The 72089-nt window shown below is 40.1% G+C and overlaps 1 protein-coding gene across 2 annotated transcripts; it reads right to left on the bottom strand.

The window, feature by feature from the left end:
• Positions 1 to 21827: 21827 nt before the first annotated feature.
• LOC126469903 (ras-related protein rab7) lies at positions 21828 to 53860 on the bottom strand. 2 transcript variants are annotated; one of them, XM_050097252.1, is made up of 5 exons: positions 53504 to 53860; positions 50674 to 50865; positions 40096 to 40314; positions 26449 to 26674; positions 21828 to 23483 (listed from the first exon to the last, which is right to left on the bottom strand). In XM_050097252.1, exons 2-4 carry the CDS (start codon positions 50851 to 50853, stop codon positions 26453 to 26455), a joined length of 621 nt encoding a protein of 206 aa, XP_049953209.1. In that variant the 5' UTR covers positions 50854 to 50865; positions 53504 to 53860; the 3' UTR covers positions 21828 to 23483; positions 26449 to 26452. The 2 variants fall into 2 exon arrangements, with proteins under 2 accessions (XP_049953209.1, XP_049953208.1); XM_050097251.1 differs by having other exon boundaries at positions 21828 to 23486; positions 53504 to 53858.
• Positions 53861 to 72089: the final 18229 nt, after the last annotated feature.

Raw genomic sequence — 72089 nt, 5'->3', positions numbered from 1 at the left:
GTTTTCTTCAAATGTAAGTGGTTTCATTTCTTCAGTTTCAGAATAAATTTTTCCATTTTTTCAACTTCCTGTTTTATACATTCAATAAATTTGTATGGAAAATTGGTCCTCTATAAACAACAGGATCTTTACAATTTCCATATATATATTTTATATAAATAAACACCCATGTGGTGCATGTTTTTGATATTTCATTTTATATGAATTTCCTTAATTTGGTTTACAATTATCCATATTTAAAAGTAAACGTTCATAATCAGCACAAATAGCTAATGGAACTTTTTTCATATATTCATAATTTTTAAAATATACACATTCTCCTTCCACATCAACTTTTAATAGTTTTATAGTTATACAATTTGGTGTATGATTATCTAATTTTTCTTTTGTATTAAAATGCAGCAAACATAAATCACAAATGAATTTTACTTTTCATGTATATTGATATGACTTGCTACAAGTGTAAATAAATTTTTATATAACAATGTGAATTATTATCTTTCTTGAATAAAGTAGATTTATATGTTTTTCCTTTTTAGATTTTGTAATTTTAATTGATACACTTGATATAATTGATCATCATCAAATGAATAAACATTAATAGTTACCTTAATTATATTTGCTATTTCTGAAATATGATAAACTAATACAGGAAATTCTATATTATCAAGTTTTTTATCAAGATCGAGGCCAATATTTTAATATATGTTATTCTTTCAGCATCTTTATCTACAGGAAACAGAGCTGTTTTTATAGACCTTAAAAATTTTTTTCTTCATTATTTTTAACATTAATACAAGCTTTTTTATTTTTAATTTTATCTGGTAAATCAAAATAAGGTGATCCTTTTAGTGGAATATATTTATAAATTGCTAGTTACTAACCAATAATTCTATTTTATGTCCATCCTGATCCTTGTGCTTCAAAATTAGATATTTTTTCTAAAATTATTCTTTTACCTTGTTTAAATTTTTTTGTAAAATATTTTTCTGTCGAAATAGTATAGTTTAGTGTTTGTTGTTCAAATTCTTGACCTTTTTCCTCTATTTCATTTGTTTTTAGTTTATATTCACAATACAAATTAAAATTTATCTTTAAACCATAACGTGCTATCAAATAGCCTTCAACAATTTTTTAAAAAATTTTCTACTACAGTTATAAATGATTAGGATCAAGTATATTTATACTATTTTAAAAATTTATAGTTTGTAATCTGTTTTCAAATGCTTTTTCAACTAAGTAATATTTAATTATATTTCTATCTCAAATATATTTGTAGAAAACGGAAATAATTTTTTAATGGTTATCTTCTTTAGTTAGAAAAACATTCTAAATACAAGTATATGCTAACTTCACATTTATTACTTTTAACAATATTTGTTTGATTTTCATTTACTTCTGGTAAATAAATTTTAAAAATATTTTTATAATTTTCATTTACTTCAGTTACATTATTTTTAATAATTTTCACTTACTTCAGCGACAGCTGTAGCAGTCTTAGAACTACGTGCAGGTGTATAATTTTTAACAGTAATTGTTTCATTTTCACTTACTTCAGGTGTATTATTACCAGAACTAATTGAATGTTTTCTATTAACAATTGGATGATTTTTAATAAGAAATCGAATTAAATCTGGTTTTTGTGAATTTGATTCTCCTCGTAAATTATTTATTCTACAAAACTCAAAAAGTGCTTTAACTTTTAATTTTTGTAGTTGTAATTCAGTAGCAACGTATGTTTCCATTTTGCTCCTTTATTTAAAGACAAAAAAATTCACTAGATTTCTAAAAATATTTATTTTAACAACATGATAATTACTTAATAGATGGATTTGGATTATTATTTAATAGATAATTAATCAAAAACAGAAATAGTTTATTATTTAGTTTAACAATTAGTTATTAAACAATTAGTTTTTAAAAGATTTAGTTTACTATTTAGTTTAACAATTAATTAGTTTTTAAACAATTAGTTTTTAAAATAATTAATATACTGTTTAGTTTAACAATCAATTAGTCTACTATTTAGTTTAAAAATCTATTAGTTTTAATAATTTATTTAATTAATCATAAAGGATTATTATTTAATAAATAATAAATCATAAAGTTAAAGCTACTGATAAAAAAGTTCTTCTGCATAACTGCAGACACTCTGCTGGAGAGTAAAGATTAATTCTGACTCAGAGAGCAGTTGAAATATTTCTATACGTAAATAAAAAGCTTGCAACCAGCTCACAGACCAACTACCTCTTTCTCCATGTACTCTGTTTGAGCATCCTGCACATTCACTCCACCAACATGACCACCGGTGCACCAATTCCTTGTTTGCTCCCCATAATACTAATGAATTGTCTTAAAAATGTTTCATGGATTTAAAACAGCTTTTCAAGAACTTAAACAATTGCATAGTTTGGTCATAGTTTACGGTGGAAACATACAGATACAAGGGTTGCCAGAAAGTAAATATACTAATGTATAGATGTTTTTGAAGCACTAATTTTTGTCATTTCACAGAACAGATCATACTGCTGGTGGTCTATTTTCCCTGCTGAAGACTTTGGCATCTTTGAGGTCATGAGCAACTAGATGGCCCTGGCTTATCGTCATATCATTCTGTGGTTAGTTAGTTACTTTCATGTTCCATGGATCATTTTGCATGATAAATCATCATTAGGGGAACAAGTCATTTTACATTCATATTGAAAATTAATTTGTACATCTATTTGTACTCTTCTTCCCCCCCCCTCCGAAATGAAAACAAGATATACAGATTTAATCAGCAAGTCCTACCCACAACCTTTTACACATTACAAACATGGAATTTCTTTTATAGAATAGAAGGAGAAACTTTTTCAATTTATTTTCAAATTTTACATTGCTGTCTGTTAGACATTTTATATACTGCATAAGTGGTCAAAAATTTTTGTTGCAGCATTGTGCACCCCATTCTTTGCTAAAGACAACCTTAGTGTAGAGTAATGAATGTCATTTTTTCTTCTAGCATTATAATTATGTACCTCATTGTTCCTTTTGAACTGTAGCAGATTATTTACAACAAACTTCATGAGGGGATAAATATACTGTGAAGCAGTACTCAGAATGCCCAACTTCTTAAACAGATGTCCACAAGATGATTGTAGGTGAGCGCCACATATTATTCTTACAGCATGATTTTGGGCAATGAAGATCTTCTTTCTTAAAGATGAGTTACCCCCCGAATGTTATACCATATGACATTACTGAATGCAAATAAGCAAACTACGTCAACTTACTGATATCTCTCTCCCCAAAATCTGCTATAATTCTAAGTGCAAATGTGACTGAACTAAGTTCTTTTAGGGGTTCCAAAATGTGTTTCTTCCAATTTAAATTCTCATCAATATGGACACATAAGAATTTAGAAGTTACCACTCTACGTATTATTTTATCACCATGTGTTACACTTATAACTGATGCAGTACCCCTAGAGATACAGAACTGAATGTGAAGTGTCTTTGTGAAATTCAGGCTGAGAACATTTGCAGAAAACCAGTCAATGGTACTTTTGAGAACTCTGTTCACCATTTCTTCCATTTCTGTACGTACAGTGGGAGTGATTACAATATTGATGTCAACTGCAAAAAGAACCAATTCTGCATGTTGTACATTAGATGGTAGATCATTTACATGTATGAGAAACATTAATGGGCCTAAGACTTCGGGGAACCCCATATGTGATTTCTCCCCAGTCAGAATTATGTCCCAGGATCCTGTTGGTTGAATTACTACTAAGTGCAACTTCCTGCATTCTTTTGGTTAGATATGACATAATCCATTGGTTGGCTATACTATTAATCCCATAAAAATTCAGTTTATCTAGGAGTATACTATGATTCACACAATCAAATGCCTTGAATAGGCCGCAGAAAATACCTACCAGTGCTATTTTGTTATTTAACGGTTGTAAAATCTGGGGTGTGAACATGTAAATGGCATTCGCAGTAGAGCAACCCTTCTGAAACCAAACTGTGATTTGCTGAGGATGTTATTGTTGCCAAGGTGAGATACTACTCTAGAATAATCACCTTTTCAAAAATTTTGGAAAATGATATCAGCAGTAAAATAGGTCAGTAGTTACAGACATCTCTCTAATTACCTTTCTTAAAGAGGAGTTTAACAATAACATATTTTAGTCCCTCTGGAAAAATGCCTTGAGTTAGTGATGCATTACATATTTCAGACAATACCAGACTTATTATATGGGAACAAATCTTTAGTACTCTATTGGAAAGACCATCAAAATCAGAAGAGCTTTTATTCTTGAGAGAATGCATGATCCTCTTAATTTCAGAAATCGAAGTTGGTGGTACATTCATATGATGTAATTTTATGAGAGTGACTTCTTCTACATATTGCTGTGATCTTCCTCTTGAACTGTTGGTCCCTATGCTTTCTACTATGTTTGAGAAATGATTATTAAATACATTTGCTACCTGCGACTTGTCATTTATAACCCTTCCATTCAATTCAATAGTAATGTTATCTTCTTCTGTGGTTGGTTGTCCTGTCTCTTGCTTCATGATATTCCATATTGCCTTAACTCTGTTGCCAGATGTACTGTTTTCTGACATTATATGCATGTTTCTTGAATTTTTAATAACATTTCTTAGTAATTTTGAGTAGTTTTTGTAGTGCGCAACTACTCCAGGGTCTCTACTTGGTCTTGCCGAAAGATATGTTTCCCTTTTCCTTTCACAAGATACTTTAATCCTCTTAGTGATCCATGGTTTTTTACATGGTTGTTTAATGTCCCTTCTGATTAGCTTATGTGGAAAGCTATTTTCAAATACTGATATGAATTTGTCATGGAATTGATTAAATTTTTTTATTGGTATTTGGATCTTTATAACTTTCTTCCTGGGTTGTTTCTTGTAAACTACTCTTAAAAACCTTTATCCTGTAGTTACTAATGATTCAGACTGACTTCCACTGAGGTTTATCCACACTGTAAGGCACTACGTCATTTATCCTGTCTAACAGTGCATCATGATCACAGAGAGCATATGCTACTGGGTAAACAGTTACTTCCTTGCTTTTTGCCTCATCAAAGAAAACATTATCAATTAGGGACCTACTGTCTTTATTCACCAGTGATGAAAAGTTAACTACTGAGAGCAAATTGTAGGATTCAAATGAGGTTTTCAGATTATTGTTCCTATCAGAATCCATTAGAATATCTACATTGAGGTCACCACAGACCATTAACAGCTTGCTGATGTCTGACAGACAGAACAGTAAGGAATTCAGGTTCCTCATAAATAATTCAAAATTTCCCACTGGGGATCTACAGGGTGTTACAAAATGGTATGGCCAAACTTTCAGGAAACATTCCTCACACACAAAGAAAGAAAATATGTTATGTGGACATGTGTCCGGAAACGCTTACTTTCCATGTTAGAGCTCATTTTATTACTTCTCTTCAAATCACATTAATCATGGAATGGAAACACACAGCAATAGAACGTACCAGCGTGACTTCAAACAGTTTGTTACAGGAAATGTTCAAAATGTCCTCCGTTAGCGAGGATACATGCATCCACCCTCCGTCGCATGGAGTCCCTGATGCACTGATGCAGCCCTGGAGAATGGCGTATTGTATCACAGCCGTCCACAATACGAGCACGAAGAGTCTCTACATTTGGTACTGGGGTTGCGTAGACAAGAGCTTTCAAATGCCCCCATAAATGAAAGTCAAGAGGGTTGAGGTCAGGAGAGCGTGGAGGCCATGGAATTGGTCCGCCTCTACCAATCCATCGGTCACCGAATCTGTTGTTGAGAAGCGTACGAACAAATGGTTCAAATGACTCTGAGCACTATGGGACTTAACAGCGGAGGTCATCAGTCCCATAGAACTTAGAACTACTTAAACCTAACTAACCTAAGGACATCACACACATCCATGCCCAAGGCAGGATTCGAACCTGCGACCGTAGCGGTCACGCAGTTCAAAACTGAAGCACCTAGAACCGCACGGCCACTCCAGCCGGCAGCGTACAAACACTTCCACTGAAATGTGCAGGAGCTCCATCGTGCAAGAACCACATGTTGTGTCGTACTTGTAAAGGCATATGTTCTAGCAGCACAGGTAGAGTATCCAATATGAATTGTGATAACGTGCTCCACTGAGCGTAGGTGGAAGAATATGGGGCCCAATCAAGACATCACCAACAATGCCTGCCCAAACGTTCACAGAAAATCTGTGTTGATGACATGATTGCACAATTGCGTGCGGATTCTCGTCAGCCCACACATGTTGGTTGTGAAAATTTACAATTTGATCACGTTGGAATGGAGACTCATCCGTAAAGAGAACATTTGCACTGAAATGAGGATTGACACATTGTTGGATGAACCATTCGCAGAAGTGTACCCGTGGAGGCCAATCAGCTGCTGATAGTGCCTGCACATGCTGTACATGGTGCAGAAACAACTGGTTCTCCCGTAGCACACTCCATACAGTGACGTGGTCAACGTTACCTTGTACAGCAGCAACTTCTCTGACGCTGACATTAGGGTTATCGTCAACTGCACGAAGAATTGCCTCGTCCATTGCAGGTGTCCTCGTCGTTCTAGGTCTTCCCCAGTCGCGAGTCATAGGCTGGAATGTTCTGTGCTCCCTAAGACTCCGATCAATTGCTTCGAACGTCTTCCCGTCGGGACACCTTCGTTCTGGAAATCTGTCTCGATACAAACGTACCGCGCCACGGCTATTGCCCCGTGCTAATCGATACATCAAATGGGCATCTGCCAACTCCGCATTTGTAAACATTGCACTGACTGCAAAACCACGTTCGTGATGAACACTAACCTGTTGATGCTACTTACTGATGTGCTTGATGCTAGTACTGTAGAACAATGAGTCGCATGTCAATACAAGCACCAAAGTCAACATTACCTTCCTTCAATTGGGCCAACTGGCGGTGAATCGAGGAAGTACAGTACATACTGACGAAACTAAAATGAGCTCTAACACGGAAATTAAGCGTTTCCGGACACATGTCCACATAACATCTTTTCTTTATTTGTGTGTGCGGAATGTTTCCTGAAAGTTTGGCCGTACCTTTTTGTAACACCCTGTATATACTGTTACAATTAAAGTTAAACTGTTTTTCAGCATTAATTCACAGGCACACACTTCTATGTGCTGATCACTACAGAATCTACTTGTGTCAATTCTTTTGAACTTGTGTTTTGTCTTAATATATGCAACAACTCCTCCTTTTCCCATATTGGTTCTTCATGACTAAGCTGCTAGACTACAATCTTTTATATGTAACTTATCTAATCCTATGGTTATGTGGTGCTCAGACAGGCACAAGATGTCTATCTTTTCCTCTAAATTTTGCAAGCAGGCAAGAAGCTCTTCTACCTTGTTACTCAGTCCTCTAATATTTTGGTGGAATAAGCTAACCTTACTTTTCTGTGCATTCTCGTGGGGCAGACATGAATCCTTTCACACAGAAAACAGACTCCCCTTCTTGTAATTGGTCCTTCCCCCTCATAACCTGACATTATTAATCTCAATGAGATGAAGAAATGAACATAGGTGACATACCAGTGAGGGAATATGGAATAGTTGTAGGTAAACAACTAGAATTCTCTCATATACAGATTTATTCACACTTAGCTTCTACACAGATACAAGTCCGGAGGCTAACTGCCGTTAGCGTCCAACATCCTGCCCAAAGCCCTCTCCTCAAAGATAGCACACTTACGCACTGAACAAATATCAATATTTATGGCGCTCTACGCCACATAGCCCCCCCCCCCCTCCCGCACAGTATGGAGTACGTCCATGTGAATGGGGAGGGTGAGAAGTTAGGAAGGTAACATACAGTTCTTCTCCGTCAGGCGGAAGCGGTCGACTGGTAGGAGACCGGGGGGTGAAACCCGGTATGTCGATGGCGAAGTCAGCAAGCGACGCCGGCGGATGAAGACGACGTCCCGTCCTGGAGTGGAGGTGTAGCACTTCATCAGCCGGCAGGCGGAGAATCACCTTGCCAGAAGGCCTAACAAAGGCACATAAATTGCCACACGCAGCACTTCTGCTCAATTTGAAGTGGCGCACCACACAGGATTCTGCACTCCCTCCCTCAACATTGTCACATGCGAGTACCACACACACCGTATCGCCATCTACGACAACAGATAAATTATGTATGTCATCAGGGTGTACATGTGTTGTGAATTCTTGGGTGGCACCTGTATGAGCAAGGGTAAGGAGGCAGGGAGGTGTGGGAAAGCCATGGCAGGGGGAAGCATCTGCTAAGAGGGAGGTGGCAGGTGCACTGGACTGCGCAGGAGACAACCTCGGGCGATCAGCTGACAGACGAGGGAGCGTGACTGAAGGCACCGAGGAACCAGCGTGGATTGAACGGCGTGACAAAAAGCTGTCACTCGAAGATGGTAACACAATGGTAGAATCCGAGTGGTTGGCAGTTCGACTGTGAGGGCTGTGAGGAGTGAAGCCCCGAAAAGATTGGCCACTCGAATTAGATGAACGCGGAGAAGGAGCAGTGCTCGGCAGAGAAGCACGCTGTGGACAATCAATACCCAAATGCATGGTATGGGAAGATGGATGGCCGCTCGAAGCAGGAGTGGGAGAAATAGGGGCAGAATCAGGGAGGTTCACCTGAGGCTCAATGAAAGCTGGTTTCACTCGGTTGAGTGAGACCGTGGTTACAGAGTCTTTTATGAGGAGACCCATGTTATTCTCAGAGCGTTTGACGACCTTGTAAGGACCTGTGTAGGGCGACTGAAGTGGGGCTTTGACTGAGTCATCTCTGAGAAACACGTACTCACAAGAGTCTAGCGTGCGCGGTACGTACACGTGCGGAGGTGTACGAGCAGCCGGAGGTGGCAGCTGAATTTTGCTGCAGTGCAAGTGCACCCGCTCGAGAAGTGAAGGGAGTTCAGAGGGCTGTGGAAGTGGGGTGGGAGTGACTAATTCTCCAGGCAAAACCAGAGGTTTGCCATAAACAAACTCGGCTATGGAACCCTTGAGGTCTTCCTTGAAAGTCGCACGAAGGCCAAGAAGCACCAAGGGCAGTGCCTCTGTCCATAGTGAGTCATGGCAACGCAGGGGCGACTTTAAGGTGCAATGCCATTGCTCGACAAGCCCATTGCTTTGGAAGTGGTAGGCAGAACTATGAATTTTGACAATACCACACATTTTACATAAGTCAGAGAAAACTAAAGACTCGAATTGTCGCCCCTGGTCAGTGGTGAGGTAAACCGGTGAGCCAAATCTAGAGATCCACGAATCTAAGAATGCTCGACTTACTGTCTCAGAGGTAATGTTCGGAATAGGCACAGCCTCAGCCCACCGAGTCATCCTGTCAATAGCTGTAAACAAGTAACGGAAACCCTCAGAGGGGGGCAAAGGGCCTATGAGGCTGACATGAACATGGTGAAACCAGCCTGGCAGTTGGGCAAACGCTAATGACCATAGCAGTTTTGCGCCCTAAAAACCAAAAAAAAAAAAAAAAAAAAAAAAAGTTGGGCAAAACAGCCAAGGGGTGGGGAAGTGTGCCTGGAAACTTTGTTCTGTTGACACAACATTCATGGCCTTGCCCAAGACTGACAGTCGCGGCACATGTCTCTCCAGACAAACCTTGCTGATGTGTGTAGTTTGTCAAAGACCTGGCGTTGAAGGGGCTTAGGAATGAATGGCCGCAACGTACCAGTTGATTCATCACACCACACCAAGTCAGATATGCCAGGGAAAGTAGAGCGTACCGGTTGGAGAGAGGAGCTGTGGTCCGAAATTAACTGCATGGTATCGGGGTCTGCCGATTGCAACCGAGGTAGGTCCGTTAAGTCAATTAAGGTTGTGACAGCACCAACACGTGAGAGAAAATCAGCAACCACATTGTCCGCTCCTCGGATGTAGCGAATGTCATTTGTAAATTGCAAGATGTAATCGATGTGACGAAAGTGTCGTGGGGGCGGATCAGCCGCAGGATTTTTTTATGGCAGGAACCAATGGCTTGTGATCAGTGAGCACATAGAAATCTCGTCCCTCAACATCAGTTCTGAAGTGTCTTATGGCCTCGTAAACTGCAAGTAATTCTCTCTCGAATGCTGAGTATTTCTTCTGCACATTGTTTAGCTTTTTTAAGAAAAACTGCAGGGGGGTCGTAACATCGTTGTATGTCTGACTCAGTACAGCGCCGATAGCATTGTTTGTGGGCCAGCGAGAGCATCTGTGAGAGGAGCCTGCACTGCAGAAGTGGCTGGCAAATGTTTTTGTTAATAATTAACTGTTCCAATGAACCTGTGTAATTCCTTATAGGTCTGAGGGCGTAGCATCTCGAGAACAGGCTTGATCTTGTCCTGCGGTGGTGTCAAACCGTCCAATGACACAACATAGCTTAGGAATGTGACAGATGACTGGTGCAATTGAGACTTTTTATAGTTCAGTTCAATATCAGCGGCTGCTAAAATATCTGTCACGACTTGAACACTCTCCTCACTCTGATCCAAAGTAGAAGCAAAAGCCAATATGTTGTCCATGTATATGAAACAAAAGTCTAGATGGGATAATGTTTGATTGATGAAATGCAGCCATGTTTGGGGGGCGTTTTTCAACCCAAATGGCATAAATTTGTATTGAAACAGCCCAAAGGGAGTGGTTATGGCAGTCTTTTCAATATCCTCTGGAGCCATAGGAATCTGATGAAATGCATGCTTACAGTCCAAAACAGAGAAGTACTTTGCACCTGCGAGCACATGATTGAAGTCCGCAATGTGTGCGACCAGGTATTTATCAGTGATGGTGCGGGCATTTAAATGCCTATAGTCTCTGACCATACGACAAGTACCATCTTTCTTTTGGTCAAACAGGATAGGACTAGCCCAGCAACCGGAAGAAGGTTCAATTATTCCCTTTTGTAATAAATCATCCAATTGTTCTTTTGCAATTTTCATAAATTCCGGCTTGAGGCGGCGTGGGCGTTGCGATATGGGCGGCCCATTGGTTAGATGTAACCGATGAACTGTGCCATTAGTGACCACTGCAATACGTGGCGCGGCACGACAGTCAGATGTTCGTGAAGCGGAGCAGGCAGTGGTGGACGGGCAAAGCTGTGGCGCTGAGGGCACGGAAGTACAGGTGTGCCAACCGCTCGTAGGCTGCGTAAAGGCCGCACACGTTTTAACATGGGCGAGGTTGGTACACTGGTTCTTGGTAGCGGGCCGTGCCGCACGAGCGCTGTAGGCACGAGTGGGCGTGGCCGAACAGCAGATGGCCGTAGTTCATTGCCACAAGCTTGGCAAGTTAATTGTCCATTCAGAATGCAAGGAGCATGAGCACTCGGGCATACACTATCATTACAAAAGGGGGTGCTGACACAGTTTACAAAGTTCACAACATTGTCGTTAAAGTGCGCGGCACGGGAACACCAGATTGGCACAGACTGACCTTGTCTGTAGCCGACAAGTCGTCTGCTTGTAGTGCCGCGAGGTGTTGTGTGGAGGCCAACTCGTGGTGTATGTTGCGGAGATGCAGCAGCATTTCCGTACGTTCCATCTGCAACTTCGAAGACTTGGCGCACTCCACTAGCCACTTGTTTGTCCAAGATTGCAGCTCCAAGGATAGGTTTACACACTTCTTAGCACAGCACACGTTTGGTGTTAGCCGAACTGTCACTTGGTGGAGCGAAAGGAATATGTTGGTTAAGGTGGGGTAAAACACAGTATTTTGCACAAAATCTAGCGACAACTGATAGTGCTTGAGGAAATGAATTACGAGAATAGGTTCTTCAATTGTTGACACTAGAAACGTCCACTACAGCTTGCACTTGGGCGAAAGTTTCACTGTATACAAAGTGGAACCCGAACACTGTAGGGTAGACAAGTTCACTGCACGAAGTACTGTTTTGTGTGGTTGCACTTTATTGGTTGCTAGGCGAACTGGCAGCAAAGAGACGTCTGCGCCAGTGTCTACCAGAAAACATACACCTGATCGTAAATCGCAAACATTGACTCGACCACACTTACTGTTGTTGTCCGAAACAGAGTGCAACGTGGGATGGTGCCCGTTGTTTACATCGCAGGAGGTGGCACCGTAGCCTACCTACGGTTGGAGTTTGGGTAAGAACACAGTGACTGGCATTTGCGAGCTTGCTCCCCGAATCTCGCGTGGAAGAAACAGTAAGGTTGGGTGGGCCTGTGCTCCTGTGGGTAGTTGCTAGGTGAAGGAGTATGTGCCCCAGAGTCTTCCATAGAGGCCGATGCACTGTCGTTGTGGGGAGTTGAAGGTGCAGGCAGGGCGGCTAGTTTAACAAACTTGTTATTAGCAGCACCATACAAGGGCGTGGCACCAGAAAGCGTCTTAGTGCGGTCACGTCCAGAATGCAGTACACGGAGCTCACGTTGCCTGGCGGAGTATGCTCTGTCGGCGGCGCGTAAACGTTCATTTACTGGCCTATCTTCATACACAGAGATTGCAGTCTGGACAGGCAAAGGCAGCTTTTCAGTCCAGATTTCTGCGAGCGTGTCATCAGGCATAACTTGCTCATCGACGAGAAGACGGATGCACCGCCACAACTGGGACGGAGACCTGTCGCCGAGACGCTCTTTGTAGATGAGCTGTCGCACATTTTCTCTCCTGGTTTTAGAGACGCGCTCCAGTATCGTATGTTTCGCCACAGCATACTTCCCTGCTAGGGGGGGTGCTTTGACCAGATCATAAATTAAATCGACGCGGTTGTGAAGATGGTTCATGAGGCAGGCGAAGCGTGCATCGTCGTCCAAAGCACAGACATTGAATGTTTGCTCAACCAGGTTAAACCAGAACTCCGGGTGAGCGGGTTTGAAGTCTGGTAGTTTCGGCAGATTCGGCACTGCAGTCACTGTGGAGGTGCGCCTATTACTTTGGACGGAAGTAGAGCATGCAGAAGATAGCGAGTTCGAATTATTGGCATCCCGTAATGCGGGAATCACGAAATTCACTTGACGCCGGGGGGGGGGGGGGGGGGGGGAGGCGGCTGAGAAGCGACGGATACTCGAACACTGTGAGGATCGTAGTCAAAATGTGCATTCTCATTGACGTGGTAGCTCAGAGAGAAGCCACAAGTACTTAAGTATGCCGGTGAATGTCCGTTATGCACACAGTATTCACTCGGCCGTGAGTGGTGGGGCTGGTTGTAGATGTCGGAGTAATTACTGTCCAGCACAGAATTGTTGACTTGATTAGAAGCAACACAAGGATCCCACACACGTCCACTAGGATGCACACTCGGTGTGATATTTGCTTTTTGGCGAGCATTGAACACCTTTCGACTAGCCGGCGCTTAAGGATACACACGTGGCGGGAACCAATTCGAGTTTGAATTTACTACTGGATTTTCCAAAGTAGCAAAACCTCACTCGACGCCACGAACTGTATTGAATTGTGCGTTCGACACAGGAGTAGGAATGTTCTGACCAACACTCTGTGGAGAACACGTGGGAAGGTCTAGGCTAACAAAGCCAGAGTCCACGACCATTGGTGGTTGGAAGAAACTGGTGGCACTCGATGAATTCCACTGCATGTTCTGGCTGAAGGATTCCGAAGATTCTTGCGGCATGTCCACTACGATGGCAGGAGTGCTGGAGAGATGTTGCTGAAATGCGGGCAGTGGTGAGTGCTGAAAGGCCATTGTCTGGAGCTGAACAATGGCCCTCGTGATCGCGGAGAAACCTGACGCGGTAGGCGCGTAAATAACCTTCGGGCAGTAACTCGGACGCGTATTACACAAAAAACGGGGTCACCAGTGAGGGAATATGGAATAGTTGTAGGTAAACAACTAGAATTCTCTCAGATACAGATTTATTCACACTTAGCTTCTACATAGATACAAGTCCGGAGGCTAACTGCCGTTAGCGTCCAACATCCTGCCCAAAGCCCTCTCCTCAAAGATAGCACACTTACGCACTGAACAAATATTGATATTTATGGCGCTCTACGCCACACCAGGTTCACCTCATGTATATCTAAGGCTCAACACAACTCTCATTCCAAGGGAAAGAAATCAGAGTCTTCCTGACCTGTAATTTGTTCTGCATACATCTACAAATGCAAAATAAACCCTGTCTTACAGTCATGTAAGTGCCAGACTTTATAACCATGTTTTACTTTCTTTACAAACATAGACTGCTCAATGATGATCAGCCTTTGATGTGTATTGTAGTGTCATCAGCCATAGCACTTGGCAGATCGTACACTTCACTGAAACAAATACTGAGCTGGGTCTTTGCTTGCAGAGATGATGATAGCAAACTTTGTGTCTGGGAACAGGCTTCATATTTTCACAACACAAATTCACTACAAGCATACTGATTCTTGTCCCTCAAGAACTCTAATAAAGCAGTCACACCTAGAAGGTTGAAAACTAACATGGTCTCAACTCAAGCAAAAGATGGATTTCCGTAAAGATGTGAGCAGCAATAAATGCTTTATTTCCTCTGTAGTAGTTCATATCGAATCATGAAAGTTTCTAACACCTTTCGTCTAATGCATTTTTCTCTTTCTTGTGTTGCATAGAGGTTTATTTGGTCATGGGTAGATTTGTAGATAGAAAGTAAATCACTTTTTTGTCTTCAGGAGTCAGGTGGAGAAATCAGTAGCATTTTGCTCAGAGACACCACCAAATCCTTCAAAGTATTTTGTATTAGTCTGTTATTTGGTGCCTAAAAATTCAGTTTTTCTCTTTATTGTCACATGTAAATTGTGTAATTGCAAGTTCTGGAATTCTGTTTTGATTTGCAAGAGCCAAGGTTAAGGGAGACATTTCTCACCCTTATCACATTGTTTCATCCATTTGTATGTACTTGAAACATTTGTATGTTGTGTGTGTTTTTGTGAAATATTTTATTTCTCATGATGAGAAACTGTGCAGCAGACACCTCATTTTGTAGGTGCATTGTGACTATTGTCAGATTTAAAGCCAACAATTCACATTACATTATGTTGTAAATTGATAATATATACTTCAGAACCTATTTTTCAGAACACATAATGAGTAAACAAGTCAGCATTTCCTGAATTTCTTCTCCTTGCTTGCTTTATAAATGGCATGAATGACAAAAGAAGAGATTTTCAGCTATCTACTTTTCTGACACTGAGGAGTTTGCTGACAAAATCAATGAAGAGGCAGCATAACAACTTTGTACTCTTGATGACTCAAGAGCCAATAATAGCAATGGTAAGACAACACTAGTCAGTTAGTTGGTTGCGTGTTCCATTGATCAATCGCATGGTACAGTAGCTGTTATGATGTGGAACGTGTCAAGCGCACAAGCAATGCTCATATGAAACAAGATTTTTAAAGATGAATGTTTCTATTATTTACCCATTCCCTTAAATGGCAGAAAATGCCTATACTATATTTATAGATTCATTTATTCCTATTCAAGAATTCGTCTATGGTATAGAAGGAGTTGTCAAGGAGATATGATTTCAATTTATTTTTGAAGCTATTACTGCTGTCTGGCAGACATTTTATTTCATCTGGAAGTTTGTCGAAAATTTTTATAGCAACATATTTTACCCCCTTTCTGTGCCAACGATAGGTTGAGTAAGGGATAGTGTAAGTCTTTCTTTTCTCTGATATTATAATCATGAATGTCACTGTTGTTTTATAACAGTGAACAGTTTACCAGAATCTGGACTGCAATAGAAAGTGCCTGAAAGGATTTGGGTGGAAGATGAAACATGAAATAACTCTAAATGCAACTGAGTGTTATATAAAGTGAAAATCTGCATTTTTAGGTGCCGAGTAACAGACTTGATTGCTTGAAGTAGTTACTAAACCCAACAAAAGAGAAAACATCATTTTTCTTCCAAAACTAAAACAACAATGCAATAAAAAGTTTTTTATTACTTTGCAAATAATGCCAACACTCCAAATGAAACTGGATTCTCAGATCCTTCTTCACACTTCTCAACTCAGTCTTTGGCAGTGACAGTTACAACAAAAATACAGGCAACAACCTGAAGGTAGTGTACATACTGAATTATATAAGACAACAAACAGTATCCATACTCTATGATTACAATGCTGCAAAATAATTTGAAAAATTGCACCAATATAAAACCAAATGTCTCAGCCATCTACTAATCGAAGCTGTAACTGTTTTACATGGAAAGCCTCTGTTGGGTATTATAAACTTAAGCCAGTACTTTCACCAATCCCAAAAATACTTCTAGAACTCAATTTTCGAGATAGCTTTTAGCTGTCTAAGGTGTGTATTTTTAATCTACACTCATCGAACAATGTTGTTTAAGGTTTAACTTTTGGAACAAACAGTGTTTAAAAATACTTGTTAATCCAATGTGTTTCCTCAGGCATGACTGAGCCGTAATTTCAATGTCATATCCATAAACCCCTATTTCATCACCTGTTATAATTTTTCAGAAGTTCTGCATCGTTGTTGACTACATTTTGAGACTCCTGAGCAACTTGCATTCACCATTGTTTATGTTCAAAATTCAACAATTATGAGACAAATTTTGCTGTTACATTCCGTACCCGAAACATCAGCAGCAACATCCCCCAAATGTGATTTGGTGGCTGTTCGTTATTATTTCTTTAGCTTTCCCACAGTTTCCTCAGTGATATGCTGGACTGTCCAGGATGCTCATCACCTTCACAGCCTTCTTCAAAAAGCTTATACCACTCATAAATAGTAGTTTCACTGAAAGCAGAGTCGGCAAAATCATTATTTGATATTTCTAAAAATGTTGTTGCACTTCATTAAGTTCTTAGAGCACAATTAGAGTTGTAAAACTACTGTATGCTAGCACAGACTATCATAAACAAACAGACTACAGTAGCTTTAGTCAGTTGATATTGTAACCACATTATCTGTACACTGGGTCTGTTGAATAGCAATCAGGTGTTATCTCTATTTGATCACTTTGTTTGCATATGTGATCAGGGTCTTATTTTATTTCCCTAGAAACCAGGAGAAGTGAATTGTTTTGTATACATAAAAGTGCACAAGCTATGCAATCAACTAATTACTATTACTTACAAAATGCAATTTATATTTGTAAGGCTATAAAATACAGAATGGACTAACACTGAATGATAGACGATTCTCATTATTTATGAAACTAATAAGAAAAACAAGGGCAGTTGTCAGCTACCAGTTTCTCTCTCACACATGTTCATTTATGTTTTTTCCCTGCCAATGCTACCAGTAATCCTATCATTTACTGTGTCATTTATGTGCTGTATCAAAATTATTGAAATGTAGTTCTGGTAGAGTGCAACTCTAAGCACAATTTGTATTATATTCTCTGATCATTTTTATCACCAACACTACTAAAGTACTTGTAAGCTCAACAGCTGACAACAGACTAAATATCTGATATGGCTAACACTGTAGAGACCCCAACACAACGTGAATATACAAATCGGAGTAATAAAACATACAAAATCCCCATTACCTTTTGAACACACCTCATACAGTGCTAAAGTAAGGACTCTCTCTTGCTTGAGAGTCCTGGGACAGATGTACAGACTCTCATGAATCTCAGACAGTGAATAATGCTGCACTGTTGAGCACATAGGCATATCACACATGCTTGAGTAACACTCTAGAAACATCAGTTGAACTTACTGAAACCATCACATTTTCTGTTTATATACTGACAAACAAAACACTGAGATAACATAGAAGAAAGTTATTTTAAAATTAAAAGTGACGGAACAAAGACAGTTTAGATGGTTCTAAAAAACTAGTGTTTTTCACTCAAATCTGTCTGCTGATATTTTGTCTACTATAAATCTTCCATTTCTTACTACTTAGCCCTCTTCACACATGATTAGTAGATGTCATTCACACGTATACATTAGGCTTTTTTCCCTATAGTATGGGGAACAGATTTTTCATTCAGCACTAGTTTATTTTATTGGAAACTTGTGAAACACCATTGTAACTTGGGCGCCATCAATACATACAAACAATGTGTGATAGGTAAGTAATGTGCGACTCCCACCCCAAGTCTTTTAATAACTCCATTTCAGCAGTCTGCATGTCAATTTCACTGTTCATCAAATCAGATTTTTGCATAAGTAATCAGCCACTTGCAGCTACTCTACAGGCATGTACATACTAATGTGTAAATCGTCTCATGTTACTATGTATCAAGTGGTGGGGTAATTCCTCATGCATTACATACTGTTACAGACCTGTCTCTTGGGTTGTACACAGGGAATAGCATGCCAAACCATATGCATCAACCTACTCCCTCAATGGGCAAGTTGTGTAAGCCTCGGGTTTTTTGTGTGCTGTATGATTCTAATATGAGAAGTGATCTTCCAGTGGCGTGATTTATGAGAACAGCATTACAAAGTTATCAAGCTGCTAAATTTCCTGAATGAGCATTTTACACATGGGTAGTGTGTGAATGAAACAGTCCACATTACTTCATGCATTTCACTGTTGGTATTTCACACTCCACTTCATTGATATTGACACTGAATACCATTTTACACGTTCAAAGTTTTGATCTGGCAACATTAGATGAAGCAACTGCATTTAAGCAATCTATACACAGCTTTACCTGCAGAAAGTACTAAAGCTTTAGCACGTGTACTCTCATTTCCCACCATTACTTCATTACAGCAACACTTCTAAAAGTCTGATCCATATTTGATATCTTATTGCTGCTTGGTTTACATTACAGTCATTATCCACACTTAACATGTGCCGAGAAGAGTTCCAAGTCATAACAGCCATCTCATTTTATCACTAATCAACTGTGATGTTTAACAGGCATCAAGTATGACTATTCAGACTTTTTTCCCCAGTACATCATCAAAATCTGCTTGGAGAGGACATTTCAACTGAGGCACACTTTAACCTCTTACATGAAGTACTCTATTCTGTGAACAAACTTACAGAAATTATTGGAAGGATAGATGGCTACTCACCATAAAGACGACACACAGTTTCAGACAAGCACAAGAAGAAGACTGATACACATTAGGCCTTCAGTTAAAACATCCACCAGAAAATATGAACACACTCATTCATGCAAGTGAAGTGTGCTTGGTTGTGTGAATGCACATGTGTATGCATTTCTCTCTTCTAATGAAGGCTTTTGCCAAAAGCTTAATGTGTAACAGTCATCATTGTGCCCGACTGCAACTGAATGTGTCATTTTTACAGATTATACGAATGTATCCTTTCCACAACTGATATTCCAACTTGGACTTTGAATTTTTTGATAATAAATTCCATGGAAACAAGCCTTCACTGTAACAGCCATAATTTCCAGTTGACTGGGAACTGGAATATTCGTTTGAGAAATGGAGTAATGGACTTCTGCAAGAAGACCCAGAATTTTCTGTTGTATCAACAGTTGAACACTGACACAAAATGAATCTATCTTACATGGCCCAACACAATCACATGAAATTGATGGCGTCGTTCGAGTAGTTCTAGACCATAGTTACAAACAATATGGTAATAACCATTAATTCAGATCCCTCCCCCCCGCCCCTTCAAGGTTCAGTTTTAAATCCTGAGGTTTCTGGTTGCAGTTTGTGATGTCGGGCCATGAAGTACCTGGTACTTCTAGTAGATGTGACGTTCAGCGATTCATTCTTAAATCTAGTCATTCTTTACAATATGTGATACTGACTGCAAAAGTACCTAAGTTAGGCAGATTTGTTGCACATTGTATGTGTGCACACTTAGACTGCATATTTTATACATTTGACACCTATGAGTAATTATGAGCTGTTTTGTAGCTGAATGGGTTGTTTCTGAGACTGGCAATTTAAGGATCTACATTTAGAATGCCTTTTTAACATTTTCTTTTTACTTTTGTTTAAATTCTATATTTATCAAGTGGAAATTAGAATAAAGAATCATTGAATCATAATGAAAATATATTATTAATGTGTCGTGTGAAACAAAATCTGATAGGCATATGAAATGACCTATCATTAGTAATATTCCACAATGAATTTCACTTTTACATCATTTCACGTATCAAATTTAAATTCATTTCTTATGACCGTTAATTGAAAGTAGGTTTATTTTCATTACAAAATTATGAGTAAATATTTCTTTGTAATTTCCACTTGACAAGTGGTACATAATTTAAATAAATGTAAAAAAAGATTTAAGTGGATTTGGAAGGAGGACTGTTTGAAACCAAGCATTCAGCTACAGGCACCTACCTAACAGCCACTAAGATTCTCTTTTCAGAGGCAACTTTTCAAATTTTCGTTTTTTTTTTTTAACATGTGCCCAACTGCTTTAGGAAATTGATATCTGGGTACAGACTGAAATCCTTTAAACATACACAAAGAAAAAAAATCAGAAAAAGAGCAGTCCTTATGGTCCCTTGTCAGATAAAAGCTCACAGGTGTAAAATCTATACAACCTGCTGTGACCAGAGAGCAAACACACAATGAACAACAAATCTGACTTAAATACACTGCAGTCATTTTCACAAGTCTAACAGAGTCACCAATTTTTATCAAAGAAATGTAAAAACATTTCTTACTTCAGCATCTAGTTTATGCCTTTTAACAACAATATGCACACACTGCAGCAGGAAATCGTCTAGCTAGACCAATTCTCATGTCGGGCTTCAAATTTGCATATTCACATAACTAAATTTACCAAGACAATTCTTTGCCACAAAGAAAATATGCTACAAACTGGGCGTTGTCTTCAGTCGAATAGACTGGTTTAAGCTGTTAAACATCTCCCTCCAAACAAACTGTATTGTGAATAGTACACTATGAAATTGACACGTTAATCATGAAAACAGATACAAATGCATACCGTCAAAATGTAGAGTGATACTTTATTCAGTATTAATATTAATAAGAAATGCAAATCATAAAATGAAGCATGAAAAAACCTGAAAGTACTACTAACACCTTATGGGAACTTAAGAACAGCTAAGTGCATATTTTAGCATCTTCACTTTCCGACATATCACAGGAATTCTAAAATGGAAACAGGTTGCTAAAATTATATAAGAAAGTTGAGAATTTTTAAGATGCTCAATTCATTTTGTTCTTGCACGCATCACTTTATAGTTCAACATAGCTATAGTAATAAGTTATGACCTACTCTGTAAATGTTCAATATGCCTCAGTTGGCACACTCATATGCATACCCACAATCCAGCAGCATCCCCTCAGGTGTCAGTTTTCTAGTATGTTATGCCTGCCTACTTATCTGAATGCATTCAGTTTTATTTAGCCGGAGATTTTTAACACAAATATATCTGTGTGCTCTGGCTGGTTACAGTCATCTCCAGTTATGGAATGCAAACAATTACAGTTTCTCACATAAACGTACCAAGGTAACTTAAAATCCCATGAACACCAGAATAATTGTAATACCTGGCACTATCAACATCTCAAAAAACAAACCACCGTTTTTTCCTCAGTTGCCTTTAAACAGTTGTTTTAAATCAATCACAATGAGGGACTGGAATGTTGCACTTCTTTGTGACATTGAGACCACCAAACTGCATTTTAACAACTTTTGCAAGTAAAATGTCACTTTCTCAGTACATTAGCAAATGAGTATCTCGACACAAAGATCAAGACATCGAGTAGAAAACCTTAACCGCAGTGTAAGTTCCAGCTCCCATCAAATAGAAAATTTTCCCTTTCAATTTAACTATTACAATGTGAGCCCAGCACTCACTACTACAGCAAATCCACCACTCAGTTTAACAGTAAGTAACAAAAACACAGGGGAAATTTTCACCATTGCATACTGTAGCTGCTTAAGAAATGAAAGCGCTTTAACAACGCAGCAAGGCTCAAAACATTTATTGCTAATTACAAAAAAATTACATCATCTTATTCTATGAGAAGATATGACTTCTAGACATAAAACATTTCAAAAACTGGTTCTGCAAACAGAGATGTAAACCATCCAGACATGTTAGGCTCCTATAAAATCTTAGAATTAAGCGAACCTGTTACAGATATTTTTCAGAAAATTTATCTCCGACTTAATCCAAAACAAATCTCAGTTTTCTCTGTAATACATCCCAGCTTACATACTAGCATCTTTTGTAGGAACTGTAATAAACCTATAAACATGATACTACTAAAAAAGTTGACTTGGGATGAAATTAACTTTATTTCTTAACACATTAAGAATTTGCGGCAGCCTATAAAATTACTTGCTCTTTTCTGTACATGTGATGGTAAAAAACACTATGGCCGTACCTGATAACACTGCAGTTTTTCTCACTTAGCAGACAGATGGAATCTGGGGTCAGGTTTGACAAACTTTCAAATATTTTAGATATTAAAGCCAATGACTTTTTACAAAAATAGTTTTATATAATTAATGAATTAATACAGTTGACAAACTCATCTCTAAATCCTATACTCAGAAGTTCACAACATAATTGTCATACTGCAGTAGCTTCACATTTACAATTTATCAAACAAGTTTCAAAAATAAAGTCAATAAAAAGGTTACACAATTTTAAATGAATTTATGAAATTTAAAAAGATTTTCAGTCAATAATTATGAACATTAACACTTTAAGGTACAAGAGGTAAATTGTGATGCTTTTGCAGAATTGTGTAAATCTTAAGAATACATAAATTTCACTTAAAACAATCATCACACAATGCCCTGTCTTCCATACAGTTTTTTTACACGGCTGCCTAAAAATGACAAATCCCTTAAATTTAACAATAAGATACAAAACACACAGCCAACATAATAATATATAGTTATATGTATATATATGAGATTTGGCATTGGTTGATAATACACTTCTAAGCTTTAAATAAGTCAATACCTAACATCTCTGTATTACTGGTGTACAGAAGTGTACCAGTATATCAATAACAAATGTCTAGTCTATAACAGCGTAATTCCAATGTCTACAGCAGGAAGTGGTCAGATGTTATGCTTTATAAATAACTTGCTATAGATGTCTTAAAGGGTAATATATGTTTCACAATCTTATGCATCATCATGCAAACTTCTGACTTGTTACCTTTCATTCCACAATATAGACCATTTCACAGAAAACTCTTGATAAATTTCAAGAAAGGAAATTTCTACTGTTAAGCTCTGGGATACATTTAACATACACAAGTTGACAGTTTATTTCTCCATACCCATCCTCATCAGAACATAAATATGTATTTAACAATAGAGAATGAATATGAAGGATTTTTTGACAGTTTACTTCCACTGACAGTGACTGTAGAATTTTACACATCGATTTTTAATGTCCGTGCAAGAACAGACCTGATTAAATAGAGTGATCTACACATACACTGCCTACAAGAGGCAATTTAACATGAATGGAAACAACAGATACAACAAATTCTGAAAGTTACATCAGTAACAATTATTTGTGTCACATACATTAATACAAGACGCTGCCCTTCATCCACTGCCTCTCATCTTTTGAAATTACGGATGGTCTGTGATTGCTCCTGCTAAAGAAGAAAACAATGAAATTCCACTGTAAATATATATTGGTTTTCACATATGCATACATATACATTGGACCCAATTACTTTACTGTAAGAGATGCTTGATATGAAATATAGCAAACAGGAAAGAATGAAAGAGTGCCTACTGACAAATTCCACTAATTCATGTCCGTGTACTTACTGGGCAACCAAAATTCATTGCAATATTTCACACACTACTAACTTCCACTTTTTCCCAGGCCATCAGACATGTGCTCCAATCAATATGAAATAGCACAGTGGCTGGGTAACACACATATATATTAGTGTCTTTCATAGGTGACTGTCTACAGCTGTTCGATAACTGAAAAAGCTGTACAGCTGATGGCAGAAATATGCTTTTTTCTATTTTTACAAATGTTACATTGCACTATTTTGTGTAGTATCATTTCATCCCTAAGAGCCATGTATAGTTACACTATAAAGTACAAGAAACTGGTGGAAACAGTGAATTATCTCAAGCTTAGCAACACATTACAATCTCACAATAATTTTCTTACTCCCCCACATTTAGCATGTTTCCGTGCTAGCTTTGGCAAAATGTTGATTTGTGAAAATTAACACGTAAATATGATATCGGGAAGCCCTGCAAGAATGTAAGTAACACCAGTTGTTCTGACATACATAGCTGACAGCTATCCTTACAAACCATCCCTCATTACCATAATCCTTCCAGCCTTTAACCCCCTGCCCCACATCAGCCTCCTCCCTGCCCCAGAAATAACTTCATCCCGCATCCACACCCCCTTCTCCAGTCTCCACTTTGTTTTGTCACCCCCTCCCAGCCCCACTCCTTCACTTCATCTCCATCATTTGTGCACACCTGCATCAAGAGATTCATCTAATGTGTCAAAGATAAGCAGGTGTTAGAGTGCTATACTCGTTCCTAGAATTTTCAAGAGCTGTTGAAATAAGAAGTTATTCTATTTGGAAATAAAGCACAATGTACTCCCAACTATTTCAGGAAATGTGGGGAGAAGATGCATGAGTAACCAAGGAACATGAATAATCTAGGTATTTTCCAAGTGTATTTAAGACTGTCTACTGGGCAGGTAGTCGTGGCAGTGTCACCAGCCAAGATCTGCATGCCCTCAGGTGCAGCTTGGGACAATCTTCTCCCACTGCCTGTATAGCTAAGTTTCTGCTGCTGCCCTTAGCAGCCAACAAATTGCACTGTCAGTCCCCATGTGTGCAACATATATGGCTTTTATGCACAAATAATCCACAAACCATATAATCAGCACACAAACTGGAGTACACTTATTTAATTTTACACTATGCAAGAAATATTATTACTTTAATACATAATTATTTATGCACAATTAATTTCAATGTAAAAATCTGCAATCTATTAGCAGCACTCGCATTACACAGTCACATCACATAAATTATGTAACCTATTACATCACTGACTTACCAGCCATGTTATAGAGTGACATTAGTGAAAAACTGTATGCTGAAACACTGCTCATTATTTTCTCCTTGTGTGAAGATTAGCACCAGAGTAGTAGAAAAAAGCACAATGATGCACACACACAGAATAGGCAGAAGCCTCTTACAACTAATTTTGCTTTGGCAAGGCATAAAGAGCAGAGTGGTACGAAGATGTAGTGCAACTTGCAGGAGACTCCAGATCATTGTTACTCCTCTCTTTGGCTTTAAAAGTCTATTGTTTGGCAAGGCAGTAGCATTAATATAACTTAGTTTCCAACTGTTTTCACACTGTCTTAATATCCCCTTTTCTTTATGACCAATAGCAAATACTCTAGTACACAGTCTGTAATAACCACGTCCATTGTTATTGTTACCACACAATTTCAACATATGTATTCCTGGTGCAGGTTGACATTAATAAAATAATCAAACCACACATGGAAACAACATACACTGCCCCTGTGGCACTGCCAAATAACTAAGCGAAAAGTTGAGGCAGAACCAGCAGTCACACCTCCCCGTAACTTCAGCACTTGCTCCAAGGTCAAACGAGAGGCACAGACGTGAGAGGATGTTTACAACACGTCTTTAAACATGTGCGTCTAAAATATAAACGGTCTTGAACTTTCTTAGAGCCCACAAACCCTGGCCAGCCCTAAAAATAAATAGTAAAAAACAGGACTGCCTGCACTAATCTCTGGCATTATGTATGCATACATTGCCTAACTCCAACACTCCATTGCCTCTCCACCACATGAACAGACTGAACAATGAAATGTAAATATGGTTCGTCACTAATATTTTTACCGTACACTGGTGTATAAAAAGCTGACAGAATGGAACAGTATGTTTAAAAAAATTTGGACTGAATGTAAACAACAAGACTTCACAAATAATCATTCACGCGGAAGGAACAAGCTGAAAACACTTATTTGGAAGGGATAACATTATAATCAGTTTCCCTGTTTCAAGTATATCTGAAGACCAACTTCAGCCAATTACACCATTAATAGGAAATACTCAACAGGGCACAGAGGGTATTTTTATAATAGTCAGAAACTCAGACCACGAAGTATCACAAAATCAATACTTACCATGTCCAACACATACTTTGTGCCAATTCTCACTCGTGGCTTAAAGATGTATATCCCACTGAAGATATACTAAAGCAGAATTCAAGTGGCACATGAGATTCTTAAGAACTATGAACCTAACTGAATGTCCAAGGCAGAAGACCACACAAAAGACCCACAATCTGCTGGACAGGCACAGTGAAATTAGACAGGGAGGAGTGAGGATTCTAGTGGGAAGGCATTCAGGAACAAGTGATCTACAAGAACACTTACACCATACCCAGGAAACAAGCTAGGGAATAATAATGAAACAAGTTTCATACCCGCGATGTGTGTGTGTGTGTGTGTGTGTGTGTGTGTGTGTGTGTGTGTGTGTGTGTGTGAGTGAGTGAGTGAGTGAATATGAAATTACTATTTACCATCTTAACATGCACAGGCATCAGGGCGTGCTCCTTTTTGTTCTCCGGTAAGCTTTATCTGATCAGGGAATTCACTATAGAGCTCAACTTCACTCTCCTGCGCCAATGCATTCTTTGCGATGGTCTGGAATGCCTGCTCCACATTGATGGCTTCTTTAGCTGACGTTTCAAAGTATGGGATATTGTTCTTACTTTGACACCACTGGCTGGCACGTTTCACTGAAACCTATGGAAAGAAAATTTTTTAAATCTGACAGGAAACTTTACACATGATAATGGAACAAAGTAACAGCTGAAACTGCTCGATTACCAACGTAAAACTACTATGTAATAAAAGTAAATTATTAATTCTTACTTGTCTACAGAAGCCAAGACCACTAGTTGTCAGCCCTACGCCATCAAGAGTTGCTTTTGTTTATAAATTAATGCTGAGTGAAAATTTAAAGTTATTTCACTAATTTTAAAATAATTTACATTTTTAGAAGCACCTCCTGTTCCCATAAAACTTCCAGATCACGTCAATTAAGCACTGTACGCCTGGCGATATTTTACACCAGAAAATCACACAAATACCAGTTTCCGGCAGATGGAACAGCATTGGCACTGTGTGCAAAACACAGTACTCACAATAATTTCAATATGCAATGTATATTCTTTGGCTAGAAGTTTGCTCATTAAGCCATATGGCTCTTACTAGATTCTTTACATATCTTTTCCAGCTCAAAAACAATTTTTTTTTTAGATCTTTACTCTTCGCGTATGTTGGTTGGTTTGTTTGAAAAAAGAGGGGGCGGGGGGAGAGGGGAAGAGACCAAACTGCGAGGTCATTGGTCCCTTCTTCCCAATAAAACAATTACCCAAAGGAAAGAAGAAGACAGAGGAGAAAGGAAAAACTGGAAGAATGACAAGAGGACAACAAACACTGCACTGAACAAAACAGGACAAGAAAACCAGAGATGCAATAAACAGGGAGAGGAGCTTAAAAACAAGAAAGCACATGACCATGGCTGGCTGACAATGAGTATCAAAAAGGAGAAGCCAACCACACCAACACATTAAAATCTCCTCCCTAAAAGCCCTCGGGTGGAGGATGCAAAGGGACAAAGTTCATGCACTGAAACTCCGATCAAATGATAAAACCCAACCTCACAAATAAAACACAGAACTAAAGCTGCTATTGGAGACATTGTCACCGAACACCAAAGGTAGGTTGCTAGGAAAGTTACAAGTTCGTCACAGGGCAGGTAAAAGTGGCCAGTCCAGGAAGAGGTGGAAGACTGTCACTTGGGAGCCACAGCGACACTGTGGTGGGTCCTCATGACGGAGGAGGTAACCATGTCTGAGCCATGTATGGCCAATGCAGAGTCAACAGAGGACAACTGATTCCCTGCAAAAAGTCCACAGGGAAGACTTCCACACACTCGCAGTCTCCTTAATGATACACAGTTTGTTGTGCGTATCGTTATACCACTCCAGCTCCCAAAACCAAAAAACCTTGCGGCATAAGAAACGCAGGTCTGTTCCAGCGATGCCCATCTTCAGAATCGGTTTCTGCGTAACCTGTTTGGCCAGCCTGTCAGCAAGTTCGTTGCCTGGGATTCCGACATGTCCTTTGGTCCACACAAACACCACTGAACAACTGGACTGTTCCAGGGTGGAGATGGACTCCTGGATGTTCACTACCAAAGGATGGCGAGGGTAGCACTGGTCGAGAGCTTGTAATCTGCTCAGGGAGTCTTAACAGAGAAGAAATGACTCACCAGAACAGGAACAGATGTACTGAAGTGCATGAGATACAGTCACAAGCTCTGCAGTGGGTACACTGCAGCCAGCGAGCAAGGAATGCTGTTCAATATGGTCTCTGTGGACATATGCAAAGCCAATATTACCATCAGCCATCAAGTTGTCAGTGTAAACTACTTCAGAGCCCCTGAACATGTCAACAATTGAGAGGAAGTGACAGAGTGGCAGGGTTAACTAAGTCCTTAGGACCATGCAAAAGGTCCAGATGAAGCTTCAGCCGATGTGTACACCATGGAGGTGTACGTGAATGCACCTCAAGTGGAAGTGGTAAAGGGAACGACTCCAGTTTGGAGAGACGGGATGGCACACTAACTGCAATCGTGAGCCCTGACCTGGGACACCAATGTAGGAGATCAACTGTAACTGGTGAGCAATTGTGCACATTGGATCCGCAATGGAGGGACTCCACCCGGATACTGGTCACAAAACTCACTCTAAAAGCTCCCGTTGCTAGTCTAACGCCACAGAGGTGCACTGGGTTGAGGAAATTAAACACAGAGTGCCGCCGATCCATAAATCAGAGTCCTACAGTCAAGGTGGGATTGAACAAGGGCTTTGTAGAGATGCAGCAGCGTAGAGCTATCTGCACCACAGTTGGTGTTGCTCAGGCAGCAGAGAGCATTGAGGTGCTGCCAGCACTCCCACTTATACTGACAAAGGTGAGGTAGCAAAGTCAATCAGGCATCGAAAACCAGTCCTAAGAATCGATATGTCTCCACTACAATGAGTGGATCGTCATTAAGATAAAGTTCAGGTTTGGGATGAACGGTATGACGCTGACAAGTGCACGACACACTGTTTTGTGGCTGAAAACTGAAGGCCATGGGCTACAGCCCATGACTATGCCGTCTGGATGGCTCCTTGTAGGCACCTAACAGCAACTTCAGTACTGGAGGAGCAATACGAAATGCGTAACTCATCCGCATACAAATAAGGGGAGACAGACGGCCCTACGGCTGCTGCTAGGCCACTGATGGCCACTAAAAATAGACACTCAATACAGAACCCTGCAGAACGCCATTCTCCTGAATACGGAGTGTACTATGGGAGGCACCAACTGGGACACGGAAAGTACGGAGCGAGAGGAAGTTTTGGATAAAAATTGGGAGGAGGCCTCCAGAGACCCAACTCAATGTAGCAAGGGTACGATACCAGGTCATGTCTTAAGACAAAAGACAGCAACCAGGTGCTGACATCTGGAAAAAGGCTGTTCGGATGGCAGACTATGGCGACCCCGGCAGAAGCCGCCCTGACCTGGAGCTAGTAGGCCACATTACTCCAGGACCCAACCCAACTGCCGACACCATCCGTTTCAGCAACTTACAGAGAACATTTGTGACTGATGGGCTGATATCCACATCACGTGGATTTTTACCGAGTTTTAGCACCAGAATGATGGTGCTCTCCCGCCATTGCAATGGAAAGATGCTATCGCAGAAGATAACTAGGAGAGATCGCGTGTAGTCAGACAAGAGATGTTTAATCATATGGCTGTGGATCCCATCTGGCCCAGGAGTTGTGTCAGGGCAGTGTGCAAGGGCACTGAGGAGCTCCCACTCACAGAGTGGCAAAATGGGGCATTATTTGGTTCACTGTGGTATGTAGTGAAGAAGAAGACTTTCCATCTGCCGTTTGAGGGTGCAAAAGGCTGCGGGGAAGTTCTGACGCAGAGGCTCAGGCATAGTGCTTGGCGAAGTGATTGGCAATCACATTTGTGTCGGTAGAGAGCACGTCACTGATGTTAATACCAGGGACACCTGTTGGGGTCTGGTACTCTAAAAGACGTCTGATCATCGTCCAGACTTCGGAAGGTTACCTATGGCACCCAATAGTCGATACATACCTCTCCCAATACTCCCTGTTTCCATCATTATATAAGCAGGAGAATGCAGGCACAAAGCCACTTAAAGGCTATTAGGAGCTTATGTCACTGGAGAGCTCACCAACACTAATTGCCTCAGTGACTTCCAGCAACCACCAATGGAATGTCTGGCTAGGGGCACCCTAGAGAACGAGGGATCGTGTTTTCCGCCACAGAAATCGTTGTAGTGACCTGCTCAATCACCACCTCAATGGCACCACGTGGGGGACATTCAATGGTGACAGCAGAGGCAAAGGCTACATAGTCTGCCTTGTTTAAAGCCCATCTGGGTAGGCGTCTGTGGGCGCAATGCTAAGAGTGACAGGAAGATGGGGAAGTGGTCACTACCACACAGGTCGCCATGTGCTCTAGTGGATAGATGGGGGAAGGCCTGGGTGCAAATTCATAAATCAATGGCCGAGTAAGTACCATGAGCCTAACTGAAATGTGTGGCGGCCCCAGTATTAAGAGGCAGAGGTCGATTTGGGACAGTAAATTTTCAACAACTCTGCCACAGCCAGTATGCATGGTACTACCCACAAGGTAGTATGGGCATTGTAATCTCCCAGAAGTACAAAGGTTTAGCGAGTTGTTGAATCAGTGCAGCCAATACGTTGAGGGGTGCCACACCATCTGGAGTGAGTTATATGCTGCAGACAGTTATTTCCTGTGTCATCTGTATCCTGACATCCAGAGATCCAAGAGGAGTCTGAAGGGGACACAGTTCAGGATATACAAGCAAACTCCACTTCACACCATTATATTTGCTACAGTTACTGTAATATAACTTGTAGCTATGAAGGGCAGGGGTGCGCATTGCCAGGAACCAGGTGTTCTGGATGGCAACGCAGACAGCAGGTGTAAAGCTTGACAGTTCCCATAGCTCAACCAGGTGGTGGAAAAAACCGCCGCAGTTCCACTGGAGGATGAGGTGATTGTGAGACTGGGATGGTATGAAACTCAAAGAGGTAGTCCACACCTCAGGGTCACCTGCTGCCACAGAGTTACTTCCTGAATAGGCTACATCCATTGTGTTCAAGGGTCTGGTGAGATATAGGACCTCAGCAGATGCCAGAATCTTCACCTCATCCTCAGACTCGAGAGCTTTTAGGCAGCAGTGGTGCGGGTGCTACCACAATTCCCTTGGTCTTGGGGGAGGGGTCTTCTTTCTGGATTTCTCTCGCTGATCCTTTGGTTTCTCAGCTGGGAGGGCTTCACTGATTCAGTATCTGGGACTGAATGATCCTGAAGCCCTATGACTAGCTGCATTTGGGCACTTCAGCCACTAGCGGGTGTAATCTTCCTCACTAGCAGAAACCTGGAAAGGCATTAATCCAAGGGTCCCCTGCCTAGTGATAGGAGCCCAAGAACACTTCCGCTTCTCCGGCTGAGAAGTGGGGAATGGTGTCCTCGATGGTTGGGGGGACAGTGCTCCCAAGGTAGGTACCCTCCAGCATCAAGAGGGCAGGAGAGCTGACGAACTCGCAGACCTGATGGGGCTCCAACTGTTCAGGTAGCGGCGGCATATGAGGTCACAGCTACAGGATGTAGGCGCTCAAATTTACTCTTGGGTTCAGTGTAGGTCAGTCGGTCCATGGTCTTTACTCCATGATTTTCGTTTCTCGCTGTAAAATCCTGCCGTCTGGTGAGCAAGGGGAATGATGCTCTTGACACAGATGGGAGGCAGGGCACATGGAGTATTGGGATGAGATGGACGACCACAATCTCGACATGAGGGGCTGGAAGTACAGCGGATGACATATGGCCGAACTTCCAGCACTTGCACTTAAAGCACCACATTTGGGGAGGGATATATGGTTCGACATCACAGCGATAGACCATCACCTTGACCTTATCGGCCAATGTGTCACACTCTAAGGCCAAGATGACGGCACCAGTGGCAACATGATTATCTCTGACCCTGATGGATGAGCCTGACGAAATGAGTGTCACTACAAGTCGGTGCACAGTTCGTCAGACTGCAAAAGAAGGTCCCTGTGGAATATAATACCCTGGACCATATTTAAGCTCTTATGAGGCATGATGCTAATGGAAACATCTCCAGTTTGGCACAATCGTGTAACGCCCATGACTGGGCAGAGTGTGCCATTTTTATCAAGACTGACCCTGACCGCGTTTTAGACAAGCCCTCTTACCTCCCCAAACTTGTCCTCTAAATGCTCTACAAAAAAAATGAGGCTTCATCAAGACATAGGAGTCCCCATCAGCTCTCCTACATACAAGGTACCAGGACAAATAAGTTTCTCTGCCATCCTTAGCCTGGCGTTCCTCCCATGGTATGGCCAAGGAGGGGAACGATTTAGGATTATACTTCCTTGCATTGTACTGAGACTGAACACTTTGAGACTGCTGGTGTTTGATCACCAGCAAGTGATGACATGGTACACTTCATCACATGCCATCCGCCCTGATGCCACCCACTCTGACCAGAGGCCCTCCCAAGGGCACCATCCAGCCACAGCAAAGGCCACCTGGCAGGATGGCCATTGCCGAGGCACAGGCATCAGCAGAGTGATCCCTTTGTAGTCAGGGGGGGCTACAACCAACAGGGTACATGACTGCCCCAGCACAATGGACTGACTACCATGGTGGAAATGAGGTACAAAGAATTCCATGGTCCTCATCAGTGCAGAAAATGACACTGTGTAGTAGATGGAGGAAAATGCACCCAGGAAGGTGTCCTTGCTCATAAGATGGAGAATGAGTGGGACTGCAATCCCACAAGAAAGTAGGCTACAGATCTCAATGCACGATGGACATAATGCACATGAGGCAGATGATGCACCATGTAAGGCACCCTTTCCCAATTGGCTTGCTCTTCAGGAATATTTTGAAAAATGGAGCTCAAACCCTACAGGGGATCATCACATAAAGGCCAAAAGGTGTGACTCCTTTTAGTCGCATCTTACGACAGGCAGGAATACCTCGGACCTATACTAATCCCCGGGCCTGCAGGGGGGACGTATGAGGGCAATCGAGAATGTAACATCTGTTATGCTATAAATAAAATACAAGAACAGTTAAAGCCAATTTATTGGAAAACCATGAATTTATACGTCGATATTACTTCTCTCAAAAGTCGGTTCTGAATTAAGCTTTCATCGTCTCTTATTGAATAATTACCTTTGCATGAAATTCTGCTGCCTGACATTGCAGACAGCCTATGACAGTATCTTTATGGTTTTCTTTGAAGTATTGGAAACCAAGTCATTCTTGAGCATGGTGTTGAAATCACTTCCAATGTGATCTACTTTAAATAATGCAACAACACTTGTATTATGCTAGGCAGAGTGTGGCTAAAAACTAATCGAAACATGCAATACCAGTAGTCAAAAACCTTTTTGAATTTCTTTTCTCAGTATTTGACTGAAAAGCAGTTTTGGAACCACGAGCACTAAACATGCTTGGTCACAATATGGCAGAAACAGGCCAGGAAATCTGCAGAAAGTTGTCTCATAATTAACCCTTTGACCGCTATGGACAAGTTAACTCTTCAAGCTCCACTGATCCTCAAGTGCTGAGGATGTGAGTAAATGCAGTTTTTGGGTATTCCTTGAGCACTATTGACATTTCCGAGGGTATTTCTGTTATGTCACTACAACTACAAGAAACTTAAAAATATATAGTTCTGCAAAGCAGCAAAAAATTAGACTGCAAAAGTCATCGTAATGAAGAACTAAACCAACGATGTGCTAGCAGATGGCATTTCCTGATAACGCAAAAAGCAAATTACGAAAGTAACAACTAACAATTTGCTAACTAACTTCTTCAATTCAGAAAACAAATCAAACTACAAACATCTCTATCTGTAAATAGACTGTGGAGAAGGAAAGATAGGATATGAAAGGAGAAGATCACTGCTGTCAACTGCATTGAGACATTACATGGAACCAGCAATGATGAGTGAAGGTGTGAACCGGACCACAATTCGAACCCAGGATCTCTTCCTCACTAGACAGGTGCATTAAGCACTGCACCATCCAGGACACAGCATTACCACAACTGTGTGGACTACCTCAGCACACTTCACAGCTGATTCACATAGCCATCAAGGGCCACCTATCTGCAGTCCCTGTCCATATCTTAAATGTTTGCTCTCCGAGATTCCCACAGGAGGTCAGACATATTCATACATCTGCACTGAACAAGGTGAATCCACTGTCCAGCTAGCCCAATCAAATTATACGAATATGTGGTATCTGTTCTTTTCAACATGTCCCACACCACACAGTCATACGATGTACTATATAATAAATATCTTTAATTACAGCCAACTGATGAGTGTACTTCAATAAAGCGAAACTCAACTAGTGAGAAAAACATGTTTTTTCTTTTTAGTTTTAACGACAAAACAAATATTCCCAGGAATCTTAAATCAACTATGGACAATATGGCCACACAAATGAAGCTATTTACGAGGTGCATTCAAGTTCTAAGGCCTCCGATTTTTTTTCTCTCTGGACTGGAAAGAGATAGAAACATGCGCATTGTTTTTAAAATGAGGCCGCGTTCATTGTCAATACGTCCCAGAGATGGCAGCACCGTACGGCAGATGGAATTTTACCACCAGCGGCGAGAATGAGAACTGTTTTAAATACTTAAAATGGTGACGTTTTCCTTACTTGAACAGCGTGCAATCATTCGTTTTCTGAATCTGCGTGGTGTGAAACCAATTGAAATTAATCAACAGTTGAAGGAGACGTGGTGATGGCGTTATGGATGTGTCGAAAGTGCGTTCGTGGGTGGACAGTTTAATGAAGGCAGAACATCGTGTGACAACAAACCAAAACAACCTCGGGCTCGCACAAGCCAGTCTGACGACATGATCGAGAAAGTGGAAAGAATTGTTTTGGGGGATCGCCTCCAGAGGTGGCATTTCTGTGGGTTCTGTGCACACAATCCTGCATGACGACCTGAAAATGCGGAAAGTGTCATCCAAATGGGTGCCACGAATGCTGGCGGACGACCACATGGCTGCCCGTGTGGCATGTTGCCAAGCAATGTTGACGCGCAATGGCAGCATGAATGGGACTCTTTTCGTCGGTTGTGACAATGGATGAGACATGGATGCCATTTTTCAATCCAGAAACAAAGTGCCAGTCAGCTCAATGGAAGCACACAGATTCACCGCCACCAAACAAATTTCGGGTAACCGCCAGTGCTGAAAAAATGATGGTGTCCATGTTCTGGGACAGCAAGGGTGTAATCCTTACCCATTGCGTTCCAAGGGCACTACGGTAACAGGTGCATCCTACGAAAATGTTTTTAAGAACAAATTCCTTCCTGCACTGCAACAAAAACGTCCGGGAAGGGCTGCGCCTGTGCTGTTTCACCAAGACAACGCACCCGCACATCAAGCTAACGTTACGCAACAGTTTCTTCGTGATAACTTTGAAGTGATTCCTCATGCTCCCTACTCACCTGACCTGGCTCCTAGTGATTTGGCTTTTTCCAACAATGAAAGACACTCCATGGCTGCACATTCACCAGCCGTGCTGCTATTGCCTCAGCGATTTTCCAGTGGTCAAAACAGACTCCTAAAGAAGCCTTCGCCGCTGCCATGGAATCATGGCGTCAGCGTTGTGAAAAATGTGTACGTCTGCAGGGCGATTACGTCGAGAAGTAACGCCAGTTTCATCGATTTCGGGTGAGTAGTTAATTAGAAAAAAAATAGGAGGCCTTAGAACTTGAACGCACCTCATAAGTGTTTCCATGTCATGTTCCATCAACCATCTCACTTCTGCTGGCAAGCTACTTCCTTATCTCTGAACAAAAATGTTTCGAGTATTTATCAAATGACCTACATGCCCCCGAGTGCTTTCATTTGCAAAAAAAAAAGTTTTTTGATATGTTAAACTGTTTATGAAACAATATGACCACGATTCCCAATGCACAGGGATGGAAATGGGTATGCCACACCTGACTGCTGGGTATGAAAACTAGTAACTTGACCTTCCACTTAAGGAAACACCGCAACTAGTCATTTCTGGCCTGTATGTAGTACGAATTTCATTATGAATGTCAACATCTTTCAGATACTTGCCCCTACAAACTATTACAGAAAGTATTTCACATTGGGCCGTATTTTCACTTTTAATACTCATTTAGAACAGCTAGTGCAGGTAAGTGACAAGCAATCCTATCACAGCTTTAAGCACATCAGTGACTAATTCCATCCACCCCCCCCCCCCCCCAACCTCCCAAACCAAACACTTCCTGCATTAAACCAGGACACTTCCTGAACAACCCTCAATATGCAATGAGACCATTACTGACTAGCAATGTTAATCACAAAAACAGTCCAATGAAAACGGTGGAATGTGATGCATTACACAGTAATTATTCCCAGTGCTACATCAGAATCAGTATGCCCAACATAAATTGCTATTTAGAGACTGGAGCAGCCACAATGTTCTTGCAACCAGGACCAGTTTTGTTCGTTCTTTACATGAATTTAACATCTGAGCACTCTTTGCAAATGAAATGGCTCTGAGCACTATGGAACTTAACATCTATGGTCATCAGTCCCCTAGAACTTAGAACTACTTAAACCTGACTAACCTGAGGACATCACACAACACCCAGTCATCACGAGGCAGAGAAAATCCCTGACCCCGCCGGGAATCGAACCCGGGAACCCGGGCGCTGGAAGCGAGATCTTTGCAAATGGCTCTGAGCACTATGGGACTTAACATCGATGGTCATCAGTCCCCTCTTTGCAAATGAGATCTGTATCCTGCTGTGCAGCAGGAATGACCATGCACTCCAAGAGGTTGTAACTGAAGGTACAGGTTAGTTAGTAGACCGATTTGACAGAACCTGACAGACACCACAAAGGGAATCACCTTCCTGAACTTTCATCGAAAAACCAAAAAAAAAATTTATATCCGATATGAAAATGTGTGTGTGAAATATAACCCCCTCCCCACATAAGAATTTTTAGGCCTGTAGATCCCAGGCTTAAATATGGCTTACACACAGCAGTAACACACACAAAGTAAACTGAATAAAATGTTCTACATGTTCCACATCCTTTCAGACTGCAAAAGCCCAGGGTGTTTGCACAGTCTCAGTGTAGAATCATGTCCAGTGCAGAATCCCCACAGACCCTCTCTCACTCAGAACAGAGTAATGAATGCTGGAGGAACAACTGAGGACTGCAGATGTCTCTTCCAAAAATCTACCATTTTTACCTCTTGGCAGTCTACATGTTAAAACTGGGTTAATTCTGTAAAATTTAACAACATTGCGAAATTGAAAAATGTTGTGTCAATGATCATGCTTCAAGGAAGGAAATTAAACTGTTTAAAGAATGTGTACCTGTATCTAAAAATTCACTATTTAACTAAAGCACTAAATTACACAACAGTGTAATCAGCAACAAAAATATGATGCCTCTGCCTTTTACAGAAACTGGAAATCCTTAATGTTAAACTAATATTCCTGAAGTTAGTTTTAGTATGTACCTATGATAATCCGATAGTTTTTGTGTATGCGTGATTGGGAGGAGGAACCAAAAAAACAACACTTATGAACAATACCTACAGAAAATGATCTGTAATTTCTGAGCACATCACCTCATATCAGCAGCCACATCACACTATTATGACACACACTATGTTGTATGAGGGACAGCCACAGCCATAAGCAGACATATTTAACAATAATCACTTAGCTGCTCTTTTCAATAATGTAACCACTGGTTTGTAGCTTAGAAGTAACATGTGAGGTATGTTATATCTCAAGTTTAATAATATATCTAACCTGAGGGTATGTCTTCTGAACTACAATACCAGTCTTTAAATCATTTACAAGAGCAGCCAAGCAGTTATGCAAGATATGTATGACTTGTCCAATCTCTCAGTGTGTGTTTTGTGCACCATCATGTGCGTATCTTCCACACGAATTATTTGAAGGACAAAACTGAAAACAATTTACTCCAAAAAACAAATTATTTAAGGTCATATACAACAAAAATAATGAGTACAAGGGCAAACTCTACATACCAGCATAGATGCAGATAAGAAGCAATGAAGATAATAGTTCGGTGAACTGCTGACAGTACAAGAACAGCATTCACAGGTCTGCCTACAAGAACACACCAAGGAAAAACCATACTTATTCAGGAAAAACAGTAAGAACTTAAATCTGGATGACTATTGGGAATACAACACCACATCCTCATGAACGAAGTCCAGAGCCTTAATAAAATCTTGCTCCGCTGGCTAATTATGTAGAGGTGTGAGAAAACATATGCACAACAGAAGAATACATGTAAAGACATGTCTTAAAGACATTGGCTGTATTGTACAGAGGAAACTGGTGGGTGCAGGTAGGACATACGAAAGGAGGAAAGGAAAGAAAAATTAGTGATCTAAAATCTAAATTAAGTACACTCTAAGCTTGAAGCTGCTAAAAGTTGAGATGGGACAGGTGTGGGTTGTTTTAAGGGGTGGGTAGGTGCATGGGGCAGATTTCACACCTGTCAAGTAATCTCTTATGGAACCAGGGGTTGCAACCAGGGACAATATGGAGATTAAGCAGTGCATTTGTGGATTAAAATTACATCTGTGTCAAGGTTATTGCTCAAATCAGGACAACAAATGCTATCAAATACACTGCTAATGGTATTTGTGGATAGAAATGGTTTAACGAAGGTCATAGGAATATGAAATGGTTGGGAGGAGGGGAAGGGATTTATACATGAAAAAGGTGGAGATTTTACTAGCTATCGGTTTGTGTGTCAACATGTTTGGCTTCCCTGGATAGAGTATTTTTCACTCTACATGGCGTGGCTGTGAAGAATGCAGGCTTTGCAAGAAGGAACTTTGGTTTGAGAAGATATTACATTTATTTGTTGGAAATTTTAGCTTCTCAATCACAGGATCAGCATCATGATTTGGCAAATTTAAGGTTCTAAACAAAATTGACTGAGCCAACATTATGAAGTAATCTAATGTGGACCATTATCAGAGTTGCAAATGAGTACACACTACTGAACCTTAAGTGTTTATGCATCAAACTTTCAAAACAAAACTTCAGTACAGATATGATCTCCATATAAGTTATACGGATTAAATACCATCTCGCAACTGATTAAGACCAAACATTTCTCTATTTTTGAAGCAACTTCAGGTATTTTGTTTGTTACACCATTCTTCACATTCACCTCCACATATGTGGTACATTTTAGCACACAGCATGATATCCATGTTTAAAGTCAAGATTTTCCATTGGTGTATTGTGCAATGGCAATCACTTTTCCTCCCAATACTATTTGAACAGCTGCACAGCAGTTCACTAACCATGGATCCTCCTGAAGCACAAACTTCTCCAAATTGTGCAGATGGAAATTGTCCCCATCGCATCTTCCAGTCTTACCCTACACCTGTCCCAAACACTGTCCTTTTTCACTGTTTTGTAAATTACCTTTTTCTTCCTTTCAATCAACAGTTGTGTGTTTATTTTTTCCACTCCCACTGCTCAACAGCTGCTGCTTTCTTTCCAGGTCATACATTCCCCTTCCACTGAGTAACAAAGGCTCTGACCTCATTTGCCTGAGGGATCTTATTACTCTGACCCTACAGCCTACCCTCACCCTGTCAACTACTACTAACAATTTGATATCTTCCTTTACCACCTAATTCCTGCTTTACCATCTCATCAGACCACTGCTGTGTCCATTACGCACATTCCAAAATAGTAATCAAACATACCCTCAATCATTAAACTATAGAATTTGTCCTTGTCTTTTCTCCGAACAGCGATCTCATGTTCCTTATAGAATCAACATTTTTTCAATCATCTGAGAGGATACAAAAGCGCTTCAACTGAACTACTTCCTACTTGATTCTTACCAAAAAGAAATCACAAACTACTGTATGTACAGTTGTTACTTGAAGAATAATTTTATGAGAAAACAAAAATCTTACTTATACAAATTACGGAACTTATCCACTCACCGCTCGGTTCTCAAGATCCACTTTGTTTCCTAGCACCACAAATGGAAAATTTTCTGGGTCTCTTGGTGATGCTTGGATCAGGAATTCATCTCTCCAACCTTCTAGAGACTTGAATGTATTCGGAGCCGATACATCAAATACCAAGACACAGCAGTCAGCACCACGGTAAAAGGCAACACCCAATGACTGAAACCTTTCTTGTCCAGCTGTGTCCCAAATCTATTACACAAAAGTTCACTTCAGTACTGTACACTTGCAGTTGAACTGTAAGATTTATCATTTAAGTATATTCATTAATGATGTTAGTATCTGTGGACATTTATTTAATGACTGAATTTACTATATTCAAAGGAACATTTAAGCAGTAACCACAGCATGAATGTCACTGATGTAAATGGAGCAATTACTTCTACTTTTAGTACCGCAAGTTAAGCTACCTTTTATTCAATGACAAATTTTCTTTGACATTTAACTTTTTACTCATTCTTTACATTTTCCCCGACATTCGTACCTCCCTGGACGAAGTGCCCAACAGCTGACATACAGACTCATAACTGTGTTTCACTATTTAGCATAAGCCTTTTTACTTTTGTGTAACTTAACATTCATATAAATGTTACTATATCCGAAGTTTAAATTACTGTATGCTTTTAATTAAACTAGGACTACACAGGATCAGCTAAGCCAGCTGCAACACACCAAAAAGAACCCGACATGAGAAGCAAAAATGAAGTTTGAACAAATTTAACATGACAGTCATTGGCTACAAGATTTTGTTACTTGTCAACTATTGGGGGGTTATAATTAAAATGTAGCTATTCACAGACGTCCAGTGTGGGTTGTAATTATTGTATTGCAAATGTGGTAACGCAGAACTAATTTATGGTGGAAAACTTAGTTCCAATTTTTGTAAACAGGTGCAAATCTGTCACCACACAGATTATCATCAACTTCTCTGGAGCTCTTATTGAACAAGTTGTGTAAGTGACAGTTAATAATAAAATCAACATTATGTCCTGAAACTTCCTGGCAGATTAAAACTAAGCCATGTATCCACAATATCCTTTCTTTCAGGAGTGCTAGTTCTGCAAGGTTTGCAGGAGAGCTTCTGTAAAGTTTGGAAGGTAGGAGACGAGGTACTGGTGGAAGTAAAGCTGTGAGGATGGGACGTGAGTCGTGCCTGGGTGCTCAGTTGGTAGAGCACTTGCCCGCAAAAGGCAAAGGTCCAGAGTTCGAGTCTCAGTCCGGCACACAGTTTTAATCTGCCAGGAAGTTTCATATCAGTGCACACTCCGCTGCAGAGTGAAAATTTCATTCTGGGAACATTATGCCCTACTCACCATTTTGACCATTCCTGCCCACAACGTGTTCTAATATGGAACATATGGAAACATTTCTGTACACTTTTCTTTAAAGCTTTGTATAGGGAAAGCACGGCCAACTTGTCAGTGGCCACCATTTTGGGCCCACTGTGCTGCTGGTGATACATTGAGTTCTGTAGCATATTTAGCCGTGTACATCAAAGAAGTGCACTCAGCTGTCTAATACACTGCTAAAACTGATCAGTGGCTTCAAATGGAAGATGTCTGATATTTAGCTTAAATTTGTTGAGATTTTTTTGTTGCTAAACTAGTCAAAGCATTTGCTGTGGTGAGCATGAAACAGTTTTTGCCCTGATATTCTTTATTAACAGCAAAAGCAGATTTCGCAGTACTTGTTGCAATATGGAGTTTAACACCTGTTTTCATAATTAGTGTTAAATTTATCCTGCGTATTAGTCATCAGGACAAAAGGGAATGAATATTAGTACACAACTGCAAGAAAAAAATCCATCGCGAATTTAAAGCTGTATATCGACTCAGTACTACAAAAATTTGCCCAATGTCTCTTGTTATACAAAATAAAGCACTAGATTCAAATATATATGTGCGGTACCTTAGTAAATAGAATTGATAAACATGCCTATATGATTATGCACACTTTACATTTTTGTCACATTTATACCATAAAATTTTGTCTGCAAATTTTTCTATGACATGAGGAGAATGATTACTAAAGTACAACAGAATACCATATTTTTAAAGTTGTGTTTGAATAAAACTAGGACTACAATCTAAAGTAGGATGTCGGAAACAATAACTGTATTTCTGTTAATATACTGTAGGAAAGGGGCCAAGGTGTAACAGCAACAGCAGCAACAGCAGCAGCAGCAGCAGCAGTATCCTGGTAATGTTAATGATTACTGAGTGAAAGCTTGTCTGTCCAGTACTTGCCCAGTGCAAATTTTTTTTTGTATGTTAAATTGTGTGGAAAAAAGCACAATTTATTATTGTGAGCATCACAAATATAAGTTTAAACCATACTGTGCAGTCAACCAGGTCAAATTTTTTACCACTCATAACTTTTTACAGTATCACTATTTTTCATTTTGTGCACTAAACTGGCAGTTGTATCTCTAAGATTTATATTTTGTAATTAAATTAAATTACCATCCTATTAGCTCTTCTGACTTTTTTGCTGTTCAAATGGATTAGAAATTAAGTAACAGAAATATAAAAAGTAGAAAGACCAAACACCAGAAATGAATAAAATAAAATGAATGGTTAAGTCGTGTTTGTGCAACTTTTCCCACTACGACCAATATTCTCCTTGTTACACCTTGCCCTTCGGAAAGTATTCTGTACAGTTTTCCTCCCTTTTACCTCTAAATGAACAGCCTAAAGTACAACACTGTGGTATTATTCTACTTAAAACTCCAAAGATAAGCAACTCCTCCTATGCTTCACATGTAATGCTTGGGCCCACAATGGCTTCTAATCTCATGTGACAGGGTTTCGGCCAATCCTCAACTGCGGACAGTGGCAAACACAGGGGAAAGGATGGCCATACTTTCCTTTATACAGGGCTTTACCTTCCTTGCACTCTCAGCACCAGATTTGCACCTGGTGGCCAAGATTTCAACTAATTTTTCTGGAATATCTGGTTCCGTACAGTATTTACGAAGATAGACTGCCATACAATAACTACTGTCCATGCTGGACCTCTGAGCAGCTGCATATTCATTATAACCAGCCAGTACTGTATCTTAAAGAGTCTTTAGTCACAGCATTATCTAATGACAGTAAAACTTAACAGGAGGTGGTCAGGTCTACTAAATAGTTGTTGGGGCAGAGAAACAGAGGTGAGTGAGGGAGTAAATAGTACAAAAAAGCCCTCCATGCTATTAGCAGAATATTGTGTTTCAAATTTACTGAAAATGTATTCAGTGTGTGCATTCTGTATGTTTGGTGCCTACAACCTGGCACTATATTCATTTCATAACTCTTCATCTTACATTAAGCCACCCAAAATGAACAGCAGCTTTTAACACTTCACTTCTTCAATTAGCAACAATCCTAAAATAGGCTGTACACCCTACCCTTCCTAAGACTAGTCAGAGCAATACATTTAAGCAGTGGGATGAAGGGATGTTGAGAAGCCAATTTATGTTTAAAGCATTGAGAAGCCAATTTATGTTTAAAGCACATTCACAGCTTTACTTTATCAAACCGTCAAAGCATCACCAAATCTAAGAGTGACAAACAGATCTTTAGTTTTTTAGTCCAGCACTCATGCAGCAGTCACACCACACTTGTAAAATAACATCTAATTCCTCCACAATTTATGGTTATGCAGTTAAGAGTCACTGAGGTCATCTTTTGTGTTACCACTATTACTTAAGGCTGCGAAGGTGATCTTGTCATTTAACAATTAATTCTTCAGTTACTTTCAATGTTGTTTTCAACTTCTCATTGCTGTGCTTGTTCTTACAAAGTATTTTATTTTTTCAATTTTCTATAACTAATCCCTTTAAAAGAATTCTTTCTTTTGGAAGCAGGGTTTGTGTGGCAGTTGTGGGACAACTGACAGGAGACTGGGAAATTTCTGGTGAATGTATTAATGGCAATGTTTAATTCTGCTAATGGTTGGCAGACAGACACTGCAAATATGTATCACATCACTGCACACTCCTCCCCCTACCTATGTGAGAGTGGAATGTGGGTGGGTTTGAATGTGGAAAGGAAACTTGACAGTATGAATTACAACAATGTCAATGTAACATACATGTTAGATTGTTTCTGAGCTAAAAAACTAACAGCTTAACTCCCTTACGTCTCTCCCATCTCTCCCCCCCCCCCCCCCCACTACACCCCAACCACCACATATAATTCTCTCTTACAATACCGGGATGAAAATTTATGAGCTACTACAGTTGGGATTTCATTCAGAGCACTGTTTCACTGTTGAGATCTGACAGTTTCACTAATACTTAAGGGGAGGTGGGGGGAGAGAGGACGTCAAACGGCCCGACTTGGGGCAGGAGAGGCACCACACGACATTTTAATTTTCAGTGTCTACACTTTCACAAATAAATTCATAGAACTTTGTCAGCATCACCAGGAAGAATTCAGGATTCACACTCATAGCAGTGGAAGTTCAAGAAAATAAACTAATTTTTTTCACATGTGAAATTTCATCATTTTTGCACTTACTATTGGCTGCATTTGTTGCTATAGATACATTTTTCTTCAATTAAGAGATACCCATCTATTAATTTTGCACAGCATACAGACCATACTTATAGGCATATGAAACTAGACTATTATTTATCTAAAATTGAATGAGCTGTTAAAATTTAAACAGCATGTTTAGGAAAAACTCAAATTTTACACACAATTATCTCAATTTTTACCACAGTTTTTAATAGATTTGGAAAATTCTACCATCAAAGAATCTTACTTGTGAAGAAAAGTGTACCTATACCAAAAAATGCAACCAATAGTAAGCAAAAAACAATGAAATTTCTCATGGAAAAAATGGTTAGCTATATTTTGCACTTCCATTGCTGTGAGTGTGGATGCTGAATCCTTCCTGGTTCATGCTGGCAAGGTTTTATGAATTTGAACAAATGTAGACAGTGGAAATTAAAATGTCCTGTAGTGCCTCCCTCCCTCCTCCCCACCCCCTCCCCTTAACACACATTCAATAAAAAGTTGGGGTAGCAGACAAAAGTGAAAATTTGGTGCATTATGAGATTGTTACAACATCCAAGTACTCTACATTTGTGTATTGCTACACACACACACACACACACACACACACACACACACACTCACTTATATTTTGTTGATAAAAATAAGCCGACATTAGAAAAACTTCCATCCTCACCCATTATTTAATAGTACCTCAATCTGCAACTTTTAGCACCTTCACCTTCTCATTTGTCACTTAGGCAAATGTTAAAAGTTGTGCAATGAACAAAACCCTGAAAACACTGAACTCTATCCTATGAAAAATCTATTTTTGCTTGTAAGCAGACTGTACATTACATTCAGCACACCAGGCTTTTTCCCCATAAAACTAAAACTCAACATTTACAGTGTTACTGCTAACATAATTTTAATCAATTCAGTGAATGATGAGTCACTATGTGTTATGCCCATTTGAGACATTTCCTATCAAATGATGAATAGTTATGTTACTTACAACAATATATCCCTGTCATTCACTCCTGGGGAGTTACCCTATGTGACATTAACTTTTCATGAAAATTTCAGCTATTTAACAAATTCAAGCAATTCTTGTAACCGTAGGCCAGTACTTCTTCCAGGCACAGACACATTTCTGGAAGCATATGCTACAACCAATATTAAATTACACCCCAGTCTACACGTGGTAATGTGTAATGCACCTACTAACCACCAAAAACTGCTATCCATTTTAAGTTCATGTTCACCAAAAAATCCATTTCTCTGAATCCTAGATTAAATTTTTAAGTTACCAACTGTACCTTTGAATTCATTGCTACTGAAAATTCAATGCTGTCAGCATATTTAGTTCCACAGACTACATCTGTCTAATTTTAAAATGCAGATTCCTTACCTCGAAAAAATTTTTAATTGCGGACTTACCCATTGGCAAACCCACATAACACAAAAAAGTGGATCACAATACATACTAGGAACACCAATATGTCCTATTCTTTATCACTGAACCATAGCACCGATTTTTTGTGGCAAAATGAAATTACACTTTGAAATGAAATTCTCTCCATATACTAATAACCTCAAGATGGAAACTTATGAATGCAGGAAAATGATGCACGTGAACTATATAATGAATCATTGACCCAGCAAAATGTCAAAAGTGGCAGGAAAATAAAGGTGACTGTGTGTATGAATGGTAAATGAATGAACCTACAAAATTACAGACCAATATCTCAGTTTGAATATTATATATTTCCTTGAGATGGAAAACCTGTCTACAGATCACCACAGTTTTAGAAAGCATCGCTCACGCGAAACTCAGCTTGCCCTTTTCTCACACGATATCCTGCAAACCATGAAGGGCAATAGGTTGATTCCACATTCCTAGATTTCTGAAAAGCATTGACACTGTACCTCACTGCAGATTTAACAAAACATATAAGCATATGGAATAGGTTCCCAGATATGTGACTGGCTGTAAGGCTTAACTAATAAAACGCAGGATACTATCCTTGACAGTGAGTGTTCAGAGACCAGGTTTGTGTCTTGAGTGCCCCAGGTAAGTGTGATAGAACAGCTGTTATTCTCTGTATGCATAAATGATCTGACAGACAGGGTTAGTAGCAATCTGTGGCTGTTTCCTGATGACACTAGTGTACGTAATGGTGTCATTTAGTGAGTTTAGGAGGATGCTAAGATGACTTGTGCAAAATTTCTAATTTATGTAATGAATGGCTGCCAGCTCCAAGTGTAGTAATTTATCAGTGAAGGTGGCCAGATATGTAACACTAGGGTGACCCATTCTGTTACCAGAGTTTATTTTACATTCATTACAAATGTACGAACTAAAAGCAGAGGGAGAAAAATACTAGGACTTTCCAAAATCTTTGATGGCTACTTCAACATGGTATGTGTGATAAAATAACTTCTCATTCTGAAAAACTGAGGACCAGGAAAATTAATTACACCACTATGTCCCCTAACTACCACTACTGTAAAACCATTATCATGGGAAAAGTACCATTAACATCTAAACTAAAATTCAAATTAAATCCTATAAACACAGAGAGACTATCAAGAATAGCAAGAGCAGCAACAGACACCCAAGAAATTGGATTACAGGAAGACATTGAAGCAATTCAGAAGAAAAGATTTGTTACCAATAGGTTTGATCAACACACAATTTACAGGCATGTTTTGGGAACTCAAATCAGAACCCTGGAGGTAAGGTAGCGTTCTTTTCAAGGCATTTTATTGAGAAAATTTAGAGAACTGTTATTTGAAGCTGACAGAACTGTTCTACTGTCACCAAATGTAGATTTCACATAAGAACTACAAAGATAATTCAGGGTTCATACAGAGGCATATACATTGTCTTTTTTCCCTCATTCTATTTGTGAGCAGAACAGGAAAGGAAATTAGTAGTAATTGTACAAGTAACTTCCATCACACTGTATGGTGGCTGGTGGAGTTCATATGTAGATACATAAGCAAGCAGAATTTAATCTGCCAGTGGCATATGATAGCATAGTTTTACCTGTAATTTTGAAAACCAGGACTATTCTGTTCCAAATGTGTAATCCTTACACATAAAAACTTATGGTAACATCCAGAATTTTTTGTCCAGCATTTACATTAATCATCTTTGCACGACTTGCTTTTCTTTTTAATGTAAAAATAGTAACTGTTACAATGTAGTTATTACCAACTACCACCCATGCAAACATTTCACTTTGATCCACAATTCTCTTATCTGCAACAGACCCATTGTTGATGGCAGTATTTAGCTAGACCTAACTACTGCAAGCAGTTATGCTTCTATCAAATTCAAATATCTTCATACGATAAAGCATAGTCACTGCACTAGTAATGGACCATCATTTTAAAATATTTATGAACTATGACACTACTTAAATCTGTATTACAAATATGCCCAAAACTTTCCATATAAATATGGTCCACAATGGCATAAATGATGTGTTATTTACAGGCTTCCTTTGTAAGCACCATAGTTCCAATATACCACTCAAATAACTACATGATGCTTACTTCTTAAGTACACCAAATATGAACAGTTGCACATTTTTTTCCACAACATGCTTTTAGAAATCCACTAAATGACTGCTGAAAACAAGCCCTCCCCCCTCCCCCCAATAAAATATTGATTACTCAGAACTGCATGATTTCTGAGTAAGTTTGTTTAAATTTACATTCTTAATACTAACTTCACCATCTCACTTACAGTGTTTTACTCTTTTCACATATCAATATTATAACTTTCTCTGTTAGATTCCTTAAGTTTGGAAAAAAACCATGTGTTACCCTGTTGCCACTTGAGCTCATATTTTACAACAGAAATACTAAGATCAAGTGCATGTAATGTCAATAGGCATTAACAGGCTCCACACTGTGGCAGGAATACATTTCAGTTTTCCATATGAACAGATTTCATAATGTGTGTCCCACAGTTAAGGAGCATCTCTTACAAGAATATATTCAAAATGCATTACACTGCAGTCTGTAGACATTCATTTTGTCAGTACTGTTTACATTATCATTCCTGTAATGTTCTTCCTGTGACTACATCTCAAACTAACATTTACTGTGGATCCACAATAACCATATGCATTACAATGCAGAAAATCCCTGCATTAGGATTCAAACCCAATTCTTAAAAATTCATCTTAAACATTTAACTTACACACACACAAGAGAGAGAGAGAGAGAGAGAGAGAGAGAGAGAGAGAGAGAGACTGAATCATGTTTACATGTTTAGACACTATGTGAGACACCAGCCTCCCCCTCCCCCTCCCACCACCCAGGATTCACTTCTGGAACACACTGTGGGGAGTTTAGATGTCTACTAAGAAAAGGACACAGAACAAAGTCTGCAATTACTAAGGGTAACATCTTAAGTGTGTTCCAGGAAATATCAGAACTTTATTTACCAATATCAACTCTTTCCTACAGACAGCTCATTTACAGCTGCACTACCAGACAATGGAGGTACTACCATCATACTTTAAACATATTACACATATCTTACCAAACCCAGTGATGAAGACACCATTACACTTTCTCACAATGCACAATTGAGACTACAGACTACAATCCCAGGGTCCATGGTTTTATCTATTGCAGTCACAAGCATTTTTCTCAAGCCCTTAAGACACTTGCACTCTATGTAGGCAGCAGAAGTTGCAAAGCAGTTGGGAAGTCATGTTAAGCTGCACATCTGATTAACTTAATTACTTAAGTTGGGTGATAGGAATATGAATGGTAAATGACTGGTCCTTCAAACAATCTTAGGATTTATGTCAACAAATGACATTCATTCATGGAGGTAGCACTAAAAGCAGAATGATAGATGGATGGAAGGAAGAAAGAAAGAAAGAAAGAAAGAAAGAAAGAAAGAAAGGGTCAGAGATCCATTCCAGTAATATGGGCATTACATGTTGAAATGCAGTTCTCTCATTGCACTCAAATAACATTATTGGCCTTTTACTTCATTTCCCAAAACATTTATTTGCCTAATCACCTCTCACTTTTCTCCTATAACACTGATGTGTCCCCTTTTAGCTCCAAATAAAGAAGAACAAAGTCTCATTCATATCATTACAAACTAGTGCAGTTGGAAGTCAACGGCAAAGTAAATTGGCACTACCTTACTATATAGACATATATACAGCAAGAACCTGGACAAAATGTAAGTGACATCTAAACAAATTGCAAAGCTCTATACCTAGGAAACATCCCCCTCCCCAATGCAAGACGGAGGTTGTCACTTGGATAACCAGTTTAATACTGGAATATGTATCACTCTACACTTCCATGCTGATATTTTAGCACTGGTTACACATGTCACAAATGGTTCTCTAAAGAAGGCCTACCTGTGCCCTAGGCATAATGTAACAATTCTGTTGCAAGTTTTGTTTTTGTAACTACGTATAGTATGGGTCTACTATCAGCTTAGCCCTGTTAGTAACAGTTATCACATAGTTGAAGTATTTTTCTTAAGGAAAATAATTTCTAACATAAGGTAAGGTAAATATGTCAAGTAATGGATACTTTAGTACAGTTTAGTATCATGTCTGCATAATGTGTATTTTGAATCTTATCTCAAATTATGCTCAACTTTTACCTTGACTGCCATGATTAATTTTCATTTCTTCCCACATTTCATTCTTAGATGTTCACTTCATGAACTACCATATACCTCAAATTATGTAACATGGTGTATCATTAATATAGTAGTTCTTTCATTAAGAGCAAGTTAGTAGAATTTATGATCCTACAAATGTAACAGCAGGCAAACTTCAATAGATGCCTCACATGCATTACATAAGCAACTATGCATTAAGAACCATACTCCATTGTAGCCTCTAAAAATTCTCATTTAAAATGCTTAACTTTTAAATTAATGCAAAAATACTAATACCTGTTATGTTTGGTTATTTGCTTTACATTTGGTGTAACCTATTAGAATATTACAGCACACAACACTGAAGTCATAAAATTTACATTAGCAGTATTATATGAAACAATTCTTTACCTGCATAGTCACTATTCGATCATCCACTAGGACTTCTTTTGTCAGGAAATCTGCTCCTATTGTTGCTTTATACTGATTGGAAAATTTTTTATTGACATACTGGTTCATCAATGAAGTCTTTCCTACACCCGAATCTCCTAGGATTATGACTTTCAGGAGTACCTTCTTCCTGGATGCCATGGTGCTACCGGCCTGAAATGGAGAAGCAGCTCTAGTATCTGAACAAACTCTTATTTGAAACAGTTTCCACAGACAACTCATCTTAATTTTTGGAAGTGCAGAAACACTTTCAGCTCACAACGTCCAGAAAACTAACAGATGCATAAGAATTACACCACTTGCATTTTTCATTCCATGTTACTTTTCAACATGGAGAGACTGCATATACCATCTGAGCTGTAATACTGCTATCGTGTTCAATGTATAGAAACAGCTTCACTAACATATCAACAAGTGCACACAGTGTAATATCAACACCAAGACTGAAGATACTTCACACTGCATTTATTCAGCTGCACACAAATGTTACTGCAAAAGGTATTGATATAGGCTAATATCACTGCTCACAACAGATCACAGTAAGTTGAAAATCCTAGAGAACAACCTACTGACAGCAGCATATAAAGTAAATGTTGATATTGTTAGCTGAAAACATTTTATAAGACTAACAGCTATAAGATTTAGAATAAGGCCTTTTAATTAAGGTCACACAGAAAGGTAGACGAGTTTAAAATTCTACACCTTTTATCACTTTTGAAAAAACCTTTGAGTGAGCAGATAAGAAGCAATTATCAACACAAAGCCACAGTTTGTAGTCAAACAGTAGCCTTTTTCCAAGACAGTTTTGTATCGATATCATAAAAGAATAAATTTTTACAATAAGATGGGACATTAAGTCAATCAAACAAAATTACCTGTCCACTTTTTGTAATTATCAATTAATTCACAAAAATGACATCCACAGTGCATTGCAACTGAAATTAGTTGATAAGAAATATAACAAAGATATACTTAAATAATGGTTTACAAAGCAGTATAGGGAATTAGAGCAAAGATTTGAACTTATGAGCAGCTATTAGGATCATCACTCTTCCACTCCCTGCAATATGATAAGATATATTTAAAGAACAGCATACAAAACAATGTCATTATGTAAGGTTATGTTCTAAAATGTGGGAAGTCACCTCACTCTAAAGTAAAATTTACAGATAGCAGGAAAATATATGATCAGAGAGGGAGGTGATCTCCAATCTAGAGCCTAGGCAATTCTACCAACTTCTCGCAGTTCACTGATATACAGAAAGTTTTACTAGCCTTTGGTGCTCAAAATGTGGATGTGTACGGTTTCCAATGTAAAAACATCGTGTTACAACTAAAAGCTAGCAGATTGACAGTTCTGCCAGTCACATTTTACAAGGGTCTACATGCACCTGCAGAACAGGCAACACAGCAAGCATGACATTGCAGAACTAGAACTGGCTGCCTTCTGGCCCTACCACTTGTTGAACCTTCAGAAAGTTTATCTGAAGTATAATATCAGTCTACATTCCATTAATACTTGTTCCATAGATAAGGACATTTTGTAATGATGGGGAACGTGTCAGTTTAACAAAGGGTTTAATTATAGAGAACTTTCTCTTCAGTTACCACTTCATATCTAACAACTGATCTGCTGAGGAGGAGTCCTCATTCAAAAATTCTTTTGTTTTTAATTTCACAAAATAGACGTTAACTATATAAGGAAAGATGACAAAACATCTGTACAATATGAATGGGTGACCAAATCACCCTTACTTGTCACTCAAAACCAGATTCAGTTCCAAATATGATTATGTCAACATTCCCCTCCGAAGTAGGATACGAGATATGAAGGAAAAATGAAATGCACTACCAGGACCTAAAGTTTATGATCTGAATGTGATACGTTACCAAAAAACTATAAACACTATGTTGCAGGAAGACAAGGCTGATTTGCTGTTTAGTTGTGAACATATTTACGAAAGGTATACAGACATTGTAACTGTCACTTTGATTCACAGCAAAAATGGTTATCTTTTATGACGCAACTTCGTGCTTTGACACATTAGTACGTCACTTTTTGTATACAAGATGCTATTAATTCCAAACTTTCCGTTGTAAGGAACTCCCAACTCTCATTGCTCTGGTCCGAGGAAGCGCTGCTATAGTGTGATAGGTTAAGTAGGATCTTTCACAAATTTGTTGTGCTCTAAATCATCTTACGACGAGCACCGCTTCAAACAAAGGCTATGTCACTCTTAAAAGGAACAAGATATTGCGAAACCACTCTACGTAAGTCGGCTCGCTTAACAAAGGAGCACTGCACTTTAGTTCTTTTTATAACAAAGGCCATTTAAAAAGGCAATCATATGTTTCCGTGAAAGGCCTGTACAAAAATTCTCAGTAAAGAATTTTGGTAATCAAGTTTACAGAAATAATGAGCAGAAATAACCTTGAACTTTTAACGCAGATGTGCAAGTGAGCAGCAAGAATAATCATTTCCTTTACTTACCTCATATTCTCGCCTTAGAACTGCTAGCAAAAATAATCGCGATGTGACGCACAGATTTTTTTTCTCCGTATAATTGTTTTACGGTTAACAACATAGGTACACAATTTCGGGTACAGCAGTTTCTAACTACAAAAAAAATTTTACGCTTTCAATCAGGGAGTAAACAGGAATCCTTGGGCAAGAGTCTTTTTTTGACAAATACCAATGACAGTTGTAATACAGCATGGACAACGATCGAAGTATTACGCCTACGTGTGGAACGTCAGATCCATTCGCACACGATTTAACAAAAGTACTTACCTACAGACAGCAGTGACAAATATAAACTTCAAGTATAACAGCCCAGACAGCAAAGGCCAAGAGAATACCACACCGCAAGAAACTATTGTTCCACTCGACCTGGGTTTGACAGCTAACAACTACCACTTCCACAAATCATCAACTTTCCCTCTCAGAGAGAAAATGGCGTATGCCTCGAATCACGGGTTATCATACGTCATCGATATACTAAACCCGGAAACACGAAGATTATTGTTTTGCGGAAGCAGTGTTGGAACATCTACACAACATTCTGCGTTGTTCACGTACAAAATACAGGAAATATAGCGAAAATTATAGATGCACCCTGAAACTAAACACTAAAAACGTACAAGCAACTCAGTAACACTTGGTACCAACCTGCAGATACAAATTATTTCAACTATTAATTTTAAAAAATATTGAAATAAAGACACATGCCTTTTTTTTCAATATATCACACATACATACAAATTTCTTGCCAAAATTGATTCCAATTCTGGTAAGTACGCGGAAAATAACAAAAGATCGATAGACTATCGACCTAAGAAAAATAAATATGGAATAAAGGCTATGTAATCGGAGTGCTAACCTGCTGTTATGGAGCGTTAACTTCTATAATACTTTAATTTTATGTAAAAAGAAGTTAAGTCCGGATGTTTATTAGGCACTCTCAAGTAACTGTGTGCATGTTTGCAACTGAAGCACCAACTTCTCAAAAATGAAATCAGGCACTGAATTTAGTCTTAAAGTTTCTGATAACTGCACAAATGCTGCCAAGGGGCTGCAGGATTTTCCGGAATTCCTAGAGTATATTAAGGTGCTGTGAGGCACAGTGTTCTTTCGTCCATCTGCCGTCGAATTATTTCCAGTATTTCCGCTTCTCCCCAACACATGATAAGTACCGTAGCAAAGCCTGTAATGATCAGTGCTCTAGTTTATACGTATATGCATCAAAATTCTGTGACTCTGCTGATCCAACATACCTCAGGAGTATTTGAGGATAGACTGATTCGTTTTTTATCAGCATAGTTGTAGTTGATGAACAACAGTTACCTTCACAATGTAACGTTCGGGACAGTGTCATTGAAATATACAGTTAAGGTTTGCAAGTGAATGTAGAGAATGAACTTAGGAGAGAGCTTGATTTTCTCATAAAATGCGAAAAACGTTTGAAAATTTGGAAAGAAGAGTGAGTAATTCTTCAAAATCTAGTCAACATGAGTTCTCCAGTGTCAGACTAAAAAAAACAGTGCACGACCTATAACAAAAACCGCAAAACTTACTATAGAATTAAGTAATACGTTTGATGTGCTTGAAAGTAACACAGAAAAGGAAGAATAGTTGAAATGTACCAAGATCCATACGGACAGTTCCTTGATCAACGCGAAATTGAGTTTGCAAAGCAAAACAAATAGTCCTATTTGTAAACAAAGCAAAAAATACACGCTGGTAAATACATATGAAACCTTTATTCTCGCAGACGGCCTATGGAAGAAGTATAGCTGAAATTATGAGTACTAATAAAACAGTATTCAACGTGACAGGCATGACCAAACCAGGAGGTCCATTACGTGAAGTTTTAAACAGCAGCAAAAAACCTCTGACGAGTGGTAGAGCATGTGCGATAATTGGAGGTGCCAACGACATATACCACAATGAAACCAGACGTGCTATGAAACTTTTAAAGGAAGTAATCTGCAAAGTGCCTGAAGTTAAATTTTTCGTTGTCTGTATTCCTCAATAATTCCTGATGACTGCACAAATGCTACCAAGGGGTTGCAGGATTTTCCGGAATTCCTAGAGTCTATTAAGGTTCTGTGAGGCAGAGTGTTCTTTAATCTATCTGCCATCATGATATCATGGAAAAGTCGCGCGTGAATACTGAGATTATTACTGCCAACAGACTTTTTGCCAAGATATGTAGTGGTTATCCTAATGCTACATATGTAAGGATAAATAGTGACTGCACAGAGGTCACAGAAATATGAAAGGGAAGGAAGCTGTCAGTGCTGAAATGTTGAATACCATCAAAGACTGTAAAGTAGTGCAACATACTATCACACTGCGTGATAAAGAACTTACTACAATATCAGCATTAGTAGAATCAGAAAGGCCCAATGTCCTTCAATCATCGGTAACAATAGATGAATCTTCTACATTAAATGAAGTAAAACAATCTGTGCCTGCATCTCAAGTGTCTCCCAGTACAACAGCCACAACAGACAACTCATCAGTGGTGTCAAAATCATCAATAACACCTGAACCATATCCATCAGCAGCAGACTTATCACTCTCTCCAGCAGCTTGAACAGCAAGCCTAGCATCAGTGTCTAGTCCAGCAATCAGAATAACAGATCCGAGATCACGGTACAAACTGCCACACAGGCATCATCCACAGCAGCAGCCAAATCAAAATCATCAGTTATCAGCTTCAACTGCAGCACAAACATCGTTTGAAACTCCAGTGGCATCTAAAGTTCAAGGTTTTGGTGAAACTACAGCTTCAGCAAAAGTTCCAGCACCCACCAAAAACTCAGGTGCAATAATGGATGCAACATAAAAAATGGCAGCACCTCCGGGCTCCTTGGGTAAGAAATATGAGGAGCAGGAAACGTGTAATTCTTAAGGATTTTTGGTACCCAGCCTCAACAATGAACAGCTGGTAACATCGGATGGCATAAGTACGAACCCCTCTCAAGCAATTTTTAATCATTTAAAAATAATGACCTCAATATACAGTGTATTAAAAATAAAATATTAAAACTTGAGATCACAGCCAGTGAAACTAGTATAGACTATATTTGTGTTCAAGAACATTGGTGCAAGAGTTATGAACTAGCAAACATAAGTATTTCTCCATATGATTTAGTCGGTATTGCAGGAAGGAAACAAGATGAGGTGTTTGCACTTATGTAAAACGTCGAGTAAAAGTTAAAAATTTGTCTCTAGCTGAATCTATGAGTTAAGAAAAACATTCTGATGTTGCAACAATATAGATGAATAAGTAAAAGAGTAAATTAATAGTAATGTAAGTGCACAGATCCTGAAATTTTTAGAAATAACTTAAAGGCATAGCTCAACATATTACATGATAAAAAAAAAAACATCAAAACTTATAAGTGGAGACCTTAATGTCAACTTGTTAACTGAAAGGGCATCTACAGATCAATTCCTGCATGTTCTACATAGCTTCAACTTGTATCTGCTTGTAACTAGTCCTACAACAGTAACATACTCTCCAGAAAGTCTCATAGATAATTTCTTCACAAATATAGGAACTATAGATACAGATGTAATTGATATTGACCAAGGAATATCCAGTCACAATGCACTAATCCTTAAAAATCTCACAACCACAAAACTTGTCAGAACAAACTCATACAGGCATTTACATACTAATTCCTGGATTATGACAGATATTAGAAATTCCTCCAGGACAATGAAAATAGTTAACTTTAAAATGGAAAGTTGTACTGACCCCAAGTTTAAAGAACATGCAATAAACTATATATATTTTAAGGTAATTACAAAAGCAAAACTACTAAGTAATGTTAGATTAATAAGAAAATCAGGCAATAAATCAAGAACTACTTTGGAAATAGTGAAAAGGGAAACAGGTAAGAACCTCATGGATCAGGAAATAGTACTCAAAAATAGTGAAAATATTGAATTAAAAGATGAAACTCTGGCAAATTGCATTAACAACTATTTTTAAGTGTACCTGTGTCATTAAGCAAAAATTTACCAAACATGAGAAATTAACAGCTTCAAAATTAGACAGTAGTATGATCAAATGGAAATGAAGTATTGAAAGTGAAAAAGAGTCTAAAACCAAAAATTTCTGCAGGTGTGTATGAAGTGCCTGTGTTACTAATTAAAAAGTTGCCCAACAAATAATAAAGCACCTGGTACATATTGCCAATTTGTCAAACAGAGGTTGGAAATCTCGAAGTTTAGACCTCTGTTTAAAAAATGAGATCCATATAAGATAAAAAATTGTAGACCAATTTCCCTTCTCCAGTGTTTTCCAAAATTTTAGAGACATTAATGAAAATCAAACTCATAAATTACTTATATGCATACAAACTTCTGAACTGCAATCAACATGGCTTCCATTCAGGCCACAGCACACAATCAGCCCCCCATGCCTCTACCAAAGAGATTGTCAGGAATCTTGACAATAAAAAATGTTTAGTGGGAATGAACTTAGATTTATCGAAAATTTTGTTAAACAAGTGGAGGCAACAGGAGTAAGAAGAGTTGTTTGCAAATGTTTTGAATCTTAGCTTCAAGACAGAACTCAGGTTGTAGAAATCATCTCAGATTATAATATCCTGAAAAACAAGTGGATTTCAGATGCAAAAGAAGTGATAACAGGCGTCTGGCAGGGCATTGTTGTTGGTCCCTTATTGTTCTTGCTTTATATAAATGACATAAAGAATCCAAATATTGCTATCAAAATTATGTTGTTCATAGATGGCACAAGTATAATCATAAGTGACGATAAAAATCATTATCCACCACAACTAACAAAGCGATGAAACATATACAACAGTGGTTTAATTCAAACGAGTTAGGACATAACTTAAGTAAAACAAACTACATACAGTATGGCAAAGCAACCCAAGGAAATGATGTCCAGTTAAAACTAAGTGACACAGAGGTAGAAAATGTGCAATCCACAAAGTTTCTGGTCATGCACATTGATAAAAACTTAAGCTGGAAACACCATGTGAAGTATTTATCACAGAGGCTCATTTCGGCATGTTTTACATTGAGAATAATATCTAGGGTATGCAGCATACAGTGAGCTAGATTAGTGTATTTTGCTTTCAGTCTTTTGTGTCTTATGGTATAGTGTTCTGGGGTAAAACTAAATCATGTTTAATAGATAGCTTCAAACTACAGAAAAGAGCTATTCGAATTATAGCACACAATCCTACAAGAACGCACTGTAGGCCCCTCTTCAGACAGTTAAAAATACTCACAATACTGTCACAAATACATGTGAAAAGTATTCTACTGTTGCGGCCACATGTAGTAAGCATTGCTTCACGCAGTGGAGAATGGCAAAACAGACACACGCCGGCGACCAAGGCGTTGCGAAGTAGGCAGGCACAGATAGCCTTGCTGACAGCAGCAGTGTACCAACAGACTGACACAAGGACGCATACAGACCGAGCGCCGAGCGAAGCCTGGAGGGTGCTGAGTGAGGGGAAGTGAGGCCAGCACGCTAAGTTACACTGCAATAAACTGCGGGAGTAATAACAAAAAGCTACCACCGAGTGTAAAAAACGTCCTCCTGTCGGATATAAATAGTGGAGCGCAGGTAGCAAGTTCGTATCTGAGGACGGACGTGGTCCGTGTCCGAATGTTCAATCTTCGTAGGTGACGATTCTGGAAGTCTGTTCCAGCCTGCAGGAGTCATCCCTTCGCCGCCAAATGTCAACTTCAGCTCTGGAGGTCGGCCCGAGTTCAGTCGGCACTATGGCTGACTAACTACAGCGAGAACTTTCAGCAGGACCGGCCGCAGCGCGGTCTTGGTCTCAGGCGCCGCCGGGGACTGACGCCCGGACTTCACGGCAACTCGGCCCCACGGCGTGTGGTTCGTCCATGACGGGACCTCGGGGACTTCGCGACTGACGGCTTCCCAGCGGCCGGTGCAGCCGAGTACATCTCAACCACAGGGCATCCTGGCTTCAGCAGAGCACTGGTGGCCTGAGGCTCCTAAGTGCGATCACCGGCACGCGTTGTGCGCATTGTCGGAGAATCTACACAGCAGCAGCCAGGAGGAGGGATCCGCAGGGCTGGGCAGCAACGACGAGGGATAAATTGTAAAGAAAGTTCAATAAATAATTGTAAAACTCCACGCCGCCTCAGTCTTTGGCGCAGCCACTGTGTCTGCTGCTAACAAGAGGTACAGATTCCGTAACAAGTGATGTCAGGTGCACCCACGCCACCGCTTTCACTAGCACTGTGCGGAGCAACCGAGAAACACAGAATAGGGTGAGTCCAGCAACCGCCTTCTCTCTATGTTTTCTGTGTAGCTAGACATGTCAAGGGTAACGTTAAGGGATGTGAGAGTGTCATTTAAAAGGCCTAGCAGCCCTGTAGACTTATCGCAGTTTCGTGGGAATGATAGTCACGTTAACTTAGTATCATCTAAATGTGTAGTGTGTGGATTAACAGGTCACGGCGCTCCTTGCAGTAAATTTGTATCAAGTACTTGTGATGTGTGTGGCTTCTATGGTCATGTAATGGGGCAATGTGGTAAGTCTAGATGGCTTGCCATTAGACGTGCTAAGAATTAACTTGCTTCTGGGTAATAAAATTTTATTTTTGTGAGGTGAGGTATACCACACGGGAAATGCCAGAGACACGTGCAACCGGGACAAGTAACGCCGTAGTCGCATTGACAGAGCAAGTTAAGAAACTGATTGAAGAAAATAAGTTGCAAAAGCAGCACACGCAGAGGATGGAGCAACAAATGTTGCAAAATACTCAATCAGGCTTTGGAAGCGATAGTGTAGAATGCAAGGGTACTGTCTTTTCCGGTGTGGCAGACTGTTCAGCGGCTAATCTGACACCTTTCTTCTCGGGTGAAACATCAGACGATGTGAATGTTTTCATTGGTGACGTACGTAGTACGGCCAGACTGTGTGGCTGGTCGGATGAAATGTGTTTGCAAATGGCGAGGTTACAATTAGTAGGTGATGCAAAGACTTATGAGGCATACCACGAAGGGTTAAAGGATGCTACTACATTCACAGAGTTGGCTGATGGATTATTGCAAAAGCTTAGGAAACAAAATAGTGCCAGATTTTTTAGAGAAAAATTGGGGAGGATGATGCAAAAAACTTGTGAAACGGTAGAAGAATTTTCAGACAGAATTAGGAGAACAAATGCGCACACGTATGAGTTAACACAAGATGCGAGTGCAAATGAAGTTCTATTGAGAAAAGCAGAGTATAGAGCCTTAGACGCATTTTTGCGAGGGGTCTCGCCGGATTTTTCCCTCCGGATATGGATGGAAAATCCAAGTGACTTAGCAGCAGCATTGCGTGTAGCTACACATTTGCAGGAAGTGGATAGCGCCGCTAGCAGTCGCAATGACAAGAAAATTTTTTCGTCTTCCAAAGAGTGTTACTGTTGTGGGTAGCAAGGATATTTTAAGGGACAATGTCGGGAACCGCAGTGTTTCAATTGTCAGAAAATTGGGCATTAGGCACAGCAGTGTAGAGCCAAGAAACGGGTTAATGATACAGCAGGTAAAAAACTGTTAAACGAAAAAGGGAGTGTTCCTGTCGTCGGGAGGCATTCCCAGTAAAAAGAGGTATTCAGAGAGTGCACGAAGAGGCGAATTGTAGTTTGATGGTTTGGATAAAAGATAAGTGGTGAAGAGTTTTAGTTGGTACTGGAGCCATGTATCAATTGTCAGTGTGCACCTCGTGCGCAAGATAGGATTGGAAGCTCTGAGATACAGATTGCGCGCAGTAGGTGATAAAAAATTAGATGCACTAGGGACAGCATAGCTCAAGTTTAAGATAGAGAACGCGTGGTTTCTATCTTACGATTTTCGTCTCTAATTGCATGCGGTGAAAAGTTGCTATTCCTTCACACGCGGACTTCCCACGCAGCGTCTCTCGTCACCCGGGTGGTCCGGTGACAGGCGGGCTCTCCTGATCTGGAAAGGGTTAAGCCGACGGGTGTGAGGAAGTCGAGTGAATGCTTTGCAGACGCCGACATTGTCAAAAGACATGCCCGGAGGGGTCTGCAGTAGCGGCTGGGCTAGAGGTTCCGTTACTTCGCAGAATCTTAGCGAAAACACTTTCTGGCAGGCTACCAGCGAGGCGTGGGAATGACTTGTGTACCCAGGCAGTTGTCGCGGGAAAATTCCCGCGCTTTCTGCAAAATAGTAACTGTGATTGGCTGGCTCAGGGCATAGCTCCGTGACGTAGCAAAATCAGCGCAGAAATTGGCGCCAAGAATCTCCATTGGTGGAATGGTAGTGCTCCGGCAATGGAGTGGAATTTTCCGCCGGTTTTCGAGTTGCTGATTGGAACGTTTAACCACGGCCACTATCGTGGGAGTGGGAATGTTGTGTGTTCGGCCTGTACAGGTGCTCTAGGGAGTCGGCTCTCGCCTTTCGGTCGAGGACGTCGAAGCAACCAGCCATCGCCTCCGGTACGCCAGATCGTGTTCTGGCAGTTAAGAAGACAGTTTGGTAATGTATGTCCGCAGCACCGGCAGATAGGGATTTTCCTAGGTGATAATCAGAGCTCAGCAGAGTGCGCCTGTTCGTCTTTTTCTAACTTTGTTCTGTCTTGAGTAGCAGCAATTAATGTTGGGTTAGCTGTGTGTCTCTCTTAAGATTTGAGTGGCAAGGAATTGGCTCCACATACCACTTCGTCATAAACCTCACAATCTAGTTTAGGGACAACTTCACCTTCACAGCGTTTGTTTGTGTATCCAATTTGAGCCAATTTGATGTATTATAAATGTTTCATATGTTTTTGTTTATTATTTTGTGTTTAGTCTTAATAAATCATATTGTTATTTTGGACAGAACTTTCATTCCGTTAATCGGTAGAGCAACCCATCATTTCTCACTACGTTAATGAAACCTTCCTTTATTTAACTTATTTATCAAATTAAATTATTGCAGGTGCCAAACTCTTTTCTACTCCACTTGCAGGGTTGATTATAGTCAGTTCGCGTATATTTTTTAATCCTTGTGCAACAGCAAAAGTCGGAGTTAGAATAGGGGGGGCTTAGAGCATCATTTACATGTGTAGATTCTAGAATTTAGTGTTAAATACACTGCTAGCCCCGGCACCTCGAATAAAATGGCGACCCTTAGCCTCGGATCTTTCCTGTGAATCGCTGATAAGCAAGTATCATTAGTAGTAGGGACACTCAGAATTGTTTTTGCTTAATTTTTTTATTGATTAATACCCAAGTTTTTTCCTGGTAGTTCCGCGATTAGTTTTAAGTAGCGGCGCATGATTACAGTTTTTGTTTTCAGTGTATATATTCTTTTGTTCATTGTTTTTGTGTTCCTTTCATGGTGTGTCCGTATCACATCACACTTTGTCGGGTTTGTGTGCGGTTTCTGTACCACAACAAATCGTGCGTATAATTACAGCGTTGGAGAGGCGTTGTTGAAATTTTATGTCTATGTGTAAAAATACAGGGAGTAGATTATTTTTATTGTGTATTTTAGATAAATTTTGTTTCTCGTGAATGATCACGAGAAGTAAGGCACGACTATTAGTGAGCAAAGCTAAAACAAAAGTGGATACTATAATGGATAAGAGGCACGTTACTGACGGGGATAGGTTAGGAGATGAGATGGGCACATTTTTAGTAGGACAGGACGACAGGGTTATTGATGAGGACGGTGATTTGGACGCGATCTTAGAGCAACGTCGCGGCCATGATTATGATAGTGAGGTAGAGGATGAAACAGAGACAGGCACACAAGTCGAGACGGTAGCAGAAGTTTATAATCAAACGAACGAGAGCAGACAGGGGCTAACTCGGCTACGTCAGAGCTCTAGCGCCCAGGTGTCCAGAGTTACATCTCCCACTTTTGAAGAGGATCAAAAAGATGACGTAAACCCAATACTGAGCTTCCTACGATCAATGAAGGAAGAAGCTGACGAACAGCGTAAGAGGGAGAAGGAAGAAGAGGAGAAACAACGTAAGAAGGAGAAGGAAGAAGCTGACGAACAGCGTAAGTAGGACACTCAGGAAATAATTTCGCATATAGGAGAAATTCGAGGGGAATTACTAACAATAAAGAAAGAATGTGGAGAAGTAAAACAAATGTCAATGGCTGCACAAAAAGTAGCAGGCCTGGCCAAAACGGCAGCAATAGGGGCCATGAAAGTCGCGGAAGCAACTTCTAAACTCGCAGGGCGCTTGCAACGTACAACACAATCCCACTCAAAATCCCTAGCATTCTTAAAAACTCAAGGTAATATCGCGGTTGCGAACACCACGAAACGAATGGAAGACGTAGAGAGTCGGATAGCAAAACTAGAGCAAAACGGGCACACGAGCACTGCGCGTTCGGATACCAATGATGGAATACACAGAATTGTGTCTCCGAGGAAAAGCCCGCCGTGCTCTAGCCCAATGACCGAGTGCGGAACTAACAATGCACACGCAGAAACAGCGAGTAATAGCTCCAATAATTATAGCCCACTTAGGAGAGTGAATTCTGAGTGCCACTTGGACTGTGATACAGAGGTAGCACATCACAGTTATCAGCAAGATAGAACAGGACACTCAGCAGACGTGCAAGTATCGGAAACGAGTGACAACACCAGTGCGAGGATCAGACAGGATTTTGATCACAATCACTTCCTGTCGATACTAAAATTCCAGAAGTTCAAAGAAAATGGAGGGTCGATGCATCCGAAGAGCTGGGTGATGCAGTTTACAAATTCATTACCGGCATCATGGCCAACCCAGGCAACATTAGAATTCATGTGTGGACACATCGAAGGCCAAGCCGCGGAAAAGATGCGGGGTGTGGCAGTGACGTGTCGGACTTATCAGGAATTTGTTGGTGCATTCCTGCGGACCTACTGGTCAAAGGAAACGCAAGACAGGATTAAAGAGGAAATAATATTTTGTCCTGAACTGGAAGTGTCTGGGCATAGGAGCGCAACCAAATTTCTTGATGATTTACTCAAGAAGAATCAATTTTTAGATAGTCCATATAGCAACGGAGAAATCATTAAATTTTGCTTTTCCAAACTGCCAGTTAGGTACCAACAGACACTTGTCGGGAAGTGTGGATCTGACATAGAAGCATTCAAGAGTCTATTGCGCGAACTCGAAGTAGTCTTTAATAAACATGACGCAAAGGACAGGAAGAAGGGGCAAAGTAACAAATACCACGGGCCAGGAAGGGAAGACGACAACAGATCGCATAATCGCACTGGTCAGTTAGGAAACCAGGGTTACGGAAGTCAAGGTTACGCTATTCAAGGTTATGGAAACCAAAGACACGGAAACGAGAACGTCAGGGAGCAGGGTCAATATAGACAAAGAATCTGGGATAGGAGGAATAACGAACGGCAAAGCGACCGTAATTGGAGAGAGCGAAACCAAGGACAACAGTGGAACCAGGAGATTGAAACTAGACCCGCAAATCCTAACGCACGTCAGAGGAGGGGGAGCTTAACAAGGGATTGACACCAGACTAGTGCGAACACAGGCCGCCGGAATTTCGCACGTAATCTCGGACCTGGCCAACTACGGATGATACATTACGAAGATTTATCAGAAATCCTGCTCGAGGAACATAAAGCAACTCCTCGACAAGATCGGCAGCCTCTTATCACAGTAGCAATAACTGAAAAGAGTATGAATGCGATAATAGATAGTGGAAGCTACATAACAGCAATATCTGAGGCAGCATACAAGAGGTGCTCTCAGGAGATGGACTGGCCTGTTCTATCGGTTAAGAAAACCAAAATAAAAGGGGCATTAGCGGGTAAATGTACGGAGGTCACCCAACAAACAAGACTGGAATTCTCCTGCCAAGGACACAAAATAGAGTCTAACTTCTGGATCGTGCCAAATCTGGCGATAGACATGATAATAGGAACGGACTTTCTAAATGAACATGAAGCGATAGTTGATCTAGGACGAGGTGAAGTGGTTTGGAGGAAAGGGAATCCCGTCCACATTAAGTTCGACGACCAGCTGATCCCAGCTCAACTACCGTCTAACTGTGTACGGATAAACTATGCGTGTCTGAAAGACAGAAAGGAAGAACAGGTCGACGTTGCGGGTAGGGGAGAGGACACGGATGAGAATGAAGTCGGAATAATGGGAGAAATAAAGGAGAAAATAGGAGAAAAAGTGGAAGCAATAAACAATATAAGGTGCGACCACCGCAAAGAACTTCATAAATTACTAGTAGAACATATGGAGGTCTTCCTTCCCAAGACAGGATCAATAAAGAACTTCCAATATGAATTTCGTGTACGTCCGCACAACCAGTTTCGTGTGCCACCCTATCCAATCCCCTTGGCATATCGACAGAAAGTAGCAGCTGAAATTACGCGAATGCTGAGTGAAGGAATAATAGAACCTACGGCTTCAGCCTATAATAACCCGTTAAGAGTAGTCGAGAAGGCAGATGGTAGTATTCGTTTAGTCTTGGACTCGCGACAAATTAATACCATAATAGAACCCGAAACAGACAGACCGGAACGATTAGAGGAACTCTTACAAAACTTCCATGGAATATCAATCTTCTCATCAGTTGATCTAAAATCGAGTTTCTGGCAGATCGAGCTCCATCCAAATTGCAGACAGTACACAGCCTTTTTAGCATTTGGAAGATGTTACCGGTTTCGTCGTCTCCCATTTGGTTTGAACATTTCGTCTGCCGCATTCATTCGGGGGCTGGACGGCATACTAAGCGATAATTTGAAACGTCATGTCACCAGCTATGTGGACGATTTGCTGATCGCGGGGAAATCTTGGGGAGAGCACAATGCGGTCCTCGGTGAACTCCTTGCGACATTCAAGGAATACGGAGTGACTATCAATATCGAAAAATCGAATTTTGGGACGTCCTCTGTCAAATTTCTAGGACATATCATCACGGGTGAGGGCATTGCGCCAAATCCCGAAAAGATCGAAGCGATTGAAAAGTTTCCCATTCCTACGACAAAGAAGCAGTTAAGGGGGTTCTTGGGGATCATAAATTTTTACAACCGCTTTATACATGTCAAAACTCAGAGCAGTCCTAGGTTGCATCAACTTACAGGAAAGAAGATTCCTTGGGAATGGGATGAGGCGGCCGAATCCGAATGGAAAGCATTAAAATTCGCATTATTACAAGCACCCATCCTATCACACCCTAATTTAGCAGAAGAGCTTTGCATAGTAACGTACAGTTCATACTCAGGTCTGGGTGTCATGGTGTTGCAAGACTATGTACATGAAGGAAACAGGGTGTGGAAGACAATTGCGTTTGGTAGCAGAGCACTAGCCAAGAGTGAGAGGAATTACTCAGTAACCGAGTTAGAGGCGCTGGCTATTGTGTGGGCGTTTGAAAAATTCAGATACCTTCTGTTTGGTCGCAAGACGAGGGTCTACACAGACCACAAGGCACTCTAGTTCTTGATGACTGCAAAGCTTAATCACAGACGGCTCATTAGGTGGGCATCATATATGCAGGAGTACAACTTTTCGATAGAATATATCCCCGGCAGTCAGAACATTATTGCAGACGCCTTATCACGGTCACCGATCGGATTTGAGCACAACATGGAAGAAGATCTGGAGGAAAATCACTACTGCCTTTTCTATATGCAGAAAGTAGCCTTTGAAAATTTTATTACCTGTAGTATGCAGGACATCAAGAAGGAGCAAGACAAGGACCCTGCCCTAGTGTTATTGAAACAGAAATGGAATGGATAGACAGAAGACACGCCACCATCAGGCAGTTCTACCTCTTGCGGAAAGGCATAATTTTTCACTGAAATTATGCCAATGACACTGAATGGGGGGTATGCATCCCTGAACACCTAATAAACAAGGTTATATGGCATACTCACCTCAGCTATGGACACTTCGGACCACGCAAGTGCAATCTCAAACTAAGGACCATGTGTTTCTTTCGAAACATGGAGCCCTCTCAGGGGACACCGCCTTATAGTAGGCACCTTCAGTGCCGGGCGGGAGGGTTTGCGTGCTTCGGTGAAGTCGAGAGCTATGCCGGCGGTAGCATAGCTACTGGCAGGGTCTCCCAAGCCGGACTGGTCCCGACAGAGGAGCCAGACAAAGTGTGTCCCACAACATAGGGCAGGGAGGGCTCTAGAGGCGTAGTGAAGCCAGCTTCCCTAGAGGAGTAAACCTCATACAAATCCTGGTCCTCCAGGTTGGGGGTTGGGCATGGGGCTAATAACCCCATACTGTAAAAAAAAGAATATTACGGAAATTCAACAGAAGCCTCGGAAACTGGATGGAAAGCATGTATCACGACCCCGGCAAAGGAAACGGATAAAGGATCTAACAGTAGCATCATGGAATGTGAGGACAATGCTTCAGCCTGGAAAGATTTAAGAAATAGCCAATGAAATTTTAAAATTCAAATATGATATTGTAGGGCTACAGGAAATAAGATGGCAGGGGAATGGGCAGATAGATAAACCTGAGTACTCATTGGTATATAGTGGACCAGAAGAAAGAACAGGCCAACTTGGAACAGGGTTTATAATAACTAGGGAAGTTAGGAAAAGCCTTCTAGAATTTGAACCCATAAATGAAAGGATGTGCAGACTCAGACTAAAAGGTAAATTTAGGAATATATCAATAGTTAATGCACATGCACCAACAGAGGAAAAAGAGGATATAATTAAAGAACAGTTCTACGAAGACTTGGAAAAAGTATACGGTGCAGTACCTAAATATTACCTGATGCTAGTAATAGGAGATTTTAATCCAAAAATAGGGAGGAATGAACATCTGTATGGAGTTTCTGGAAAATATTCACTACATGAAGAAAACAATGAGAATGGAGACTTATTATGCCAATTCGCAGCAAGGAATAATATGATTATTAAAAGTACCTGCTTTCCACATAAAAGGATCCATCTGGGAACTTGGAAGTCTGCAGCCAATGGAGTAGTCAATCAGATTGATCATATTTTAGTGATTGCACGCCACTCCACGTCAGTTACGGATGTACGGAGCTGCAGAGGACGAAACTGTGATTCAGACCACTTTCTGATAAAATCAGTCTTGAGAGAGAAACTGTCACTAACAAATGGCAACAGAATGGGAAAGATGATGAAATGGAATACAGACAAACTGAACATCCCTGATGAAGTAAAAAAATACCAAGCAACACTAAGCAGAAAGTTGAGCAATGAAGAGACCACAGTAGGAGTAAATGGAAGGTGGAACAGGTTTGAAAAAGCCATTAAGGATGCTGCAGAGGAAATAATAGGCATAAGAAGGAACAGAAGAACCCAGGAGTGGTTTGATGAAGATTGCAGGTCAGCAATAGAGGAAAAGAATAGGGCAAGAACAAAAATGCTACAGAGAGAAACCAGAAATAATGTGGAACAATATAGAGAATTAAGGAGAAGAGCTAACAGACTGTGCAAGAGAAAGAAAAGAGAGTGGAATAAGATGAAATTTCAAGAACTAGAAGAACAAAAGGAACAGAGTGAAATAAGAAAGTTCTATCATGCCATAGGCAAAATGAAGAATAGATTCCAACCAAAAACAATGGCCTGTTCCAGTAAAGATGGGAAAATGATAAGGGAGGAAGAACAGATAGTGGGAAGATGGGCAGAATATTTCAAAGATACACTAAGCACCAGCCTAGAAGATGAAGAGACAGCTGCACAGGAGGGAAGAGTGGAGCTGGAAGTAGACAATGAAACCAATGAGGCAAGAAAACCAACACTACAAGAGGTCTCCCAGGCTGTGCACAAGTCAAAAAACAATCGAGCCCCTGGGGAAGACAGCATAATTGCTGAATTAATAAAAACTGGTGGTGAGGCTGTAATAAAGGAACTGCACACATTAATATCAGATATATGGGAAACAGAAACTATGTCAGATAATCGGAAAATTGGAATAATAGTCCCCATTTATAAGAAAGGGGACAGAACAGCATGTGAAAACTATAGAGGTGTAACACTCCTAAGTACAGCTTATAAGATCTTCACAAGTATATTAAACGAAAGGATACGGAAGTGTGCAGAAGGCATACTAGGGGAACATCAGTGTGGCTTTCGACTGGGCAGAGGAACAACTGATCAAATATTTGTGATAAGGCAAATGATGGAAAAGTTCTATGAATATGATATAGATCTGCATTTCTTATTCATCGATTTCAAACAAGCCTTTGACAGCATAAATTGGTAAGAACTATACAGAGTACTGAAAGAAGTTGGTATATGTGCTAAATTAATAAGACTAATCAGAATGACAATGACAGAGACAAGAGCAAAAGTAAAGGTCCTTAGCAGAACAAGTGAAAGCTTTGACTTTAATAAAGGTGTGAAGCAAGGGGATAATCTCTCCACTGTCCTATTCAACATTGCCCTGCATAGTGCAGTAAATAAAATCAACAAAAGAGGCACCATATTTATGAAAACTAGCCAGATATGTGCATACGCTGATGACATTGCTATAGTAGGAAGAAATACCAATACACTCCTAGAAACATACCGGGCAATGGAAAGAGAAGCCTTAAAAATTGGCCTCATAGTAAATGTAAACAAAGCAAAATATATGGTAATGTCACAATCTGAGGCCAGAAGAACCCCTAAAAACCTAAACATCAATGGGAAATGCTTCAATGGAGTGTCCTCTTTTAACTATTTGGGAGCCCTAATAACAAATGATAACAGTGTTGGAAAGGCTATAAGGGAAAGAATACAAGCAAGAAACAGAGCTTACTTTGCAAATATGCAGCTTTTCAAAAGTAGCCTTGTTACATGAAAAACTAAATTGCTAATATATAATTCCCTAGTCCGCCCAGTTATCACATACGGCTCACAGGTATGGACGTTGACAGAACACGATAAAAATGCTCTAAGAAGCATTGAGCGGAAAATACTACGCAAAATCTATGGGCCAATAAGGGAGGAAGAAGGCTGGAGAATACGCTACAATGCTGAATTACAGGAGTTAATACAAGGCAGGGACATAGTAAAATTTGTTAAATCACAGCAAATACGATGGCTAGGACACTTGGAGAGAATGGCAGAGGATAGAATTCCAAAGAAAATGATGAAAGGTATGATCCATTCAGTTAGGCGAAAAGGGAGACCTAGAAGAAGATGGATCGATGAGGTAATAATGGATATCAGCAATATGGGAGTCCGGGGGTGGAAAAGAGCAGCAAATAACCGAGAAGTGTGGAGGAAGATTGTTGAAGAAGCCAAGGCTCACCAAGGGCTGTAGAGCTACTGAAGAAGAAGATATCCCCGGCAGTCAGAACAGTATTGCAGACGCCTTATCACAGTCACCGATCGAATTTGAGCACAACATGGAAGAAGATCTGGAGGAAAATCACTACTGCCTTTTCTATATGCAGAAAGTAGCCTTTGAAAATTTTATTATCTGTAGTATGCAGGACATCAAGAAGGAGCAAGACAAGGACCCTGCCCTAGTATTATTGAAACAGAAATGGATAGACAGAAGACACGCCACCATCAGGCAGTTCTACCCCTTGCGGAAAGGCATAATTTTCCACTGAAATTATGCCAATGACACTGAATGGGGGGTATGCATCCCTGAACACCTAATAAACAAGGTTATATGGCATTCTCACCTCAGCTATGGACACTTCGGACCACGCAAGTGCAATCTCAAGCTAAGGACCATGTGTTTCTTTCGAAACATGGAGCGTCGAATACGGAGGGTACTGTCGGTGTGTAAAGACTGCCAAAAGGCTAAGCACACCACTGTGAGCATGCAGGCACCATTATACCCAATCGTACCGACCAAATTAAGACAATTAGCAGCAACAGATTTGATGGGACCTTTGCCAAGAACAAGAAGAGGATATACGTACGTATTAGTGTTTGTTGAACTAACGTCCAAATACGTTACCTTTACGCCACTGAAGAGGGCGACAGGACGAACTGTATCACGAGCCCTAATCCGGGATTTCCTACCACAGGTTGGTCATGTGAGTAAAATTATTTCTGATAATGGGCCACAGTTTAAGTCAAAAACATGGAAGGAGACGTTGCGTGGATGTAAAATTAATCCCATTTTTATATCTTCACACCATTCGAGCTCGAATGCTGCAGAACGGGTTATTAAGGAACTCGGAAACTTGTGCCGGTTGTACTGTAACAAACAGCACACGACATGGGACGTTTTCCTTAAAGACTTCCAGGAGGCGATCAATGAGGCACCCCATGGGATAACAAAATTGGCACCCATTACATTACTGAAAAACCGGATTCCTAAGGACTTGATAACCGAGGTCGTAAACTTCCCACCAAGGGCGCGAACGCAGCACCAAGCCATAGTGGATTTGGCTCTCAAGAGGATACGGGCTGCAGCAGAGGTCAGGAAGAGACGTGCCGACAGGGGAGCTCGTCTACGACACTTCCAAATTGGACAAAAGGTGCTCGTTAAGTCTTTCCGACTTTCGAACAAACAAAAAATCAAATGCCAAAAATTCTATTCTGTTTACAACGGCCCGTACCGTATAAGGAGAGCAGCTCACCACAATGCTTATGAATTGGAGACGCTGAAAGGAAAAAAGTCCATAGGACTCCACCACATCTCTCACATAAAGGAGTTCGTGGAATAGTAGTAGTGTAAGTGGTGTACATAGTAGAATGGGCGAATACATGAACCTTGCTACAGTAGTAGTGTAAGTGGTGTACATAGTAGAATAGGCAAATATATGAACCTTTCTTCGGGGAACAATAATCGTTGCATTAATAGATTAAGATTGTTAAAGTATTAACACTCTGCGTTTTCTCGCATAAGAATTTACTGCTGTTAACTTTTTTGTCTATGTTCGGGATCTCCTCTGTCGTTGCGATAAGAGGCACTACCTTTCCATGAGCAA

This window comes from Schistocerca serialis, chromosome 3, assembly GCF_023864345.2.
Source record: "Schistocerca serialis cubense isolate TAMUIC-IGC-003099 chromosome 3, iqSchSeri2.2, whole genome shotgun sequence".
Lineage (NCBI taxonomy): Eukaryota > Metazoa > Arthropoda > Insecta > Orthoptera > Acrididae > Schistocerca > Schistocerca serialis.
Note: the sequence above shows the minus strand (reverse complement) of the source record. Positions and strands in the feature narration are given on the sequence as shown.

Bases quoted from the DNA above. Each gene is read 5' to 3' on its own strand.
- LOC126469903 (XM_050097252.1), bottom strand. From the start codon at position 50,853: ATGGCATCCAGGAAGAAGGTACTCCTGAAAGTCATAATCCTAGGAGAT. The intron at 40,315-50,673 runs GTAAAGAATTGT...TTTGTGTAATAG, and splicing joins ATCGAATAGTGACTATGCAG to ATTTGGGACACAGCTGGACA. The intron at 26,675-40,095 runs GTGAGTGGATAA...TTCTTTCCATAG, and splicing joins TGGATCTTGAGAACCGAGCG to GTTTCAGTGAAACGTGCCAG.